The 52,822-nt window shown below is 43.6% G+C and overlaps 1 protein-coding gene and 1 long non-coding RNA gene across 2 annotated transcripts; both read right to left on the minus strand.

The window, feature by feature from the left end:
* Window positions 1-8,403: 8,403 nt before the first annotated feature.
* Window positions 8,404-34,940, minus strand: LOC310707303 (cytochrome P450 2J2-like). Its single transcript, XM_083504321.1, has 9 exons — window positions 34,689-34,940; window positions 28,302-28,458; window positions 26,212-26,361; window positions 25,711-25,871; window positions 19,551-19,727; window positions 17,828-17,969; window positions 16,433-16,620; window positions 15,243-15,384; window positions 8,404-9,018 (listed from the first exon to the last, which is right to left on the minus strand). The coding sequence occupies exons 1-9, from the start codon at window positions 34,854-34,856 to the stop codon at window positions 8,831-8,833; spliced, it is 1,473 nt and encodes a 490-aa protein (XP_083360447.1). The 5' UTR covers window positions 34,857-34,940; the 3' UTR covers window positions 8,404-8,830.
* On the minus strand, window positions 29,495-32,729 carry LOC310707505. The gene is made up of 2 exons (XR_014526521.1): window positions 31,988-32,729; window positions 29,495-31,596 (listed from the first exon to the last, which is right to left on the minus strand). It is a non-coding gene; the product is annotated as an uncharacterized lncRNA (long non-coding RNA).
* Window positions 34,941-52,822: the final 17,882 nt, after the last annotated feature.

Genomic DNA, 52,822 nt, shown 5'->3' on the forward strand with positions numbered 1-52,822 from the left:
TTTACTGCGTTTACTCCTGAGTAAGCAACCTTTAGCTACAACCCAGTAAGTTTTGCTAATAGGAGAGGAAAATACATATTCCACCACAATGCAGTTTTAGCAGTTTCTGTTGTGTCTCTAAGCTCATCCTCGCTAGTTGTCTTCGTCTGCTTATTTTTTTAAGCACCAGCCACTTGTCTTCTGGAACACGCTGCACTCCCTTCATCACTGAGTTGCCCTTTTGAGTTAATTCTCTAGTTCTGTGAGGGCATGTGTGCATGTGACAAGAAGAGCATTGTACATGTACATTGTACATTCACACATTATGCTTTCTGCTGTTTAATTCATGCATGACTTTCAAACTAAGATTGAATGGCACTTTTTTCCATTGCCAGATGAGAAGGACACTTTTCAGAAAGCTTTTCACTGTGACTCCAGAAACCCTTTATGGGCAGTGGATTTGGCCCCTATTTGATCTGATGTGATACTATAGTTTGCTGAGAGAGAGAGAGAGAGAGAGAGAGAGAGAGAGAGAGAGAGAGAGAAGACGGTGGTCCAGGGCTCCTGTCCATACCCCCCTAGATACACACAAAAAATTGTAAAGCCAGTAGCACATGTGAAAGGGATCTAGGCCACAAGTTCAACATGAGTCAACAGTACGATGCAGCAGCAAAAAAGACCAATGGTATTCTAGGCTGCATCAGCAGAAGTATTGTTGTTCTTGTTGTTGTTAATTGAATTTATATACCACCCTATAACTAGGTGTCTCAGGGTAGTTCATGGAATAAGAAGTATAGGGAAGTCATAGTCCTAGATCAGACCACACTTGGAGTTCTGTGTGCAGTTCTGGGTACCCCAGTTTAAAAAGGAAATTGACAAATTGGAACGTGTGCAGAGGAAGGAAACCAAGTTGATCAAGGGTCTAGAAACCAAGCCTTATAAGGAACAGTTGAGGGAGCTAGGGATGTTTAGCCTAGAAAAGAGAAGAGGAGAGATGGTAGCCATCTTCAAGTACTTTAAGGGCCATCACATGGGAGACAGAGCAAGCTTGTTTTCTCCTGCTTCAGAGGGTAGGACTCGAACCCATGGTTTCACGTTACAAGAAAAGAGATTCCACTAAACATCAGGAAGGACTTTCTGACAGCAAGCGCTGTTAGACAGTGGAACAGTCTTCCTCAGGAGTTGATGGGCTCTTCTTCCTTGGAGGTTTTTGAGCAGAGGCTGGATGTCCATCTGTCATGGATGCTTTAGTTGAGATTCTTGCATTGCAGGGGTTGGACTAGATGACCCCACGGTCTAGTCTGTGACTGAGGCATTGCTTTTGGTAATATAGGGAGCTGCCTTGTGCCTAGGGGTATCCGGCTTTCTTGGGGGGCGGGCGGCTCTCATTGACAGATTTCAATTTCAATGGGGGGGGGGCTGACATAAAAAGCTTCGCACCAGGTACCTCCTGACCTTGCTATGCTTCTGGTTCTTGGTATGGCATGAGAATGTTCTCTCAACGTCCAAAGCATTCAGAGAGAAAGGAAGAAATAACCCTGAATTTCATGTTGTTGATACATTATAAAAACTGAATGTGCTTCGTAAAGAAGAATGAATCTGGTCCTGGCTGAATCTTGGGAGGGGGTATATTAAGGATAACATTTTAAAGTTTCACAGATATAAGGTTCGCTATTTCTCCAGTACTTAGTAGGGATAGTGTTAAGGGGGCAGGAAGCAGGAAGTAGCAGGAATATTCTGTCTGGGAAAATGGATATTGTCAAGCTTTGTCAAGACAAATTCAGTGGTACCTCGGGTTAAGTACTTAATTTGTTCAGGAGGTCCATTCTTAACCTGAAACTGTTCTTAACCTGAAGCACCACTTTAGCTAATGGGGCCTCCTGCTGCTGTGCCACGGGAGCATGATTTCTGTTCTTATCCTGAAGCAAAGTTCTATTTCTGGGTTAGTGGAGTCTGTAACCTGAAGCGTATGTAACCTGAAGCATATGTAACCCAAGGTACCACTGTAAGTTGTATTGGAGGCAATATGATTTGAAACTATGATTGATGATTATATGGGTAGATAAAGGAAGAATAGTTCCTAGGTCGGTATAGTTAAAGCCATGATTTTCCCAGTAGTGATGTATGGAAGTGAGAGCTGGACCATAAAGAAGGCTGATCACCGAAGAATTGATGCTTTTGAATTATGGTGCTGGAGAAGAATCTTGAGAGTCCCATGGACTGCATGAAGATCAAACGTATCCATTCTTAAGGAAATCAGCCCTGAGTGCTCACTGGAAGGACAGATCCTGAAGATGAGGCTCCAATACTTTGGCCACCTCATGAGAAGAGAAGACTCCCTGGAAAAGACCCTGATGTTGGGAAAGATGGAGGGCGCAAGGAGAAGGGGACGACAGAGGACGAGATGGTTGCACAGTGTTCTCGAAGCTACAAACCTGAGTCTGACCAAACTGCGGGAGGCAGTGGAAGACAGGAGTGCCTGGTGTGCTCTGGTCCATGGGGTCACGAAGAGTCGGACATGACTAAACGACTAAACAACAACAAAGGAAGAATAACTCTACTTAAATAACTGGGAAAATGTTATAGTTAAATGAAAATCTAAGCAGGAATTTAAATATGCACAGCCAGTGGAAATTGAGGAAAGGATGGAAAAGTAACAGAAATGAGGAAAAAGTATATTATAGTTTCTTTTCTCTCGTTCCTTTGCTGCTAACATCTTGAACGGGGAGTGGGAGATAATCAACTTTTACATTTGTTGTAAATTTGAATTAATTTGCTGTCAATTTCTTAAAATTTCTGGAAAATCAATAACAATTAATTGACACAAGAATTACAGTCCACTCTAGAGATCAAAGGAAGCCGTGCACAGGTCTCCCTCTCTCACCTTGGATATCTGGATGACTTGCCAGGAGGAGAAGCGCCCATTTCAGTGAACTGGTGGTTGTGTCTGTCCCTGCTACAAAGAGCCCAGAAATACTAAAAGCCATGTTTTCTTCATCATAGGTGGACTCTGGGTTGTTTTTGCTCTGATTTTGAAAATGGGGAAAGTGTCATGTCATTTACATGTATTACAATCTGTCCTTCAGCACTTATTTTATCTTACTCCCCCTGCTCCTATTAGCATACCACCAACACATGCTTCATGAGGGGTGAGGTGTCCTCTTACACTGCCTGAGGTGACATAGGAAGGTGCCTCCTCCACTGCCCTGCTGTCACTGCCACCTCCCTTACCTTGGTCACACAGCAGTGCCCACAGCAGTGGGATCTTGCAAGCTTTTGGTGAAATCTTGCAGGAAGCTGCCACCGCTCCACTTCTCCACTAGTGGCTGGCTAGGATGCCTCCTGTTGGCATTCCACTGCCCAAGGCAGCTGCCTCATCCTGCCTCATGGGTGGGCCGGCCCTCTGCTTCATAGCTGGTTGTGACAAGAGATCCATGTACACATTCCTGTGTACACAGCGGTAGCTGCTGGTGCTGCATTTGAGAATCTGTGGGTTGGGGTAATAATCTAACACTGGCAGGTGATGAGGGATCCAAAAGAATCTCTCTGGTAGCAGGTATTCAAAATGTGCATTACTTACCACTAAACATATTTACCGTTCTTTAGTCACCATGGAGTGTTCAAAGATTGTTCCAAGAAGGCAAGATGAAAAAATATTTTGACCTTTCTAGTGTAGGAATAAATGAGGCAGGAGTTTGAAGTCACATTTAGTTTAGAAACATTTTCTTTAGGATTTCTTTCGCCCCCTGCTGATGAAAGTGAGGAGTGATTTTTCCTCTTGCTATGCATTGTAATGTGTAATGAAACATCTGCCACAAGACACTTGGTGAGTTGGCCATTCATACTATTTGGGCATTCTTACTGTTTGGGCACCACAGGCAAAATTTCAGTGGTGAGTATGCTCCCATGAGGTATAACAGGGGTTTTCAAACGTTTTTGCCCACTGCCCTGTTGGATCGATCAACTGATCTCCAGTGCCCACTACTCTAATAAAAAACATAATTCAGAATAGTGGTTTGCACAATTCACTAAGAAAAATAATAATCCAATAAATGTGGGGAAAACTCCTCAATGTCCCCCTTCATTGCCATGGCGAAGGGGCTTGAATAACCGTCACAAGCTGATGGGCCTCCTCTGCTATTTGGTGCTCCATGCCTTTCTTCCCCAGTCCCAGCTTCCGCATAGTAACTACACCAAAGCGTCTCAGTTGCCTCCAGGTGTGACCATTTGAAAATATATTACCTATGGAAAATCAGTGAGAAATTCTTCCTTACAGAAATTAATGTTACAGTTAAGTTACCAGCCAAGAAGAAACTTTGTTTACTGAAGTTCATGCCCTTGAATGTGCAAGCTATTCAGTATCTCAAGATTACATTTACAAGACGATGTGGAGTCTGTCTCTGTGTATTTTGCGGGTATCTCTGCAATATAGGCCAGCACTATTTGCTTGACACAATGCCTAACAGAATCTCACTTTCTATTTCTTCTACTTATACTAACAAGGTCCCTAGACCATTGTGTAACAGACAGTGGGCATTTAACTTTCCAGACTCAAAGTATGTCTTCTGGCAGCCATGAGGGAGCATACCATCCATTTGTACTGTCCTGCTATTAATCCCCATACTATGGGAATATAGTTTAAAAGTACCAGAACATCTGAAAATATCAAAAATATTAATTTGGACAACTTCAGACCAAAAGCAATACATCACTGGACATACATGTACCATTTGCTTCAATGAGGCCCTTGCAGCATCACAACCCCAGCATCTACCTGCCTGAGATGATGGCTTCCTGTACACCCATTTCGGTGGACCAATCTGCATTTCAAATCCGTTCTGTATAGATCCTCGAGCGATTTCCCATTGTTAAGGTTGTATAGAACATTTTAATTTCCTATTCCACAACTCTCTACATTTTTAAACATCTGCTTTACAGAAATCCAAAGAGCATTTATAAACAGCAGTTATAGATTTAGCTTTCTGAGAAGTTCTGGAAAGTCCCTCCAACAATTTAGGAGATGCCAAAGTGCTCAAAGCAGACACCAGCAGATGTTGCCTTTCTAGATATTGCCATTGAGCATTCGCCGGTAAATGATATTTAAACCTCAATGTAGGAAATGACCAAAATTCTCCACTTGAACCTATCTGCTGATCTAATATATAAATCCCACATATCAACCCACTTTTTTCCAGAACAGAGACTGACTTTCCATCTTCAAATCTGTATTGCCCCATCAAATTAATCTGCCATGAGGATATGGGCCAAATTATAACTGATGAGACAATACATGCCATGTCTTTGCAGTTGCTAAAATTGTAGGTGGGATAAGGTGGTATTTCTCTTTTCTCCAAAACTGCCCATCCTAAGAGAAATGCTAAGAAGTCTTCTCTAAAAATACCCATGCTGGCGTAGTCATAGACTAGTAAGGATTCAAAGGATGGCTGTCTCTCTGTTCCTGTACTTTTTCGGGAAGGATGGATGTGATATGTTTCTCATTCATTGTGAGCTGAAGGCGATGTTCCCCTCAGGGAGACCTCAGTTCTGAAACCCTGGTAGGTGCTGATCCTGTTATGGACACCACACGCCCAGCAACCCTGGGACTTTCATTCACCCAAATGCACAGAGACTGATCTCTCACCCCCTGTCTCCTAGCCCCTTCCTCACTTTCCTGCCTTGCAGATCCTCCTATGCACCCTCCACTGAAGCTCTGAGACCCCCCCCCTCGCACAAATACACAAAGACTGGGCTAGGTGCTCAGCAGATTCGAGAAGGTGTTAGTGTGCAGTGCTCAGGAGGGAAAGAAGCCAGCCAGGAGCCTGGCTGGATAAGACTTGTGAATTTATTTGTGATGCAAAGCCATGGAAAGGACTTTGGGGGTGGAGTGGGGGAGAAAATAATAATTCCTCTACAGCATGATTCCTCCTTCCCACATTCCTCTCCTCTCCTCTTCTCTCTGGGATGGAGCTGTGCACTTGGGAGATGCTCCCCACAACAGGGAGTGGAGGAAAGAGTTGCTGCTGTCACCACCACCGTTCAGCTGGTGCCTTTGGAGAGGCAGCCAGACCACTTCGCTTGGTGGGCTGCATTCACAGCTGCCTCTTTTGTGGGGCTGAAAGGAAGATTCTGGCTTCTCCTTCCTCAGCAGTCTGGGCTGGAGGGTGGGTCACTCCAGCTGTAGCCAAGGCTCAGAAGTGGGGAAGCATCCCTCACCTAACTTGCACCCTTAATTTTTTTGCACCCAGGGCAACTGCCCCGATGGCCCCTACCATGTCCCTGCCTCCTATAGCCTACAGTGGACTGACACCAGCCTTCCATGTTATTCTCTTTCTTTCAATTATTACAGTTCCACATACTACAATTAACTATACTGGTGGTGCAGTAAAATTGAATGGTTAGCATTAGCATTAGAAGGTTTCGTTCCAAAACTGTTATTATATGGTCTCAGACCATTAGCCTAATTGCCCTGTATAAAAGGGTGTTGTAAGTATGTGGACAGAGAAGGAGCATCCTACACAGCCAGAAGTGCTAGACGGAGACAAGTGACAGAGTGAGAGTGTAGCACCCTGCTTGTGGTTAACGCTTAGCTGGAATGAAATATTCAACGCAGCAATAGAGAAATTTAAATAATAATTTATTTGTCAGACAAATAAATGATAGGCACAGTGGTATATGGTTACCAAAGCTCTGCCCACTCCAGCCCTGATGGCCAGCACTTATATTTCCTCAGCCCAGCCCCCTTGCTCCTCCTTTGGCTGCCTCTGTCCCATCAGCCGGGTTGAAATTCCTATTGGCTGTTTGCTAGAACCAATCATAAAAGATACACCCATTTCCTATTACCTTTTATGGGAGACAAAGAGTTATATTTCCTTCTATCCATAAATGGCAGACAAGTAGCCATATATCTTACATTTGCCTCAACCAGGCACCTTAATTACCAGATAACCTTCTTGTCCTATTGTCCTATTACCCTATTGCCCCTTCACTCCAAAACAGATGGCTAAAACAGATGGCTCATTAAATTTTATCTTAAACAGAGATCTTGGGTTCACCTTCTCACACACCATCAGTGAAATAAGAATCTAACATAAGAATCTAACATTTCTTACTTTCTAAATCCTTTGCATAATTACATTTAAGCCAATATATTTCATATATTAACATATATAGCTTTTTAGAAGGAAAGGAACTTAGTAAAAACAGTTTCCAAAAGCAACCCCTTAAATTTACACCCCCCTTTCAAGCCAGCTGCTGTTTCTATTAGCTCTTGCCCTTTAACCTTATGAAAATATGGCTCAAGTCTAATGGGAGGCACCTAGTATTATTTTCTGTTAAACAATAAATCTCACTATTTACCAACTCTTAATTGTGTTTTTGCAGCTTGATTGTATTCTGTAATATGTAGGGTCACTGTAACCTTTGCTCCTCATATCCAACGAATTAAACATGACTAGTACATCTCCTGGCAATTCCCCCCCCCCCTGGCTTTAGCAAATTTTGTTTTTATCTGAAAAATATTTGCTAGTGAGTAACTTATCTCTTCTTCCTTCCTATCTAACCAAATTGCCAGCTCTTTAACCATTTTAGATCTTATATTCTCATTTGGGTCCTCTGGAATCCCTCTGAATTTCAGGTTTGATTGGCTCTGTCTCATCTGAGCCATTGCCATGCTGTCCAACAATTCTTCCTGTACCTTACCTATCTCCTTAACTTCTATTTTAATCCTGTCCAAATCCTTCTTACTGTCTTTCGAATCCTTTTGCACCCTTTTCATTGAATCCTCAAGTACTTTGGCTCTTACCGATAAATCTTTAACTTTTCCTGTCAGTTCTCCCACCACCCCCTCCAATCTCTTATCCAATGTATCCTGTACTTCCAATAGCTTTTTCTCAATATATTGTTCATTATGTTTAAATTCTTTCCTTATTTCAGCCATCAAACTATCATAGTCCTTAATTTCCTTCCCCTCCTTCCCATCTTCTTGTCTAGATGGCCTCCTTTCTGCTGGCGTTCCCACCCCCTTTTCCATTTTATATATCAGCTTATATTAGCTAATTATTGGAGGGGGGAAAAAACTCTTCTCCCCTGGTGGTCACTAAAATGAACTGCTAGATTCCTCTGTTCCTCCCGTTGATTTCTTCCAATATAGTTTCCTTTGTTCCCACACGGTAACGCCTTGTTAGCCTTCCAAGTCTTAGTTCTTTTCTCTTCCGTAAGACTCCTCAAAAGGATGTCTCCCTCCACACACAGCCAAGCAGCTGATCTCGCGTGGTATTAATAATCACATAGGTATTTGGAGAAACCAAATACATATAAAGGCAACCAAAAAGAGACAAGAAAAATAGAGGAAAAATAAGTAGAAAAGCAAAAAGAAAAAACCAATAAGGGAAAAAGAGAGGGGGGGAATGGGAGGGAAAGTCAGCACTACAGTTCTTTCGTTCTATGATCAGTATGGAGGGGGTTGAAAGGGGGTGGCCAAATCAGGAGAGAAAAGGAAGTGCAGAAAGAGGAGTGATCTGTGTGTAGGAGAGAGTTGAGGAAAGTGACGAGGAGGGTGGAGGAAAAAAGGGAGTAAGAGTAATAATGGGGATGCAAAGTAAGTTGCAAAAAGGAGGGAGTAGGAGGCTTGGGGATAGGGTTGAAGATGAAAGCAGGGGCATGAAAGGGCCTGAAAAACAGGAGATGGGATGAAGGTGATAATGGGTGCAAAGCAGAGCTGCAAAAAGAAGAGACCTCAGCAGTTGCATGAGATGGGAAGGGGAAGCTCTAGGGGGTTAATATGTCAGGAATGGCAAAGAGTTTGGCAAGTGGAGGAAGCATGAGTGCAGCCTCCTGTAACTTTCCTATTGTATTACGCCTTGCAGCGGGGAACAGCACAGAGTTTATAAGGATGGGGATGTGTTGTACCCCCTGGTATGGACTCCATATTGACTTCTTTAACTCCTTCTGGCAGCTGGAAGCGGAACATTCTCAGCAGGCTGGTCAGTAGGATGAAAATTTCGATCTTTGCCAGCTGCATTCCCAAACACATGCGAGACCCTGCGGAGGAGACAAGGGGAAAGCAGCAAGTGAGCAATAATTTACTTTCCAGTGTCCATTTCTTTGTACTCTACACAATACTATGGTGAACTAGACATAGTTAGGACAGGGAAATAATCAAGGCTGTTGTCAATTCCCTAGCCTGCTGAGTGCCAACATTTCATAGTTGATTATGAGAGGCAAACTTTGGTCAACTGCCCTGAGCAATAGCAGGATAAGTCACAAACCCAGATTGAAAGAAACTGAAAGAGATAGGAGAAGAGGGGGGGGGTTGTAGAGGTTGTAGAAGCTGATTTCCTTGTGCTTGCACCCCTGGTTTCGGTGTCAAGGTTTCTGGGTTTCTTTGTTTATTTGGTGCTGACACAAAGAGAGCTGCAAGGCTTTTTAAAAAAATACTCAACTGCCTCTGCACAATCCCCAAGGGTGATGTTCTATGAGCTTAAAAATCTTCTTCTTAATAATCTTCTTCTTAATAATCTTCTTCTTAACCTTGCATTGTGCAAGAAGGTCCAGCACAGGGCTAATCATTTATTTTTTTATTTAAAAAAAGAAATCATAGTACTCTGAATTCGCTCTTCCCTCCCTCCCACCCAACAACATAAAATGTTTGGAAGGGTATATTGCTGGTGGGCAGGGACAATAAGGAAAGCGCCATATAATATCTGCAAGTTTAATATTCAAAGGGCAGCTCATAGAATGTCTAGTTGTAGGGTCACAGCTAACTGGGCTGAGACAAAGTCTCTGCCTGAGAGCTACTGTCACCCAGAGGTGACATTATAAGATTCAATAAAAGAACTCTTTGATGTCTTATGGGAAAAGTAGAAAATCATTATCTCTAAGATGAATTAGGCACTTTAATTTAACTGGGCTGAGACAAAGTCTCTGCCTGAGAGCTACTGTCACCCAGAGGTGACACTATAAGATTCAATAAAAGAACTCTTTGATGTCTTATGGGGAAAGTAGAAAATCATTATCTCTAAGATGAATTAGGCACTTTAATTTAACTGGGCTGAGACAAAGTCTCTGCCTGAGAGCTACTGTCATCCAGAGGTGACACTATAAGATTCAATAAAAGAACTCTTTGATGTCTTATGGGAAAAGTAGAAAATCATTATCTCTAAGATGAATTAGGCACTTTAATTTGCCTTTCAACTGTTTCATCATCATAGTCTTAGAATACGATGGGATTCTAAGTGTAATATGAGAATTATGGCTCAACAAATCCCAGCATTAACAATGCAGTTGAGTGTACATTATGCATCGACCCAGGTAATCAGGCCTATTGTTCTCCGCCAGGCCACCTGAGAAGTTCATTGCAAAAGAGATCTGAGCTGGTGCTCCAAGCTCAAACTGCATGGCTCTTACAAGCCATTTTTAAGTCTTTACACCCAGTGCTATTTTTCTAGAAAAAGAGGTGCTAAAACTTACCACATATACCTTTTATAATGGCAATGATGCCCACCTGACAGGTGCCAGAACTGAGTTCCTGTGAGTTCCAGCTGGGAAAAAGCCCTGATCATACCGATATTTTAGGAACTTTCAGCACTGTAACTAAGTCAAGTTTTACTGCCTGTGCAATGTTTTCTGAATGCTGTGTGGAAAAGCAAAGGAATCTGACCTTTGGAGAGTTTGTATGTGAACCATTATAAACTTACCAAATGTGTGGTCTTTTCCCTCTTCTTTGGAAGAGGGAACTTTTGAAAAGAACTCACAAGGGCATATATTAAAGGTCTAGCAGCCTATATTTCCACACTTTACTTTGCTGCATATTTTTTGATTTAAAATCTTTGCTGGGGTGTTCTCACCAAATGAGTACTTGCCCCAAACCTGGATCTTGGAATTCTCCTTTCTATATACTTATTTTTTCCCCTGACAACCAACCAGAAGAACCTGTAAAACCATGCTGTATTATCATACAAAAATGGCTGGCTCATCTTTACTTTGAAACATCATCTACAACAATTGAATAGGCATACAGTGGTACCTCGGGTTAAGTACCGTATTTTTTTTGCTCTATAACACGCACCCGACAATAACACGCACTTAGTTTTTAGAGGAGGAAAATCCGTAGGCATGCCACCCGTAGGCATTCCCTCCATAACACGCACAGACATTTCCCCTTACTTTCTAGGAGGAAAAAAGTGAGTGTTATGGTGCAAAAAATACGGTACTTAATTCGTTCTGGAGGTCAGTTCTTAACCTGAAACTGTTCTTAACCTGAAGCACCACTTTAGCTAATGGGGCCTCCTGCTGCCGCCGCGCTGTCGGAGCCCGATTTCTGTTCTTATCCTGAAGCAAAGTTCTTAACCTGAAGCACTATTTCTGGGTTAGCGGAGTGTGTAACCTGAAGCGTATATAACCCAATGTACCACTGTAATTATTTGTATAAAAAGGTTAAGAGATATTTGGAAGTTAGCAATGAGGATGTCTGCTGAATTTCTGCAGGAACAATACTTTACAGCACGTGGCAGATGACATTAAACACCCAGCTCCTGACAGATACGGGACAAAAATACTCCTTTGTTCTTTGAAAATGGAAAACTGACATACCCCAATCTCCTATAGAGGTCAGGATGAAAGAAGTAGAAAGCAGGGTAATTTCATTGCAGACTCAGTTCTGAGTGTGGTTTCAGATGAGGCTAAATTACATCCCAGGAAAAGATGTAGGGTAGCTTTAGCCTAATCATGCCCAGCAGTGCTACTCCTCCCAGAAGGAAGTTATTTCTGCTCTGCCTCCCTTGCTGCTGCTGTTGTCATTTCCTGGAATCTCCCCAATAAGCATGCCTACAAATCACTGGAGGGGCACAGAGTGTTTTTTAAATGTTTTTTAAAAAATTCTTTTGGATTTTTTGTATATGGGGGGGTGAGGGTGCGATGGATGTTTGGTTGGGCTTGGGGAATTTTTTTGATTTTGATGTTTTTGTAATTTTTACAGTTTTTTGCTTGTATTGTTTTATTGGTTTTGTTTGTCTGTTTGTTTGTTTGTTTGTTTAAGGTGTTATTTTGTTCTTAGGGGGAGGGGTCAGGGCTGCCGGGGAGTCGGCCCCAGCCCACAAAATGGCTGGGGCATGTTCCACAGGGGGGGGGGGATGCACTGGGACAACCGATCTCAGTGATCACGGGTAGGAGGAGGAGTTATGCTAAGACCAGACCATGTCATTACCGAGGAGGCAGGTTTAGTCGTTGTCTGAGGACTATTCCTGCCTCCGGGTCTGGTCCTGACCGGATGGATACTAGAATCAGCAAGGGATACCCACATGACCTGAGGGTGCTGCTGTGCAATGCCAGGTCAATGATTCATAAGACCACTGCCATCCATGACTTGATCATGGATGGAGGACTTGACCTAGCATGTGTAACAGAGACTTGGTTGGATGAAGCAGATGGGCCTGTGCTTGCCGCTGCTTGTCCACCAGGTTTCTCTTATGCACAGCAACCCAGGTCATGTGGGTGGGGAGGGGGGGGTTGCAGTGATTTTTAGGAAGTCATTAGTTTGCACCAGGCGTCCTATTGGGAAGACCCAGTTTTCTGAGTGCATGTTCTGGAAGTTGGCCAATAGGGGCAGTGCAGGATTCCTATTGGTGTACTGACCTCCCCGCTGCACCAAGGATTCCCTGCCCGAGCTGCTTCAGGTCGTGGCGGATGTTCTCCTCGAGACACCTAGTTTGGTCGTCCTAGGGGATTTTAACATCCATGCCGACACAACCTTACAAGGGGCCGCTCGGGACTTCGTGGAAAGCATGGCCTCCATGGGGGTGTCCCTGAATAAGTCTGGCCCAACCCATAGCCACGGACATGCCTTGGACCTGGTGTTTACCTCTATGGATGTTGGTGATCTGACACTAAGTAAAAGCAAAACAAAAGAAGTGCCATGGTCAGATCGCTTCCTGGTGCAACTGGACTTCTCTGCGACCCATCCCCTCTGCAGGGAGGTGGGACCAATTCGGATGGTCCGCCCCTGCCACTTAATGGATCCAAATGGTTTCCAGAGAGTGGTAGGGGATGCTTTATCCCATGTTGATGGCCTTTCAGCCGATTCCCTGGTGGCCCGCTGGAATGTGGAGTTAACCAGGGCTATTGACTGTTTGGCTCCGAAGCGCCCTCTCCGATTGCATGGAGCCCGGACACCCCCGTGGTTTTCCACAGATCTGAGGGCAATGAAACAATCGTTGAGACGGCTAGAGCGCCGGTGGCGGATAACTCATTCCGAATCTGACCGGACACAGGTTAGAGCTCAACGTTGAGCCTACCAAGTGGTGATAGCGACGGCGAAGAAGAATTTCTTCACCGCCTCTATTGCATCTGCAGAAAACAGCAGCAGGAGACTTTTTCAGGTGGTTCACAATTTAGTGGAACCACCTGCAACATCGGGGCCCAGTACGGGCCACATGTTCTCCTGCAATGATTTTGCAAAGTTTTTTGCAGATAAAATCGCTCAGATTCGGGAAGAAGTAGACTCCACCGTGGGAACAGGGCCGGGGCGGGAGAGTGCTAGAGTTTTGTCTAGTCAAGTTGAGTGGGATCAATTCCAATCTGTTACCTCCGAGGATGTGGACAGGCTGCTTGGACGAGTGAAACCAACCACCTGTCTCCTGGATTCTTGCCCACCCTGGCTTATAAAAGCTAGCCGGGAAGGACTGGGCGATGGGCTTCGTGGGGTGGTGAATGCTTCCCTCCGTGAGGGAGCCTTCCCAGACCCACTGAAAGAGACGGTTATTAAACCGCTTCTTAAAAAAACCATCTTTAGATGCGGCCACGATGGCCAACTATCGCCCAGTCTCAAATCTTCCATTCTTGGGCAAGGTGATTGAGCGAGCGGTTGCTGAACAACTCCAGGCACGCCTGGAAGAAGCGGACCATTTGGATCCCTTCCAGTCGGGATTCAGGCCTCATCATGGGACTGAAACTGCCTTGGTCGCATTGGTTGATGATCTCCGGCGGGCTAGGGACAAAGGTGAGAGCTGTTTCCTAGTTCTGCTGGATCTCTCAGCGGCGCTTGATACCATCGACCATAACATCCTTCTGGACCGTCTTGAGGGGCTGGGAGCTGGGGGCACTGTCATACAGTGGTTCCGCTCCTTCCTCCTGGGACGTGTTCAGAAAGTGGTGTGGAGGATGAGTGTTCAGACCCCTGGGCTCTCACTTGTGGGGTTCCTCAGGGTTCTGTCCTCTCCTCCATGCTTTTCAACTTTTACATGCAGCTGCTGGGAGAGATCATCAGGAGGTTTCGGCTGGGTGTTCATCAATATGTGGATGATACCCAGCTCTACCTCTCTTTTAAATCAGAACCAGTGAAGGCGGTGAAGGTCCTCTGTGTCTGGAGGTGGTTGGAGGATGGATGGCGGCTAACAAATTGAGGTTGAAACCTGACAAGACAGAAGTACTGTTTTGGGGGGACAGGAGGCGGGCAGGTGTGGAGGATTCCCTGGTCCTAAATGGGGTAACTGTGCCCCTGAAGGACCAGGTGCGCATCCTGGGAGTCATTTTGGACTCACAGCTGTCCATGGAGGCACAGGTCAAATCTGTGTCCAGGGCAGCTGTTTACCAGCTCCATCTGGTACGTAGGCTGAGACCCTATCTGCCTGCGGACTGTCTCGCCAGAGTGGTGCATGCTCTGGTTATCTCCCGCTTGGACTACTGCAATGCACTCTACGTGGGGCTACCTTTGAAGGTGACTCAGAAACTACAACTAATCCAGAATGCGGCAGCTAGGCTGGTGACTGGGGGCGGCCGCCGACACCATATAACACCAGTCTTGAAAGACTCCCAGTACGTTTCCGAGCACAATTCAAAGTGTTGGTGCTGACCTTTAAAGCCCTAAACGGCCTCGGTCCAGTATACCTGAAGGAGCGTCTCCACCCCCATCGTTCTGCCCGGATGCTGAGGTCCAGCGCCGAGGGCCTTCTGGCGGTTCCCTCATTGCGAGAAGCAAAGCTACAGGGAACCAGGCAGTGGGCCTTCTCAGTAGTGGCACCCACCCTGTGGAACACCCTTGCAGCAGATGTCAAAGCGATAAACAACTACCCGACATTCAGAAGACATCTTAAGGGAGCCCTGTTCAGGGAAGTTTTTAACGTGTGATATTTTACTGTATTTTTTGTTTCTATGGAAGCCGCCCAGAGTGGCTGGGGAGGCCCAGCCAGATGGGCGGGGTATAAATAATAAATTATTATTATTATTATTATTATTATTATTATTATTATTATTATTATTTTGGCATTTACCTGCACCAAATGGCAGGTATTCTTCTCTAGCCACATATTGTCCGTTCTTGTCCAAAAAATGATTTGGGTTGAACTCTGTTGGCTTCTCCCATCGTGTTGGATCAAGAAGAACAGAACGCAGATCGGGAATAATAATAGTCCCCTGTAAAGAAGAAACAATTGAAAGGGAATGCACTCAGAACACTGGATCGTCCTTCACTACCCTAGGGCTAATATTTGTGAAATTCAAACTGAATTTAAACTGGGTGGGGTTTTTGTGGGGAGAGTGGCATTTACCAGTGGCCAGATTCATCTCCAACTTTTTTCCATTTAAAAGCTGCCTGTATGGGCAGGGGAAAGGACGGTCTCGTTCTCTCCATCCGTCTTTTAAAAGGGAAGACCCAAAACCAGAGGAAGACTGCTGGTCACCATATTTTTCTCCTCCTTGATACATGAATAATAGAATTCTAGAGCTGGAAGGACTCCAAAGGACATCAAGTCCAATCACCTGCGATACAGGAATCTCAATTAAAGCTTAAATTACAGAAGACCATCCAACCTCTGCTTTGAAATCTCCAATGAAGGAAAGTCCACAAGAGCTCTGTCAGAACTTGAAGCCATTGGTTTAGGTCCTGCCCTCTAGAGCAAGAGAAAACATGCTTTTTCTATTTTCCATGTGATAGTCCTTCAGATAGTTGAAGATGACTATCATATCTCCTCTCAGTCTCCCTTTCCCCCAGGCTTTAGCATAACTAGCTTCCTCAGTCATTCATCATAAAGCTTAATTTCCATACCCTTTATACTCTTGCTCACCCTGCTCTGCACATGTTCCAGCTTGTCAATATCCTTCTTAAACTGTGGTACCCAGAACTGGACACAGGACTCCACGTGTGGTCTGACCAAAGTAGAATAGAGCAGTACTATTGTTTCTGGACACTATACTTCTGTTGATGCAGCATTGTATAGCATTAGCTTTTTTTTTAGTGCTGCATCACACTGTTGACACTATACTCCTGACCAAAAAAAATTAGCACTAGCCAATGGTGAAACAAGTCTGCAGATGGAACTCCTGCTCTTGCGTGGTTTTCTTGCTCTTCAGGTTTTAGACAACACAAGCTCCTGAATGGCTGCCTGCAACACTCAGTACACTGCAGCCCAGTGATGCTGTTGTTCTTGGGACACAGGAGTGCAGTTGTATCATGCTTCTATACCTTGGGAATGAGGAAACCACAAATCTTCACATCCTCTGTACATAGCCTGGGAACCCCAAAAAGTAAGGTATATTTAAAGCGCTGTGTTTCATGAATCACAGCATTGATGTAGGGCAATTTCTTCTTATCTTGATAGCTGATTGAGTGAGCAGAACCTATGACATCTTCTATCTCCTTGTAGACTTTATCTGAAGATAACGATAGAAACATATGGTTTATTTTGAATATTGCATTCCCCCCCCATGGACATTTATTTCAGGGAAAGGGCTCAGGCACTTATTTCACAGCAGAGGCAATGATGGCATCTGCTGGGGACCTCTTGGCCAGTCCTCTGCATGGGATCCAACTGTTAGAGGTTGAGGTCCCTTTGCTCCCCCCCCTAAAATATTTGAGGGGCCCGGACCTCCCAAAGTTGATGGATGTTACCATCCAAATGTGGACTGGGGCTTACCTGCCCCCCCAATAATTTATTTGATTTGGCACCCCTGCCTCTTTATATCAAATAAATGAGCTTCTCTCAAAGAGAAAATCATCCGCTAAGCTGTGCAGAGGAAAAGGTGGCTTCATTGGCTATGTGTTAAATTGCCATTTATATTTCAAAAGATTCCAAAGTCCTTTTATCATGACCAAAGAAAATGCAAAGAGGGAGTGAGTGAGCCCAGCAGAACAATGACCTCTTTATGCATCTTTCTCTCCCTTCCTTTGGCCATGCCGTTTCCCAATCTTCAAATTGACAGTAAGAGCTGTTCGACAGTGGAATTTGCTGCCAAGGAGTGTGGTGGAGTCTCCTTCTTTGGAGGTCTTTAAGCAGATGCTTGACAACCATATGTCAGGAGTGCTCTGATGGTGGTTCCTGCTTGGCAGGGGGTTGGACTCGATGGCCCTTGTGGTCTATTCCAACTCTAGGATTCTATGAATTGTCTTCCCTCTATTTGCACAGCCATTCCTCTCCTTCAGAAAAACTTTAATTGACTCACTTAGCTTCATCCACTACGCACAACTACCTCCTGTTCCAACTTTCTTACACATTCAGACCCTCCATCTCTTCCTGTCCCAGTAATAATAGATTGGAAGCTTCCTATGGGGACAGGGCATTCAGGGCATTTTACATTTCTGCTTCTGTTGACCTTGATTTTAGGTTCCAGAAACTATGTAGGAAAATGTTGGTGGGAAAAAGGGTTCTTTCTAGATGAGTAAGTCAAAAGCATTTAACTTATTTTGATAACCCTTTGTCTTCCAAAAGTTATATCATAAACTCACTTACTTCTAACTATTTCCATTCCTTTAAGTTCCTTATTTTAGCACCTCATTAGATATGAATGAAACCTTTAAAGAATTACAGTCCACTGTCAAGAGGTCAAGAGAAGCCCAGGCTCCCATAGCTCCCTCTCTCACCTTGGATATCTGGATGACTTGCCAGGAGGAGAAGCGCCCATTTCAGAGAAACGGTGGTTGTGTCTGATCCTGCTACAAAGAGGTCAAAGATACACTCAGCCATGTTTTCTTCATTATAGTTAGACTCTGGGTCATTCCTGTTCTGATGTTGAAAATAGGGAAGGTGACATGTCATTTACATGCATTACAACCTGTCCTTCAGCACTTACTTTATCTACTTTCACCCACTTATTACCATACCACCTTGTTGTTCTTTAGTCATTTAGTCATGTCCGACTCTTCGTGACCCCATGGACCAGAGCACGCCAGGCACTCCTGTCTTCCACTGCCTCCCACAGTTTGGTCAGACTCATGTTTGTAGCTTCAAGAACACTGTCCCACCATCTCATCCTCTGTCGTCCCCTTCTCCTTGTGCCCTCAATATTTCCCAACATCAGGGTCTTTTCCAGGGAGTCTTCTCTTCTCATGAGGTGGCCAAAGTATTGGAGCCTGAGCTTCAGCTTCACGATCTGTCCTTCCAGTGAGCACCATACCACCAGGAAAAGCTTAATAAGGGGTCAAGGGTCCCATCACACCACCTGAAGTGACATGGGAAGGTGCCACCACCACTGCCCTGATGATGCTGCTTCCTCCCTTACCTGCATTGCACAGCAGTGCCTGCAAAGTGACAGCAGCAACAGTGGAATCCAGTAAGATCCTGTGAGTTTTTGATGAAACCTCACCGAAGCTGCCACCACTGCCAGCACTGCTTCTTCACCAGTGGTGGACTCCGGCAATTTGGCTCCAGGGACCACACATTTCCTCCATAAGACACACTTTTTTCCTCTTAAAAAGTAAGGGGAAATGTCTGTGCGTCTTATGGAGCGAATGTGTGGTCCCTGGAGCCAAATTGCCAGAGTGTGTCACGCTCCTGGCTGCTCTTTGGGGGTGGGTGGGGAGCCGCGCTGCTCTGCTGGCAGCCTCCACTTCCCCCTGCAGCCCCGGGAAGCTTTGGGAAGAGCGGGCAGGCTGCGCGCAGATGCCCCGTGCTCCTGAGCTGCTCTTTGGGGGTGGGAGTCGCACTGCTCTGCCAGCAGCCGGGGCTTCCTCCTGCAGCCCTGGGAAGCTTTGAGAGGCTTTGCATTGCTTTTGCCGAAGCTAGAACAGCAAGAGGGATAGCCGCGCAAACGCTCTTCAACAACATTTGATTCGGAATATATATTTTTTCTTGTTTTCCTCCTCTAAAAACTAGGTGCATCTTATGGTCGGGTGCGTCTTATAGAGCGAAAAATACAGTAGGTGGTGCATCAACAGGGATGTTTCCCGTTGGCACTCCACTGCCCAAGGCTGTTAGCAATTTCACCCCTCCCAACCTTCTTTTTAAACCTCATTTGAACAGTTTGTTATAATACTGTTGTTGTTGTTGTTTTAAAATAAACATTTTAAAAGCCTTAGCCCCACCTACTAATTGACACACATAAATTTCCACTCATTCACACTTACATGTGGGGTTATGGAAATATCTGGCATTCCTACCCGTTTCAATAGATGTTTATGGATGGAAGTCAACCTACTTTAGCAACTAAAATGACTATGAGGGAAATTTGGCGAAACTCGATGTGCTTTTCAGCTGAGATTCAGAATAAAAATACTGGTGTCTTGGCAAGACATTAGTATTCACATGTAGGACGGAATATAATGATTCTTTGGATGAGCAGGATTCCGTTTCAAAGCAGGTACTTACTTTCTCCATCTCAAGCAGATAGAAATCAATGAAATCCTGTGGTTCATGCAGAGCCAGATTCTCCTTATGCTTCTCTATCTCCTCCTTTGCAAATGACACTACCATCTCCATGCAGGACAAGACCTTCTTGTGGGGCCCTGGGAGATGTTTCATGAACCATGGGAATATTTCATACAACTAAAGGAAAGATAGCAAAAATGCTGTCATTACCATGAGGAAGCTTGGTCACATGTTTCATGTTTTGGATTAGCACTTTAATAATCTGCATAATCCTTCAGGGCTAGCATATTACTTTGAGTCTAACTGAGAAGAAGGAAGGTGTTTGCAGCTTCTCCTGAATCTCACAACAACTGGTTCTGGGAATTATCCCTAGCTGAAAATGTGAAAGAAAAACATTGCTCAATATATTTTCCAGCTCCCAGACTTCATTCCAAAACTGGGAATAATCCCAGGACTCCTCCTGGAACAAGTGAGTGGTCTTTTTGCAGGAGGTGGGGATGGGTAGAGAATATGGCGGGGGGGACGGACATTCAAGTAAGTTGACATTTAAACATGAAATTGTCTAATATGCAAGTTCAAACACAGCCATCCTTTGAAATGTGCACTTCTGCAATTTTTATTATTACTTATTTTATTTATTAAATTCCCCAGTTACCCTGTCAAATAATGCCCACCTTGCTCTACAAAAAATCTTTTAAAAAGAAAACTTTTCATTTTTTCTATTTTCTGCATTAAAGATCAATTGTATACCTTTTCTGAATACCATATATATATATAAACAACAACAAAAAAGTTGTACATTTATGTGACAAGGGAAACAAAGTTCACAACAACAACAAAAAACCCCAAAACTCATATATTCTGACAATAAATCTTAGTGTACAGCTAACTTCCTGTCATCTCCATACTTCACTTAGTATTTACTAACTTATTGCATAAACATATCCATTCCTTTTAAAATAAAGTATTATTTCTCCTATATCCTTATTTCTTGCTTAATATAGCTACAGAGGATATTCAAAGGCTATGACCGAGTTCAAATTGCAACAACTGTTCTTAAGATATGTTTTAAAAACTTCCCATTTTGCAATACAATGGTACCTCTGGTTACGAACGTAATTCGTTCCAGAGGTCCGTTCTTAAGCTGAAACTGTTCTTATCCTGAGGTGCACTTTTGCTAATGGCACCTCCCACTGTGCGCACGCCTCTGACGCACGACTTCCACTTGCATCCTGGGGCAAAGTTCACAACCAGGAGCAACTACTTCCGGGTTAGAGGAGTTCGTAACCCGAAGCGTGCGTAACCAGGAGCATTCATAACCAGAGTTACCACTGTAAATACTTGTTTTGAATTATCTTTCATTTTTTGGTTAATTTGGCTAGCATATTCAACTAATTTTTGTAACCATTCTGACCTGAAAGGGATTTTATCACTCTTCCAGTTAGTCGCCATTAGGATTCTCGTGGCGACAGTGGCATATAAAAAAACTTCTCTTACATTCCTATGAATGTCTGGTCCTTTTTTATGAATGAGACTTTAAACATTTTTTTTTAGTTCTATATAGATGTCCACCCAGAAGAGCTTCTAGTATAAATCTTTCGCCTTTTTACCTTTTCTGAATACATGGAGGAACTAGAAATTGAAAGTTGGACTAATATAGGGTTGTCTGCCGTTTCCCAGGTAATTAGAAATGGAAATACTATGGGCAGGTGTGCCTAAGAATGCATATATTGTTGAAAACAATATACAAACGTGCAATTTACTGCTTTGCAAAAATGCGACTGTTAGGCAAATGTGTGCATTAAGAGAAATTAGCACTAAAATGCTGGTGAAATTTCATGAGACCTTTTCTTAAGATCAGAAATTGATGTAGAAATGTGGAGAAGTGTATTTAACACAAGCGAATAAGGAAAGGAGTGGTTTAATGGGAATCTAATAGCCAGTAACCAGATACAAGATATACAAGATGGCAGCGCGCATAGACGCTGTGGCTTAGTGCTCTCCCTCAGCGTTTTGTTTTGTTTTTATTATTTTTACTTGGTCTGAGTATGTCTGGCCGGGCAAGAAAGATTTACAGCAGGCAGGAACTTCTGAAGGTCGGGTTACAGTGTGAACAAGCTGTAAGAGCTGATTATTTTCGCCCAGATAACGTTCCTGTGGGAGTAGCCAGGCCACCGGGCTCTCCATGGATTACTATGCCTCCAGGGAGGAGGCGAAGGCGGCGTAGAGACAGGAGGCAAAAGCGGGGTTGTCGGGCTGGCGTCCTGGTAAGATTGCAGAGGAGTCCATCTAAACCACTGCTCCCTAGCATATTTCTTGCTAATGTGAGATCTCTTACCAACAAGATGGACGAATTGAGGCTGCAGGCAGCAAAGAACAGCCTTGTAAAAGATTGCTGCGTTTTATTTGTCATTGAGACATGGCTTCAACCGTCCATACCAGACACAGCTATTCAGTTGGAAGGCTGTGCGGTACATCGTCATGACCGAGGCATGGACTTCGGAAAAACCAAAGGAGGGGGGCTGTGTGTATATGTGAACAAATGCTGGTCCAATAATTCGAAGACTGTGGGCAGTCACTGTTCACCGGATTTGGAATATGTGGCTGTTAAATGTAGACCAGCCTATCTCCCTAGGGAGTTCACAGCTGTTATGTTAACTGGTGTGTACGTGCCGCCAGATGCCAATGCCAACTTGGCTTTGGGATGCCTGCAGGACCTTATCAGCAGCCAGCAAGACAAGTATCCTGAAGCTGTGCACATCATTGCGGGAGACTTCAACCATGTTGAACTTAAAACAGTGCTCCCAACGCTCTATCAGCATGTGAAATGTCCCACAAGAGGGGACAAGACACTGGATAAAGTTTATTCGAATGTAAATCACGGCTATAGGGCTTTACAGCTGCCACACTTGGGCCAGTCCGACCATATGTCTCTGTTCCTGATACCAGCATATATCCCACTCAGGAAACGGGCTCCCACAATATTAAAATCTGTTAAAATCTGGCCTGAAGGTGCTATTCACCAGCTGCAGGACTGTTTTGAGAGAACCAATTGGGATATTTTCGATAGTTCAGACCTGGAGGAGCACACGGCGGCAGTTCTGTGCTATATCAATCACTGCACAGACACTGTCACAGTAAATAAATCCATCCGGTTTTACCCCAATCAGAAACCCTGGATGAATAGAGAGGTCCAGTGCCTGTTGCGGGAAAGGAACAGGGCTTTCAGGTCAGGCGAGGTGCAGCTTTACAGTGTAGCAAGAGCAAACTTGAGGAGGGGTATTCGACGGGCAAAATTGGATTATAGGCTGAGGATTGAGGATAATTTAAGGAGCAACAACACAAGACAGATGTGGCAGGGGATTCAGCATATTACCAACTACAAACCTAACCTTGGTGCTGTCGACGGTGACCCCTTGCTGGCAGAGGAGCTTAACCTCTTCTTTGCTCGCTTCGAGAAGGAGCCACCTGAGACGCCGGTATTACAGCCACCAGCCCATAGGGGCCCCTCATTCACGGTAGAGGAACATGAGGTGAGACAGGTTTTGAGGATGGCGAATCCGAGGAAGGCGGCTGGACCTGATGGCATCACTGGAAAGGTGTTGAAGGGCTGTGCGGATCAGCTGGCGAGGGTCTTTACTAAGATCTTCAATAAGTCCTTACACCAGTCTATTGTCCCACCCTGCCTGAAGTCGTCAACTATTGTCCCTCTGCCTAAAAAATCCACAATCAGTAGTTTGAATGACTATAGACCAGTTGCACTGACTCCAATCATCATGAAGTGTTTTGAGAAACTGGTGCGCCGTCACATTATTTCCTGTCTTCCATCAACTTTTGACAACTACCAGTTTGCATACAGAGCAAATAGATCCACGGAAGACGCCATCAATACCACTCTCCATGCTGCTCTGTCCCATCTGGAGCAGCCGGGGAGTTATGTGAGGCTGCTGTTTGTGGATTTTAGCTCTGCTTTTAACACTATCCTCCCCCATAGACTGGTGTCCAAGCTAGAGGCGATTGGACTCTCCAACTCCACCTGTCTCTGGGTTTTGGATTTTTTGTCAGAACGTTCCCAGAGGGTTAGAGTAGGGTCACACATGTCCACAGCCCTTAGCCTTAACACCGGCTCACCACAGGGTTGTGTGTTGAGTCCCCTGCTCTACACTCTCTATACGTATGACTGTACAGCCATCTATTCCAGCAACAAAATCATCAAGTTTGCTGACGACACTACGGTGGTAGGGCTCATTTCAGGAGGGGATGAGTCCGCCTATCGGGACGAGGTGGAGCGGCTCTGTGTTTGGTGTGGAGAGAACAATCTGGCTCTTAATACGGCTAAGACCAAGGAACTGGTGGTGGATTACAGGGAAAAAAAGGCGGACATTCAGCCCTTGTATATCAACGGGGAACGGGTGGAGAGGGTGGCGGAATTCAGGTTTTTGGGAGTAGCTATCGATCAGGGCATGACTTGGAGCGCACATACCACTGCTCTGGTGAAGAAGGCCCAGCAGAGAATTTATTTCCTCAGACTTTTAAAGAAGAACAATCTGAGTGAGAGACTGCTGGTGTCCTTCTACCGAGCCTCCATAGAGAGCATTCTTACATACTGTATTTGTGCTTGGTTCTCCAGTTGTACAGCTAGGGAGAGGAAGGTGCTCCAGAAGGTCATAACCACAGCCCAAAGGATTATTGGTCATCCTCTCCCATCTTTGGAAGAACTGTACGGTTCCCGTTGTCTTAGGAAAGCAAATAACATCCTGCAGGATTCATCTCACCCGGGACACGGTCTGTTTGCACTACTGCCTTCTGGCAGGAGATATAGAAGCATCAAGTCAAAGACAAATAGACTGAAAAACAGTTTCTATCCAAGAGCTGTGGCCTTTTTGAATGCTGTAACTCGATAGTGTGACCTGGGAGTTTGATGGGTGTGGTGTGGGTGTGGCTGGAATGTGGTTTGTTTGGTTGTTGTTGTTGTTTTGCTTTTGTTGTTTTAAGGGATGGCATCCAATTTCGTTGCACTTTGTGCAATGTTGCACTTGTGTAATGACAATAAAGAATCTATTCTATTCTATTCTAGAAATGTGGAGAAGTGTATTTAACACAGGAAAAATGAAAAACAGGAAAAATGAGAAACTGAAATTGACAGGTCTGCCCATCCCCCAGATCAAAAGGGTTTAGTTGGGTCATTTAGAAGGGAGCTGCTTTTTAGCAGTGAGAGCAACCATTAAAAAAATTCTAGGAAAGGTAGCGTCTGCAGGGCGGGGGGGGGGGTCACAGTAGGCACCACCATGGCTGCCACTGCTAAATTCAATCTCACCCCCCCACCAATTCAAATCAGCAAATTGATTTGCTCCCCCCCCCCGGGAAAATCAGTGCACCTCTGTTGAATTTAGGGTTGGACTCTTCAACAGTTATTGTAGCACTCTTGAAACATGGGCATTTATGGCTCTCTTGAAATGTTTCCAAAATTTAGAGATGCTCACATCCTCCAGTTGTAGTCTTTGCAGTGTAGAGCTTACAGATCCAGCCAGCCAGCCAGGCTTGCTGTCTTTCAGGATAATCCATTCTGTACCTCATTAGTCCCTGCTTTTCCAAATTATTTCACCCACAGTCTCTCAGGGTTCTGTGGTCATTGAATTTTGGGAGACAATATACCATATTAGGTCCCAGTGCCTCAGGAATATTTTGTCTTTCTTAAAACCTGAAGATCTTAAACTGGTCCATAATAGGGCTGACAATATATTACCTCAGGTTCAGCAAACAAGTCCCATGAGTCTTGATATTCAGTGGGCAGAAAGAAAACAAATGTAATTTACTATGATGGCAACAAAACTACGTAATTCCCTTCTTGAGAAGATTATTATGCTAACCCTGTGGGCTCTAGACAGCCTGTTTTGAAGGTCATTGTTCCATTTTTATCCCATCTTTCCTCCAAAGAGTCCCCTGTGGTTGGACATAGTCTCCTTATCTTTAGAATAATCTTGAGAAATGATTTATGCTATGAGATCGTAAATGGCCCTTATCTTAGATTAGATTTAAACCTAATCTATCTTCTCCAACACTCTATCCTCTATCATAATGGATTCCAGAAGGCTGAATGGGGGCCCTAAGATCCTTGGGAGACCTCTCTGGCTCAGTAGGAATGAAAATGTCTACTCACAGAATGCTGGATGCTGCCTTGAAATTTTAGGACAAGATCCATGGCTTCTATCAGCTTCCGGAACTTTTCATCTTCAAGAGCAAACCGGTACCCAAAAACTACAGCACATATCACGTTGGAGACTGAATTAGTGATGGGCATGGAGGGGTCCAATGGTTGACCTGCAAAATAAAGTTATACTAATGTGAGTTCAGCTGCTCCTGCTCATACTGAGAGTGGGATTTTATGATGGTCAAGAGAAACCCGCTGTGATCTCCAGCACAATAGCGCAGTGTCTCTCACAGAAGGGTGGTGGTTCAAGTCCACCCAGGGACAGCTGTGGTCAGAATTCCTGTATTGCAGGGGATTTGACTAGATGACTCTCTGGGTCCCTTCCAAGTCTACCATTTTGTGATTCTAAAGCATATTACATTCCTTTCCAAAATGGACAGAGGCAGTACACATAGATTTCTGCAGACTGGAAAATAAGGAAACCCATCACCATCACCTAGGATCATGTACCCTTTGAACTTGCAATGACCTCCACAAGCTGACGGGCCTCCTCTGCTATTTGGTGCTCCATGCCTTTCTTCCCCAGCCCCAGCTTCCGCATAGTAACCACTCCAAGCCGTCTCTGTTGCTTCCAGACGTGACCATTTGATAATATAATACCTATGGGAAATCATTGAGAAATTATTATTTACAGAAATTAATGTAAATAATTAAGTTGTCAGCCTGGAAGAAACTATGTTCACTGAAGTTAATGTCCTTGAAGAATTAGCAAAGAATTAGAAGATGATGCAGAATCCGTCTCATAGTATTATATGGGTATCTCTACGATATTGGAGTAACAGAACCTCACTTTCTATTGCCTTTTGTCATTCAGAAATTCATTATTCATTATTGTGTGATAACAGAACAGAAGTCAGGTGGTCCCAGAAGTCCCTGCACTTTACAGTATCAGAAAAACGTGAGATCTCCAGATATGTGATATCTACGATGGGGGATTTTGTCTAGCATTTAAAATCATGGAAAACTCAGGTGATACCTGCAAGTTCAGTCTTTGTTGCACAAAGAACCAGTGTTGATAAAGATAAACCCAACTCCTTCTGTGGCATTAGCTATCCCTCCCAGTTTGGTGTCATCTGCAAATTTGATGAGCATCCTCTCAATTCCTCCATCCAAGTCATTTATAAAGACATTGAACAACAACATGCCCAGGTAAGAACCTTGCAGCACCCCCTTGTACTCCTTTCCAAAGTGATGAGGAACTATTAATGAATTTGGGTTCTGTCAGTCATCCAGCTAAAAATCCACCTAACAAGTACCTCATTCATGCCACATTTTAGCAACTTCCTTGCAAGAATATAATGGGGGGTTTTGTCTTTGACTTCTGGGAAATGAAATTGCCAGCAAGGCAATGGAGGAATTTGCCGGACCTTACATTCTTGGCAGAGTTTGAGTTCCAACAGATATCAGGGAAATTGAAGTCTCCCATGACTCTCATTTTTTGAATGTTTGGTATTCTGTTCTAGGGAGGCAGCATCTAAGTCTTCAGTCTGGTTTGGCAGTCTATAGCAGAGTCCCACAGTAAGGTCACTGATGTTTCCCTCTTATACAGTTTTTACCCATATAGTCTTAATCTACTTTCCTTGCTCAGGGTCCCTTCAACAGGTATATACTTTGTATTGTTTTTCACTCATATTTAGTTGTTGTTTCTGCACTGTTTTAAAACCATTTTAGCTGTTTTTATATGTCTATATGTTGCTGTGAGACATTCAAGCAGAAGGCAATTGATAAATTAATAAGTGACGATGATGGTGACTGCCCACTGGGTCTACCCTAAGTACCACCAAATTTGCCAACAAAGGTCCGTATAGTAAAAGCTATGGTTTTCCCAGTAGTAATGTATGGAAGTGAGAGCTGGACCATAAAGAAGGCTGATCGACAAAGAATTGATGCTTTTGATGGTATCTGCAGGAGGCCCTCACCCACAGAGTCTGGTTATTGACTAGGTATATAAGGAATGAGATGATCTTTTGAGTATCTTGATCCCAAGTTGTATATGCCTTTATACACCAAAACCAAGATCATTAAATTATTCTGTGAGCCACCCCAATATTTTTTGACGAGGGGCGGTATATAAATTTAATAAATAAAATAGAATAAACCCAGTAGCTAATTGGCAGCCAGTGGAATTCTTTCAACAGTGGCGTAACATGTTGGCTGTTCCTGCCCCCATGAGCAGTTGACCCATTGCATTATTCATCAGCTGCAGCTTCTGGACTAATCGCAAGGGCAGCCCCTAATAACAAACATTGCAGTAATCCAACCTGGAGGTTACTAGTGCATGAATGGCAGTAGTTAGGCTATCCATAAAACACTTGCTAGAGGATTGGGTTGCATCTAGGTAAGTTTTAGAGAAGACTCATGGAAATTAATAGACCTTCATTAGCCATGCACATTAATTACAATGGGTCTACTGTAGGACTAGCATTGGCTCCAACAACCCATTTCCTGCAGTTAATAGAGAAGCTTTGTTTATCCAGACAGTCATTTAAATTTTTCTCTGGGGGAAATGCCAGTAGATTATCTGATTCTTCACTACTCACCTTCTCCTTTTGTGCTAAAGAAAGCCGATACTGGTCGCTCTTCAAATTGTTCAGAGTGGTCAATGAGAGCTTCTTTCACTGCTTGGAATCCAGACAGGACTACAAGGGGTATATGTCCCATCCACATGGTGTAAACGTTTCCATATTGCTTTGCCATCTACCATTTGGGTCAAAAGAGAGGAGAGGAACGTTATGTTCAAAGTAAACAGGTGGCTATTTCAACTTAACACATGAGCTCCAGCCTTCCTTACCTCTACAGCTTCTCACAGCTTCTTTTGCCAGCATCTCCCTCCCTCCCTCCCTCCCTCCCTTCCCAACCCATTTGTTTTACTCTCTCTTGCACATTTTGTGCAGGGATGTGGAAACTGGAGCCCACCAGTGACTGTAGAACTGCAACTCCCTGCCCATTGGCCATGATGGTTGGAGCAGATGGGCATTGTAGTCTGGAGGGCACCAGGTTGGCATAAACTAGGCTAGAGCACTGGGTCAGGTTTCTGACCCACGGTGGGTCACAGCAGGAGCATCGCCACCAGACAAATATATGGTAAGGAATTAAAAAGAGGTCTCCCAAATATATCTCTGGGCTAGAAATTATTACCAATTTCAGATGTTTTAAAAGTTATGTTCTTATCTGATGGCTGAGTAGTCTTGTATTCTTTGAATTGTTTTCTCTGGGGAAAAAATGGCTTATAAATGGCTTAAATAAACAAATAAATAAAAGAAAATATGGACTGACAAGGAGTGAATTCTTGCGGAGAAGGCAATGGAAAACTACCTGTTTTGATTTTCTATCTAGCTTAGATTGCTGCAATGTGTTATACATAGGGCTGCATCTAAAAATGGTTCAGAAATTTCAGATAGTGCAGAATTCAGTGGCCAGGTTGCTCATCAGGAGAAGACTGAGCATATTACACTGATTCTGCTCTGACTGCGTTGGCTGCCAATTAGTTTCTGGGCCCAATTAAAAGTATTGGTTTTGATCTACAAAGCCTTAGGATCTCAGTACCTCAAGGACTGCCTCTCCCCATATGATCTGATCAGGACCCTGCAATCATCATCTGGGGCTCATCTTTGTGTGCTTCCTCTACAAGAGGTCCAGGGGATGGCAACACAAAAACTGGCATTTTCTGTAGTCTCTCCTTTTTGTGGAATGTTCTCCCAAGGGAGGTTTAGCTGATGCCTTCATTATACACTTTTAGGTGTTTAAGACGAAACTGTTGCTCTTCAACCAGACCTCTTGCTGATTAACATCTTATACCTTTTCAAAATTTGTTTGTGGGAAGGGTTACTGGTTTGTTAGTTTTTTGTTCTTGTTTTTATCGTGTGTTTCATGTATGTTGTATTCTGTTGTTGTTGTTTAGTCGTTTAGTCGTGTCCGACTCTTCATGACCCCATGGACCAGAGCACGCCAGGCACTCCTGTCTTCCACTGCCTCCTGCAGTTTGGTCAAACTCATGCTGGTAGCTTCAAGAACACTGTCCAACCATCTCGTCCTCTGCCATCCCCTTCTCCTTGTGCCCTCAATATGGAGCAGGAACCGGCAAGCCACTCCAGTATCCCTGCCAAGAAAACTCCATGGACAAAGACAACAGGCATGTTGTATTCTAACTTATAGAAAACACCTGAAGACAGCCTTGTATTGGGAAGTTTTTAACATTTGACGTTGTATTATGTTTTTATATTCTGCTGGAAGCCACCCAGAGTGGCTGGAGATACCTAGCCAGATGGGTGGGGTATAAATAATAAAATTATTATTAATTATTATTATTATTATTAGGTTGTGAACTGCTCTGAGCTGTGGATTAAGGGTGATATTTATAAATTAAATGACTAATAATAGCTACATGTGAGCGACAAGCTCCTTCATTTTCTTGGAAAGAGATGATGAGCTCCTACTTCATTGCCAAGAGAACTTTTGTAGGGGTCAGATGGGATTACCATGAGGAATTATAAAATATACATCAAGCCATCGTGTCCACGATGAAAGCATTGTGTTGACTGGGTTTGATATATTGACGATAATTTCTTATTAAATCCCATAAGATTCTACATTCATGCCCTTTTCATGCCCTTTTGCCTCTAATGCCCATTCCTCTCTTCTTCACGAGTCACGTACACAGCAGCTCAGCAGTTGCTTCACCAGGCAGGCATCCTGGGCCATAAAGATTGTGGGCAAGCTTATTTGAAGCAGCTCTCTAATGTATATTAATCTTAGGATGTTAATCTTAGGGCCAGGAAACAGATCTCACATGAAGGTGATACTGATTGCTATCCTCCTGGCCATCCGCCTTATCATGTGTACTGATTGTTTATTACCTCCGGGGTTGCCAGATTCTCTTCTTTGTACTTCTGTTCTTTGTTTACCCCAGAAATATTTGTGCTTAATTAGTTTTAGTAGTTTAACTTTCTCCCCATGTGGGTTTGTGGAAATACTCAGAAGAAATCTGATTGGTTATTACAAACACTCTGTAAAAAGTTCTTTTGTGAATAAAACGGCTTGGGCCAGGGGCGGCTGCAGAATCGGACAAGCACAGAGAGACACGATTATATGCACCCTTCCCAGAGTCTTGCTGGTTCAAGCCTCTGTGTGTATTCTTATTAATCAGAGTTCAATCCTTCCTTTACTTTGCGAACACAACAACTTTGTGCCCAGTAATCTGTTGGAAGGGGGGAGGTTCCCAGCATTCTAGGTCATAGGCAGAATACAATGGAAGAGAAGGAAGACAAGTTCCAGAGCTTATTCTAATAAACTGTTTGATTAGCTCAGCTTTTGTTTTGCAAGATGTGTTTCAGAGATAAGCCTCCTTAATCCAGCAGCTACAAGCAAGGTACACAGTAATAATATTAAAACTAATGTAAAAGGACAAGGTTCTTATTAATATTGAAAGGCACAAAACCATGTAAACAAGGTCAGTTATATTAGAATAATTAGGGCATGGGTAGCTAAGTGAAATCAGCAACATGCCAAAAAGTTGCTGCATTTTCTATATGGCAAGTGTTGAATTGTAAATAGTAGCATGATCAGCCTGTGAGCTTCCTGTCCCAGTGCCATTTCTTTCACAGTGGCAGTCAAGGGCAAAGTTTGTAATACAATGCTCTGGGCGAGAACCAAATTTGTCACCCCCAAATAGACCTTCGCAGTTAAGGATCTTCTCAGTTTTGCACACACAACCTCGGTGCCCTCAGTGCTGGACCTCAGTGGAGGCTGAATGATGGGGGCGGAGGCGCTCCTTCAGGTATACTGGGCCGAGGCCATTTAGGGCTTTAAAGGTCAGCACCAACACTTTGAATTGTGCTCAGAAATGTACTGGGAACCAACCAAGGGAGAGAGACGGTGGAAGAAGATTGGAAGAAATTCAAAATTTATCTTAAGAAATATTCCAAAGTTAATGAGTGCTAAAATGTTGAGGGTATAGAAAAAAGGGGATTACAGCTGTAAAAGGTTAAGTAAAAGAAAAGAGCAAGGGAAAATTAGATAAACTTAAGGGGGAGGATTTGCTGAAACTAATTTGGAAATTGGGATGCAGAAAGGGGAGGTATGGGGAAGTCGGTGAAGTAAGGTTTAAGAAAAAAGGATTTGAAATTATACATGTTTGTTTATGTGTTTGTATGTTTGTATTGTGTATTGTGTATTGTTTGTGTTTACATAAATTGTGAAAAACCAATAAAAAAATTATTAAAAAAACCCCAGAAATGTACTGGGAACCAATGTAGGTCTTTAAGGTCTGGTGCAATATGGTCTCAGCTGCCACTCCCAGTCACCAGTCTGGCTGCCGCATTCTGGATTGGTTATAGTTTCTGGGTCACCTTCAAAGGTAGTCCTACATAGAGTGCATTGCAGTAATCCAAGCAGGAGATAACTAGAGCACGCACCACTCTGGTGAGACAGTCTGCAGGCAGGTAGGGCCTCAGCCTGCGTACCAGATGGAGATAGGAGACAGCTGCCCTGGACACAGAATTGACCTGCGCCTCCATGGAAAATTGTCAGTCCAAAATGACTCCCAGGCTGCACACCTGGTCTTTCAGGGGCACAGTTACCCCATTCAGGATACCTGCTCGCCCCCTGCCCTCCAAAAACAGTACTTCTGTCTTGTCAGGATTTAGCCTCAATCTGTTAGCTGCCATCCAACCTCCAACCAATCTGAGAATGCTGAAAGCATAGAGTTAGGTTACCGTAACTTCTGTCATAGAGCTTCAGTATGCTGACGACAACGTAGTGTGCACACACACAGAGGATGACCTCCAAACCATCTTAAATATCTTCACAGAAGCTTACGAAAATCTTGCCCTATCGCTCAACATCCAAAAACCAAAAAAACCAAAGTGCTGCACCAACAAGTACAAAACAACCCCTCTGCAGCACCACAAGTCCAACTCAATGGTGCAATGTTGGAAAATGTTGATCATTTCTCCTACCTGGGCAATTATCTTTCCCAGCATTCTCCCAGCTGAAGTGTAGAGTGTTTAAGGACCAGGACATTCGCAGGGATATCAAAATGCTTGTTTACAAAGCTATTGTACTACCAACTTTACTGCATGCTTGTGAAATATGGACCACTTATAAATGCCATCTCCAATTCCTCGAAAGATTCCATCAATGGTGTCTCAAAATGTTTTTACACTTCACTTGTGAAAACAGGCAAACTAATGCCAGTGTACCGGAAGAAGCAAAGATCACCATTGTCGAAGCAATGATTCTTCAACATCAACTTCATTGGACTGGTATCTTCCAAAGCGACTACTCTATTCTGAACTAAAAAATGGAAAGTGTAATGCCAGTGGTCAACAGAAGAGCCTTAAAGACTCTCTCAAGGCAAATCTTAAAAACGTAGTATAAACACTGACAACTGGGAAACAGTGGCCTGCGAGCTCTCCAGTTGGAGAACAGCCTTTACCAAAGGTGTCATGGGCTTTGAAGACACTCAAACTCAAGACAAAAGGGAGAAACTTGCTAAGAGGAAGGCATGCTTGGCAATCCTCGTCATGATCAACTCCCACCCAGAAACCTATGTCTCCATTGTGGAAGGTTGTATGGATCCAGAATAGGCCTCCACAGTCACTTACAGACTCACTGGAAGACAAACTTACTTGGCTACAGGTGATGGAAGAAGAAGGAGGAGGAGTTGCTCTTGGTGAGATTATTACCTGGAGATTAGTGTTTACTGCCGAGATCCATTAAGAATGATTTGCTATTTTATTAAAAGTGTTTCTAGTTTGAGTGACCAATATGAAGATTTTCCAAGGCTTAAGAAATTGAGTAGCATATGCAGGTTAGTATCTGTTGAAAGGTTGCCATGAATGAATGCTGCGGACCTACGTTCCCTGTCATTTTTTAATGCCTTTTCTTAAATGTATCTGTTTGGTGCTGTGGGGTTTAGATATGATGTGCATATGCACCAGAAGTGATAGCTCCAAAAGACTTGAAAAATGCGGGCAAAGATTTTCATGTTAAATCTCTGGTTGGTCATAATCATAAGTGTTATGCGCTTCCTCAGTGTAACAGTATACAACTTACATTTCTGATTTGTGATTTTTGAATGGACATTTTCATCTTTTATACGGTTTTGTGGTTTTCAGTATTATTAATAATGACCTTTTATATTATTACTATTATTTGTATTACGGATAGCTTCTGACAAAGGAATGATTTGCTCTAGGAAATTGCTCTAGGAAACAAAAGAAGTTTATCTCTAAAATGCATCCAACTAAACATACAGTTGGGCTAAATAAACAGTTCATTACAAGAAATTCAAGAGCCCCAAATCCTCCTCTTCTTCCATCATCATTCTATCAAACCTGAGGTACCACTGTATAATGGAGAGCAAGTGGTGAGTGGGCAGCGCCAAATTTTAGCGCTGCACAGGGAGCCACTGAAATTCGAGAGCCCCAAATCCTCCTCTTCTTCCATCATTGTTCTATCAAACTTTTATCTGCATGGCAGCTTCTAGGTCTGCCTGTGTATGGCCTATATAACACAGCGGCAGTGGCAGGAATGAACTAATTCAGATTCACAGATTCACAGAATTAATTCCAAAATCTCTGAATTGCTTTTGTTTTCTTTTGTTTGTTTGTTTATTAAATTTGTTAGTTACTTTTACTTGCCCTTATTACACCTGAAAGTAGTTTGTAAAAATTCTGGGTGACTTGAAAAGGAATTAAGTTATTTTTGCAATGGAACCTTGGATGATTTTTAATTAAATTCAGTTTTAATTTTAATTCAATGATTTTTAAGTGTAGGAGTTTCATCGCATTTAATTGTGTATTAAATTGTGGCCCTTGCAGTTAGCATTTAAACCCATGGTACTGTTTAATCTTAAATACCAGAATGGTTGGGGAAAATTGATAAAACAATTATTGACATTAGACTGAGTTATTACTAAGAAGTACCTTAATGAAAGTATCTTCACGAAGCTTCGCCCCGGATTTCCACAAAGTTCCAATGAGAGGAAGCGGAAAAGGTCCTGGAGGATATTGCCTGTGTGACCAGAGTTGTTTCAGGAAGTGCAGAATCAGAAGAACCACCAGGACAGCAATCAAAAATGCCCGTATCTCCATCCTTCTCTTTCACCTTGTTTCTTTAGGGACGCCTGGTTAGGTTCAACTCTCCTTCTTCAAGAGCTTTTTGATCCCTCAGAGACCTTGGCATTTCTCTCTCTCTTTATATACTCCATTACTAAAAGCAATAAAGCAACAAAGGTTCTGACATCCCATCAAATAGCCCTGTAATGAGATCTCGAGGCACGCACCACAGCCAGACTCTATAATCATTCTTATGTGTGTCACTCAAATGTCAGGGGGTGGTGTTTAATATGAATTGCAATTAGAATTCTAGGTAGTGTAAGACTGATTTGTGCCACAAACATTCGGGGAAATGTTACAGATAGGTAGCCGTGTTGGTCTGCCATAGTCAAAATTAAAAAAATCCTTCCAGTAGCACCTTAAAGACCAACTAAGTTAGTTCTTGGTATGAGCTTTCGTGTGCATGCACACTTCTTCAGTGTATCTGAAGAAGTGTGCATGCACACGAAAGCTCATACCAAGAACTAACTTAGTTGGTCTTTAAGGTGCTACTGGAAGGATTTTTTTAATTCGGGGAAATGCATACCATACATTCATGAAATTAAAAAAGTATGTGAGAAAAGGCCTGCTGGATCAGACCAATCAGTCCTATTGAGTGCAAGTGCCCAAGGGAAGCCCTCAGGCACGACATGAAGGCAATATCCCTCACCCACTATTGTTCTCCAGTATTTGCAGCATCTGATCCTGGAAATCTGGCATTGTCCAAGGGTGCAATGGGAAGCCTGAGCCCCCCACCCACCCACTTGCTGCCTCCTTGTTCACGAGGTGGTTCCCTATTTTTCTCCCTTGAAAAGTACATAGAGCTAAAGGAGGAAGCTGGGACATGGGCCTGCTTTCCCGCATCTTCTTTCTGCTCCATGTGTACTGGATCCAACTTTGGAAAAGCAAAGTGTGTATGGGCACATTCTCCTTCTCTCCTTCTCCTTTGGTGGTGGTGGTGGGGGGCTCATCTGGGAGCCAAGTGCATGGTGCTCATAGGCAGGGATAGACAACCTAAGGCCCAGGGGCTGGATGCATCCCAATTGCCTTCTCAATCCGGCCCGCAGACGGTCCGGGAATCAGCATGTTTTTACATAAGTAGAATATGTCCTTTTATTTAAAATGCATCTCTGGGTTATTTGTGGGGCCCGCCTGGTGTTTTTACATGAGTAGAATGTGTGCTTTTATTTAAAATTCATCTCTGTGGTTATTTGTGGGGCATAGGAATTCGTTCATCCCCCCCAAAAAATATATAGTCTAGCCCACCACATGGTCTGAGGGACGGTGGACTGGCCCACGGCTGGAAAAGGTTACTGACCCCCGCGACTAATTCCAAATTCCCAAGATGTCCATGGGCCTAAAAAGGTTTGTGATCCCTCCTGGAAATGGAAGAGGATCATCATGAACGATGTCCATTAGTAGTGTATCCTTCACAAACTTGTCTAATATCCCTTTAAAGTCATTTAAATTGGTAGCATCATGGTTGTGTGAATATTTTCTTTCTTTCTTTTTTATTTCCATGGATTTCTCTGCTTCATCTCTCAAATGCTCAGGGAAGTCTGAGGTATCTGTCATATAGCCTTGCTTTTCCAAACCATGCATACAGGCAGGTCTGGCACAGCCTTTAAGTGGGGTGAAGCCATTTCCTCAGATGGTGGAAGCCCCTGTGTTGGCATCCCCATGCCAGTGGCAGAGAAGTAATGCTGGCATAGACAATGATTTTGGATAAGATCTTCATTGAGGTCTAGGTGATTTTTGACTGAGAACTCAGCATAAATCGCTGAGATCTTTCCTGTCATGGACTGGCTGGAAGCAGAGGAGTGGTGGGAGGCACCAGCTGGGGAACCCCTGAGGGAACCCCCAAGGAAAGAAGGCTGAGAGTCAGGGGATTGGTGGTAGGGTGACAATGAGTGGGCAGAGGAAGAAAAGGGAGCAGACGGGGAGGAGGAGGTATCAGCAGCTGAAGAGACAACAGAAGGGGTCTGTGGCAGGGAGCAGTCCAGAATCAGAGGCTGGAAAGGAGGAGGGTCAAGAGGCAGAGATGAAGGAGGCTGCTGAAGAAGCCAGGGGGTCTCTCCTTTTGCTGCAACATTTACCACACCCTCGTCTCCTGCAAGAAGAGGAGAGACGGACTCTCCCACATGGGTAATGTGGGCAACCAAATGGGGTGATTTGTCCTATAGGGGAGAAATGGAGATCAGACTATTTGAGCCCACTTCGTACCATACTGCACACTCACCTCTTCTCGTTTTCTAGTGTGGGCTCTGCTGTTGACTTCTTTGAGGGAACTGAGTATATATAGAGAGAATTTAGCTCCAGGTGGGTGAGTGGATTTTGGATAATATCTGACTAATATTGGAGCCAGCGTGGTGTTCAGGCCTCTCAGGCGCATCTGGGTCAATGCTCTCCAATGGGGCCACATTGTGCAAGACAGGTTCAGATGCCAAATAAACAGAGAGCATGCAATAAACAGAGAGGAGTTTCCAAGGGCTTTGAGCAGCTGGCAGCTAGCTCGGAAAGATGGGAGAGATTAAATCCTTCCTTCAGTCCATTCACCTCCTGGATCTCATTGGTTTTGGTTAATTTGGCTGAATTATTCCGATTGCAAATTCTATAGTTGTTACATTTTAATAAATATAACCAGTTAGCCACCTTTCTGGTCTTGAGTCTTCTTGGGTGTGTTGGCAATTAACCATTAGTACAGTGGTACCTTGGTTCTCAAACTTAATCCATTCCGGGAGTCCATTCGACTCCTGAAACCATTCAAAAACCAAGAAACAGCTTCCAGGTGGCCTGCAGTCAAGCGGAAGCTGGGTTGGACGATCGGCTTCCAAAAAACATTCGCAAACCAGAACACTTACTCCCGGGTTTGTGGCATTCGGGAGCCAAAACGTATGAGTACCAAGGCATTCAAGAACTAAGGTACGACTGTTCTTCAAAAGAACTGGGTATTAGTTATTTAGGAACAGCAGAATGAGGAGAGATGGCTTCAGGAAGCGGAGAAGGAATCTTGATTTCATGTGCCCTGGAGACCAAGATAGGCAACAGAGCAAAAAGAAGGCACGTTCTGGGCTGCTGCTGCTGTGTGCCCCTCCACTGAATACTAAAGGTTGTATATATGTGTAAAATAAGCCATAATCTTAAAACACTATAGCCTCTGCCATGTCTCAACTCCCAGCAGAAACATGACCCTTCTACGTTTTTCCAACAATCTGGATTTGACTGTATTAAATGGTCGTGTCGACAGAGAACCCAGTGGGGAATTTACATTTATATCCAACATGGGAGCCTCCACTATCGATTACGTCCTGGTGTCATCTAACCTTTTGAGCAGAGCACGGGAATGTAAAGTGGTGGAGAGGGTTGACAGTGACCATCTACCGCTCTGTTTAATACTGGATGTAAGAAAAGATTTATTTTGCTCTGATAAACTTGTAGCCCCATGCTTCGAAAACATGGAGCTAAGATACTCATGTATTAAATGGTCCAGCAAATTGAGTGATGAAATATCGGAAAGACTTCACTCAGATATTTTTCTTGCTAGAAAGGAGAACCTCGTTAATTGCCCAACTCCTGAGGCTAGATTAGACATGTTCCGGGAACTGATTTCGTCCCTACAACCTTATCTGACCAACAAAAGAACGCCACGGCAATCTCTACACTTCAATAAATCCAAACCTTGGTTTGACCAAGAATGCATGGCTTTGAAACGCCTCCTGATGGATAAGTACAGGAACTATAGAACAGCGAACTTACCTTCGCTTCCATCAGACTGGTTTGAGTCAAAACGCAGTTATAAAGCTTTGATTAGCAAGAAAAAGCTCCAGGCACAAAGGGAGGAATGGCAGTGCCTAGTGGAGGCCTCCCAAAGGAAAGATTCTGCCACGTTTTGGAAAATAATTGCAAAAAGCTGGAGAGACTCCCCGATTGAAATCGAATACTCTATACCCGCTGGAGCATGGGAGGCCTATTTCCTCTCACTATATTCATCAAATCAACTGGCCCCAGTTCTGCTTCCTGCTTCAAGTGAATTTGGTAAGGAATGGCCCCCTGTAACCACAGAAGAAATTACTGGCCTTATTCAAGCTCTTAAATCAGGGAAAGCCCCGGGTGCTGACAATATCCCACCAGAAATTCTTAAGGCAAATGTTGAATGGTGGGCCCCTGTGCTAGCCGCCTTGTTCACTAGTATAAATCAAGCGGCTATTATCCCTGAGGACTGGGGTTTAGCCATCATCATTCCAATATTTAAGAAAGGAAACAGAACTGAGCCAGCTAACTATAGACCAATCAGTCTATTAAGTATTATTAGCAAACTGTCTGCTGCTCATTTATGTGATAAATTAGTGGAGTGGATGGAAAGAGAGCATATTCTATCAGAAGCTCAAGCTGGTTTTAGAGCAAAGTGTTCAACCATAGACCAGGCCCTTACCCTTCAACACCTGGCAGACAAATACTCTAGAAAAGGGGGGGGGGGTCTTTATATGCAGCATTTGTGGAATTTAAATCGGCTTTTGATCTAATACCAAGGGATAGACTCTGGGAAAAGCTTGGCGCTACAAACATAGATAAACCCTTATTACGCCTTATCCATGGTCTATACGAAAACACCAGGGTGAGGGTAAGATGCGATCGGTCAGGCCATCTAACTAAAGAAATTCAAACGCACTATGGGGTTAAACAAGGATGTGTCCTCGCGCCAATGCTATTTAATTTCTATATCAACTCTCTAGCAGTAAATATGGCGAAAGAAAATGCCCACCCTCCCAAACTGGCAGGTATTCCCATCCCGGTGCTTCTGTATGCGGACGACGCAGTCCTACTCTCCTTTTCCTGCGTTGGCCTGAGGAAGCTTTTGAGATCACTTGCTGACTATTGTCAAGCGGAACAACTATCAATAAATTACAGCAAATCTAAAATTATGGTGTTTTCAAAAAAAAGAAGGAAACACAAATGGAGAATTAATGGTCAACCTATTGACCAGGTAGCAACTTTCAAATACCTGGGAATAACTTTTCAGGAAAGGGTCTCGTGGCACCAACAGATGAAAAACGCCATTGCCAATGCAGGAAGGGCCAATAAAGCCCTTACAAGATTTTTTCACGGGAAAGGGGGTAAATACGTTCCGGCGGCCTCCCAGGTTTTTGCTGCAAAAATACTCCCACAACTCACTTATGGATCCCAGGTTTGCAGTTTTAAAAATTTTGCGCCTATGGAGGCATTTCAAACAAAATTCTATCGGTGTTTATTGGGGATCCCCCCCCCCCCGGTGTATCTAATATAGCTGTCCGCTTAGAAGTTGGACAACCACCCGTTAATGCGCGGCTGTGGATTCTAAAGATACACTACTGGTTAAAACTTATTTTTTCCCCGGCCGGTTTGGCTCCTTTAACACTCTTAGACACCTTTCATTCCACCTGGAAAGCTTCCCGGTTTGAAAAGATAAGAAGCTTGGGATTCTCCCTGCAGATCTTGATAGCGGCAGGATATGAGAGAGCCAGAAGTCAAGTGCTCCAATGCATTAGGGACATAGAGCTGCAATGTCATATGGGCAAAATGGATAAACATGCCATAATTAGAGACTTTGGGAGAGGGTTCTCACCCGCAAATTATTTGGCTGATTTACAAATACCTAAGTACAGACACTCCTTTACCCTGGCCAGATTTAAAGTTCTGCCCTCTGCCCTGCTGCTAGGCAGATATGAGGGCAAACCATATGAGTCACATGTTTGCCCATGTGGCTCATCGGAAGTGGAAACAAGTCTGCATGTATTGCTGCACTGTAGTTACTACGAGGATCTACGTTTGACCTTTATTGCCCCAGTTATACAAAAGCTTAAAAATGAACCAGAACTCCAACGTATGAGAGCCTTGGTAGAAGATAAGGTTCCTGAAATTACGATCAATGTGGCCAAATTTTGTGTAGCCGCTATTAGGCGCAGGAAACAAGAGCTTTCCAATGTCAATATGCAGGTGAAGGCAAATACTTAATTTTATTTATGCTGTCTAATTTTAAATTGCAGTTATGTATCGAAATTGTCCTTTGTTTTTTCTGGTGTTATGCTTCGCTGACTAGCTGTACGAGTTAATCTGGTCTGTGACCGTTTAATAAAATTTGATTTGATTTGATTTGACCCTGGGTGGGTGTCTGGAACCCTTGTGGCTGGATGATGAGGAGTGGTGGGAGGATCTAGCTGGAGAACCCCCCCAAGAAAGCCTCAGAAGAGGCAGGCTTAGAGTCAAGGGAGTGGTGGTGGGACAGGTCAGAGGATGAAAGGGCAGCAGAATAGTTGGGTGCTGAACAAGCAACAGGCTTGAGTGAGAGAGAGGAAGAAGAGGCAGAAAGCACTGCAGACATAGGTCAGGAAGCTGAGGAGGACGATGAGGGGACAAAGGCTGTGACAGCTCCACAGGAGCCAGCCAATCCTACTGTATTCCATTCCCTTCCTCCGTTTTCTCCAGTGACATGGAGGGCCTTGCATGTAGCAGGGCCAATAGCACAGAGAGCACAGCCCCCCCCCTCCCTGACAGAGTTTAAGACTGCTGGGGAAACATCCAGCCAAAGGGGAGATTTAGGGGAAAATAGGAGGCACAGATTGTCAACTGGTTTACTGGGGCTAGTCTTGCCTGTAGGTTTTCTGTTTGTATTCTGTTTCCTTGAATAAAGAATCAACTTCACTGCTCATCCCTGAGTCTCTGTGCTGACCTGCAACAGAACCAGCTCTGACATGCTGGAATCTTGCCTTTGCTCAGCAGAGATTGGGGGACTTGGCACCCAACCTTTGTAGCAACATATATACCACATCTTTGTGAAGGAGGAGTGAATAAATAAGTGCATCTTTTCTGCTTTTAAACAGAACTTTTAATTTAATTGTAAACATAACTTTTAATTTCTAGAGTTCTCTGGGGAAAATTGATAGATTGTTAAAACTCTCTGGGAATTTTAACTCTGTGAGGGGAATAGGGAACCTCTAACAACTCAAAGGCCCGCGGTTGGCGCTGTGGTCTAAACCACTGAGCCTAGGGCTTGCCGATCAGAAGGTCGCAGTTCAAAGCCCCGTGACGGAGTGAGCTCCTGTTGCTCAGTCCCAGCTCCTGCCAACCTAGCAATTCGAAAACACATCAAAGTGCAAGTAGATAAATAAGTACAGCTCTGGCGGGAAGGTAAATGGCGTTTCCGTGCGCTGCATGGTTTCGCCAGAAGTGGCTTAGTCTTGCTGGTCACATGAGCCAGAAAAACTGTCTGCGGACAAACGTTGGCTCCCTCGGCCAGTAAAGCGAGATGAGCGCTGCAACCCCAGAGTTGTTCGCGACTGGACTTAACTGTCAGGGGTCCATTACCCTTACCTTTTAAACATCTCAACACCCTGAAGAAACTACACTTCCTATTATTCTCTGGGGGAATCCATTACTGTTGGTGCAGGTGGTGCCTGGTACTGAACTTGCACTTTATGCCGCTCATGAACCAACATCCTTCACATGGATAAATAAGGAAGCATTTCCTTCTATGCAGCGGAAACCAAACAGTGTGCACTTGAAGAATAATAAGTTGGTAGCATCAGATAGATAAGAAACCTGGGAATATAATAATTATACTATGATATCTGATGTGAATTAGCCTATAAATATGGCACACAGGAAAAGCTTGTTGATTAATGCAATATGGATGACTCAAGACCTAGCAAACCTCTCCAAACACAATGCCAGGGCAGGGTCATTGGCAGGTGCATAATGGCAGTGGCAGGTGACAGGTATTGGGTTGTATGAGGCCACAACATGATTGACTGCAGGAAAGAGTAGGTTTGGCTAAGGCATTGGGCACATGTCCTGCATCAGGCAGCCCGCCTGCTATCTGATAGTAACTTGTGTTGAGGAGTCACCCCCAACGTGAATTGAATGGCACAATCCCACACAGGCTGCCATTGGGAGAGGTGTTTTGGTCCATTGATCTCCCAGAGTCACCCCTCCTGGACCCCCCTACCTAGGTACCCCTCTGACTAAGGGTGCAACCCAATGCCTTTTTTTGCCAGAGTTGTGAAAACCTACAAGCTGGTCAGTTTGCTTGCAGGATTAAATTCCTCCCTGGCCCCAAATATGCTGACCAAATAAACCACAGCAAGGTCCATAGGTAATGTGCCCGCTTCCCCTCAGGCAGGCCCCTAAGGACTGGGTGGGTGGGGAAATCCCAGAATGATTGGCTAACAGGGGGTCAACACCTGCCCACCCCCTTAAATGCTTGCAGCCCCCAAGCCCCTGGATAGAACGAAGACTTGGAGACTCATAAGTCAGTTTTTTATTCAAGAAAATAGTATACAAGCAGAATGCCCACAGGCATGGCTGCCCTCAGTGGCGATGTTGCCAAGACTTGGCCCCTCCTGCTTCCTCCTAAAGCCCCTCCTCTGGATGTTTCCCAAGCAGGCATAAACTCTGGTGGGAAGGGTCCCCCTTGGGCTTTCTGAGCCTTCTGTTCAGCTACATGCAAAGACCTGCATGGCATTGGAGTCAAGGGAGGAGGTGGGACCAGGTAGCTGCTGAGAAGCTGTTTCAGCTTTTCGGTTGCAGCTTCTTCCTCTTCTCTTTGAGGTCCCAGACCTGAGGTGCCTTCCTCTGATCCCTACCCTGCCTTTGAAGGGTTTTCTTCCTCTGGCTCTTCTTTTTCCCTTGAGCCTGTTGCTTCTTCTGCCTCCCAGACTCCCTCCTCCTCTGACATGTCTTCAGAGTCCCACCACCACAATCCTGGCTGTGAGTCTTCCTCCTCTGCTGCTTCCCTAAGGTGTTCCCCAGCTGGAGCCTCCAACCACTCCTCTTCATCCAGAAAGTCCTTGGCACACAACCATGAGAAATTATTATTGGCTGTTAAAAATGAATTACATCAGTAGTCACGGGTAAACAATTGCGGCACAGAAAAATATCTGTTTCAAAAACAATTGTGTTCTCAAATGAATTCTTTGCTGGGGGTTCACTATAAAACCCCTGATGATTGTGAAAATATTTTTGTAGACTTTACTTGACAATAGAAAAGACTTGAAACAGAATCCAAGACTCTGTGTAATAAAACAAAAGGGTGGACTATTTTTTCCTTCAGTTACTAGATATTACAAGACTCACTTCAAAAAATGGTTTCACTTGGGTACACCTTTAATTCTTGAGCAGATTAAGGCCTTGTTTTTTAAAAAAAACCACAACAAAAAAACCACAACCCTTTCTGGTACTGTATGATATCTGAGAAGGAAATACTTAAGTCATGAGTTAAAAATAAATAAATTGAGATATATACATACACCTGTGCGACTGAGATTTGAGCTACCATAAAAAATTGACCTTGAGGCACCCCAAAGGGCTACTTCAGCATTTCCCTAGTAAACTATTTTATTTTAGAGGATGATCTGTGCCTATAAATCTGGGCGCAGAATCTGGCTACCAACCTGGACGTCTTGTGATCTTTGCCTAAGAGGAGAGAATTAAGTTGTCTGAAAGATTGGTGAACCTCTTCAGCAAAGGATCAATGGTGTCTCTACGGATCTCAACATAAAGTCAAACTCTGTACATCTGGGTATGGCTGAATGCATCACAAGACACCATAAGCCTTAAGGAATGTTTCTAGAAATTTATCTTTAGAAGGCATTTAATACCAAAGTGTATTAATTGCATATACTCAACAGTTGATAGCTTTCGTTAGAGGTGTAAAATGCCTCTGTCAATACACTACATATCTTTCAGAAATGTCCCCAAATAACAACATTCTGACCTGATGTTATCAAGGAAATATACTACTAAGTGGGCCTTCTTTTCAGCTAAATTAAGATAGTAGTATTGACAAATGATGGAGAGATGACCCTTATTTATTAAGTGCAGCCATAATAACCATTGCCTACAACTGGGGCAAAAAATATAGAGGACTTTATTGAATAGAGTTAGGGAATATAGCATAAATGTTAAATGACAAATCTGATTTGGGGTAGTGGGGCTATGTAAGAATATGATTGCTTTTTTTAAAAAAAAGTAACCTTTTTAATTACCGTATTTTTCACTCTGTAAGACGCACCAGACCATAAGATGCACCTAGTTTTGAGAGGAAAACAAGGAAAAAAATATTCTGAATCCCAGATGCCAGAACAGCAAGAGGGATCTGGCTTCTGGGATAGCCTCTTGCTGTCTTGGCTTATGGGATAGAATCATAGAATCATAGAGTTGGAAGAGACCACAAGGGCCATCGAGTCCAACCCCCTGCCAAGCAGGAAACACCATCAGAGCACTCCTGACATATGGTTGTCAAGCCTCTGCTTAAAGACCTCCAAAGAAGGAGACTCCACCACACCACACTCCTTGGCAGCAAATTCCACTGTCAAACAGCTCTTACTGTCAGGAAGTTCTGTGCGCAGCTTCTCCTGGGCAGGGGGATGAAGGCTGTACAGTATTGCTATAATGAAGTACAAGAAAATCTGAATCTATGTTTTGCTGGGAATGCTGTGATAGTTTTATTTACTCTGTTAAATGCATTGCTCTTCTTTTGCTTTATTTCTTTTTTCCCTTCACCCTCATCTCTCTTTTTTTTTCATTTTCTCTTCTTCTCATTACATCCACATGCAGCAGGGTTTCTGCGAACCTCACATCATCAGGAGGAGGGAGATCAAAGAGGAAATTAAGGGTTCCACAAAGACCGAATTACTGATTTGAGCCCCAAAGTAGCTGTTGATCTTCTTGAGCTAAAGCTTAGTGGAACCACAAGACAAAGCTATGTGGACAACTGCATGGTGCGGTGGTGGAGCTTTGGGGGACTGTGTACCATACCCTCCAACATTCCTCAGATAAAAATAGGGACATTCTATTCTACGTCTGTATCACTGCTGGGGAGGGGGCTTTTTAAAATTGATCTCCAATGTTACATTTTTACATAGTTCTTACTGTATATGTGGATGTTTGCTGTAAACTCACTTTTATGAATACCGTTGTACAAATATTTTTCTTAAATATTTTTCTCAAATAAAACATAATAATGAGGAGAGTTTTCACATATTAAGTAGCCACCCCTAGGCTTGTGGATGGCAGGATCTAGAATCAGCCTACTTTGAAAGCAGTGTGTTGAGGACAAGCATGAAGAATTCTGGTTTGAGGGGGGAAATATTAAATAAATAAAGTTTAAATAAAACATTGTTGGACTTCTGGGTCTTCTCTTGACCTTGGGTCCCCGGCAAATGTCCCCAACTTGCCACCCTATGGAGTTGGCCCTGGATATTCAATTAAGTTTTACTCAGAGTAGAACCATTGAAATTTTACAGGTATGAAGGTATGAAGTTTACAGCATGTAATGCCTTAAGAGAGAATATTATGAAAATGATATACAGGTGGTACGTGACACCAGTCAAACTTGCAAAAATCTATCATTTGCCCGATAATAAATGTTGGAAATGTAAAGAAACTGAAGGCACATTCTTTCACCTTTGGTGGACGTGCCCAAGGATTAAGGCTTTCTGGGAGATGATCTATAATGAAATGAAAAAGATATTTAAATATACCTTTCTGAAGAAACCAGAGGCCTTTCTCCTGGGCATGGTCGGCCAATTAGTGCCAAAGAAGGATAGAACTTTCTTTATGTATGCCACAACAGCAGCAAGAATACTCATCGCGAAGTATTGGAAGACACAAGATCTACCCACCCAGGAAGAATGGCAGATGAAGGTGATGGACTACATGGAACTGGCGGAAATGACTGGCAGAATCCGAAACCAGGGAGAAGAGTTGGTGGAAGAAGATTGGAAGAAATTTAAAGACTATTTACAGAAATACAGCAAAATTAATGAATGTTAGAATGATGTCAGAATGAAGTCAAGTGGTTTTAGCAGCACTGTTACAAAGGAGTATGTAAAAATGGTTTGTTAACAGGTGTGAATCCAAAGTTATAATATATTAAATTAAAGGATTAGGATAAAAACAAAGAGGGAAAGGATTTGCTGAATTAACTAACAGAACTGGAATACAAAAAAGGGAGGTGTGAGGAGGTCAGGGAAACAAGTAAATGAAAGACAAGATATGGAAAGATTGATTTGTTTTTAAATGTTTTTATTTTTCTGTATTTTGTATTTTTTCTTTTTCTTTTTTTCCTGTTTCTTAATTTTGTAACCTTTTTTGAAACTTTAATAAATATCATTAAAAAAAAAAGAAATTAATAGGCATGACTGACTTGGGGCCCTTAACTTGAATGGGTCATTTCTGAGTAAAATTTGCTTGTATACCACCCCATAAAACCATTTCTAAAATCATACAGTTGTTACTGAGTAAAATGATAGGGTTACATGCATTAGCCTTTTTAAATAAGGTGCCTAAATATCAAAATACTAGGTGCTTTTCTGATTTCGGATGGCAACTTATTCCAGACGGCTGGAGCTGCGGTACTAAAAGCTCAATTTCTATGCATACTAAGTATAGAAAATGCACTGGTCAGGCAGGGAGATGGGGAAACTTGTAGGTTAAAGCAGAAGTAAAGCTGTTGCTGGGGACTGGGGAGAAGCATCTAGGAAGCTCTTTTCCAGGTGACAGGTCGCCCCAATATTTCCTTTTCCTCTTCACTGCTTTACAGTGGCATTTCCCCCACCTACACAGGTAAAGCGGCTCAGGAGGAAGAGAAGCCTGGCTGACTGCCCTTACATCCTGGAAGGAGATAACCATTCTCATCCACATGATACACAGGTCACGTGGAATCCACTGAGAAGTGGCACCAGAACTGGCCTTGCCACCAAGAGCCAATGCCATGACCAAACTAGACATGGCAGCAGGCAGCGCCATCTCATGTTTTCCCTAACTATTCACAGGGATGGGAGGGCCTAACTCTCACGGAAAAGGCATCCCAGGGGAAAGGTGACACTTACGGCAGTTTGTATTCTTTCTCTCTCTGCTTCTGCTTCGTTTTGGCAGGCAATGGCGTGCGTGAAAAGTCAGCAATGGCCTTATTCTGGAGGCATGTTAAAAGTCCTCCAAGCCCTTTGCAAAGAGGAAAGCAAAGAGGAGGTTAATAAAAATCAAGGAAAATCATCTTCCATTGTGTTTTCTAGTGGAACCTCGGTTTTCTAACATAATCTGTTCCAGAAGACTGTTCAACTTCCAAAACATTTGAAAACCAAAAACTCAATACAGAAGCCTCAAAAAGAAAAATTAATACAGAAAACTCAATACAGAAGCCTCCTTGGAAGTTCGACTCCTGAGGCACGGGAAGCATTTATTTCCGGGTTTACGCCATTTGCAAAGAGCAAAGCAAAGAGGAGGTTAATAAAAATCAAGGAAAATCGTCTTCCTTTTGGTATTGTAGCATCTTAAATCCATGCTTCAGTGAGCAATAAGGTACAGTGGTGCCTCGCAAGACGAAATTAATTCGTTCCGCAAGTTTTTTCTTCTTGCGAGTTTTTCGTCTTGCGAAGCACGGTTTCCCATAGGAATGCATTGAAAATCAATCAATGCGTTCCTATGGAGACCGTCCGGGGACAGAGGGGAAGCGCCGCGCGCCTTCCCCTCTGTCCCCGGACCTGTTTAAAGCAAGGGGCGGCGGGGAGAAGATTACTTCTCCCCGTTGCCTGCACCGCAATCTCCGGGGACAGAGGGGAAGGTGCGCGCCTTCCCCTCTGTCACCGGACTTGTTTTAAAGCAAGGGAAGGGGCAACGGGGAGAATCGCTTCTCCCCGTTGCCGCCCCTTGGGGATCCATTCATGTCCCTCACTCTGTTTAATCAACATTGACCATCAGTTTGTTTGAAACAAGCTGCTAAACTTGACCATAAATTATTTCTACGTTTACCTGCTCCAAATGGCAAAAATTCTTCTCTAGACCTAAAATTTCCATCCTTGTCCAAAAAGTGGCTTGGGTTGAACTCTTCAGGTTTTTCCCATCGCGTGGGATCGACAAGAACAGAGTTCAGATCTGGAACAACAAATGCCCCCTGAAAAGAAGAAACAGCTGTCTCAGAATGCATCTGGAACAGCAGAAAACAGTTTTGCCATTCACTGGCCCAAATCTTAACACATTTCTCACATACAGTGGTACCTTGGGTTACAGATGCTTCAGGTTATGTGTTTTCGGGTTGCGCACCGCGGCGAACCCGGAAATACTGGAACGGGTTACCTCTGGGTTTCGGCACTCGTGCATGCACAGAAATACTAAATCGTGCTTTGTGCATGCGCAGAAGTGCCAAATCGCAACCCGCATGTGCGCAGGCACAGCACTGCGGGTTGCGAATGTGCCTCCCGCACGGATCATGTTAGCAACCCAAGATTCCAGTGTATAGAGATAAAGTCAATAAGCACAATATTTCATTCAAATCCTGATTTGGTGCATCAGAAGATAACATGTATTTCTCATAATAGAATTTATTAACTTTCAGATTATTAATCTTCAGATTTCTTTTCGAGAGAGGGGAGATCCTTCTCCCTCAGATTTTGTGCTGCATATGTGCATTTAAAGTGCCACTCTCAAGTGCTCTTTGCTCTCAAAATATACAACTGCTGCCTTATCTATATCCTGTACCTTTGGAACATGAAAACCATGCATTTCCAAGTCCTTTCCATTTAGTCTGGGAATCCCAACTAATAAGGGATATTTTGCACGCAAAATTTCATGCACCACCGCGTTGGTGTAAGGCAGTTTCTTTCGATCTTCATAGCAAATGGGAAGGGAGGAACCAAAAACATCTTCCATCTCCTTGTAGATTTTATCTGCAGTGAAAAGTGGGAAATGAAGCTTTATTTTAAAATACCCTGGTTTAAATCTGAGAAACTTCTGACAATCAAGCTGTATAGGGTGGGGTGAAAAGACCCTGGTATATTAAGTGAGGCTCATTGGTATATGCTGGCAGCACCCTGAAAATAAGAAGTTAACAATTAAATACCGTGAATGCAGCTGCATGTGGAAAAGGTCTATTGCTCTGGGATAGAACATCTGCTTTGTATGCAGAAGATCCGTGATTCAATTCCCAGAATCTCCAGGTAGGGCTGGGAATGTTCCTTCCCTGAAATCCTGATGGCAGCCAGTGTAGGCAATACTGAGCTGGATGGACCCTGGCCCTGACTCAGCAGCAGCCAGTTTCTTATGTTTCCACAAATTCAGAGGGGAGTTCCTTACTCTCTGGGAAGACTATTTCACCAGGAGCCAGATCAAATGTTTCTTTCACCCACTCAGTTCTGCCCTTGCTGAAACTCAGTGCCTGGCTTCTCTCACACACAAAACAGGGTTGCAGCCAGTGCATGGAGGCTAGTTAGCACAATTCTATGGCTGCCCATTTCCCCCTGTCTTCCTCCTGGCAAAGTGGTTGCTTGGCCACAATGGCAACCCACACTGTGCCCTGCTCAGCCATACCCCAAGGCAAACACCTCTGTGGTGAAATCTGCAAAGCAGGCACAAGATGTTGCAGAGGAGGAGAGCTGGCAATGACGCTCCTGAGTCGGATTGAGGGCCAACCACCCTCCTGCTGCTGCCATCTTTGGATGCAATGTAAAAAAAGCCACGGAGGTCGCAGGAGTAGCAGGGATTAAGCAGCTTGCCGCAGCAGCAAAATGGCATTTGGCCACAACTACAGCCCACAAATACTAAAAGAGGAGTGAAGGTGCCCCACAGAGTCCTCTGGGGCCTCTCCTCACTTTTTTTTACCTCAGGAATGTAACCAGCAGCAGCCTGGTCACTCTGGCCTGCCTTGACTGGTGTCATGTACCACCTTTAGATCATTTTCATTATATTCTCTCTTAGGGCATTACATGCCGTAAACTTCATACCTGTGGTCCATAACTGTTCCCAGTCAGCCATCATAATATTATGTCCTACATCTTGTGCCCATTTAATCATAGTTGATTTCATTGCTGATTTCACCGTTTTATCCTGAGTATTCCATTTCAACAGCAAGTTATACATTTTTGACAAATTCTTAATTTTGGAATCTAACAATTCTGTTTCCAATTTTGATTTTTCCACCTGGAAACCAACTTTTTTGTCCCTTCTTGCCCCCTTCCTCCACCACTGAGTAGTGTAAAATGTTTCAGTTTGGAACAGAGATTAAACCTTACACTAATAATTACACCAAGAATATCCTTTAACACACATTAGGCACCATTTTGAACCCTTGGCCATTCAATCATATTTGCCATCAAATTTATTAAAGCATTTGTTTTTTTCATTATTTTCAATGCAGGCACATGTGGGTTTTGTAATCTACTTTACTAGTTAACAATAATCTCTGGGAAGTGCCATTGAGGGGGCACTGAATGCAAATATTATCAGCAACCCACAAAATCCTGATGGTGGCCCTAAAATCCTTGCAGGGAATGTAATGACTCTTTGAATTAACCATGTTCACATACAAAACAGATACTTAGTTTCTCCATCTGAAGTAGATAGAAATCAGTGAAATTCTGTGGTTCACGTAGCAGATGAAGTTCTTTATGCTTCTTTATCTCCTCCTTTGCAAATAAAAGCACAAACTCCCTAGAGGACAGTGCCTTCTTGTGTGGCCCTGGAAGATGCTTCATGACTCAAGGGAACATTTCCTAGAGCTTCAAGGGAAGTAAAAACAAAAACCAGTAATTACCATGAAGAAGCCCAGTAACATGTTCCATGACCCAACTTCTTTTGGACGCCTGTTTGGTATCATGGTTGAGATCAGCCTTTCCTAACCTGCTGGCATCTTGGAGCTCAGTGAGTGAAACACCTTTTTCTGATTCCCATATCCACTAGTTTATTTTAGTAGAAGCTGTAAATGAAAATTTGACAGCTGAACAAATCACTCTCTCCCATATTACTGGTTCTATAGTATTTGTGGGAACATGGCTCTCCCCAAACATTCAAATTATATTTATTAATAACATATAAAAGCAATTATCTCTACAAGATTCCCATTGCCTTTGGGCAGTACCATCAGCAACCGAGCATATCTTCATGGATGTCTAGTGAACATACGGAGAACCTAATCCATTTACTCTGGATTAATTCGGGATTATGATAATATGGAAGATATCACAGCTTCTCTCCCCTCCAGCAATCTTCCACATCCAAGGGAAGAGAGTAAAGCTTGTAATTTTATGGGCTTGAAAGAGAACATCTTTGTTTGAGACTCTGTGCTGTCATACGATTCCCTAAATCTTCCTGACACAGTGTATGTGGAAGGTGTTGAGGTGCTGCTTCTGGTTAGTGTTCTGTTCTGTCGGTGCTCTGTTATATCCCTAAGAAGACTATCATCCTCCTCCATCTGATATAAACAGAAATTTTACCTGCTCCCATTGTATAGGATTGCAGCCTTTTTACTAAAGTCGTACATTTTTCATAGTATTACAAAACTGCCTGTGTATTTATAAACACACATCCCAATGAATCATGTAGTGTGCTGAAAAAAACTATGCTGAGTGGGAGGACTCTGAAATGGGATTATTTATTGATTACCTTCCTGGTTCATGTAGTAACAAACAAGGCTTATACAGTCATACCTTGTGTTGCGTCCGCTTCATGTTGCGTCTTTTTGCGTTACGTCCTGTGGCAACCAAGAAGTACCGGAACGGGTTACTTCCGGGTTCCGTCGCTCATGCATGCGCAGAAGCGCCAAATCACACTGCGCAGACACAGCACTTTGAGTTTTGGGCATTTCATGTTACGGACAGGCCTCCAGAACGGATCCTGTCTGTAACACGAGGCACCACTGTATTCTGCTTTTTACACACACACACATATGAGAAAATAACAGGGTTTGTGGTAAGACAGTACCCTGAATGAGTGAAAGTGCTAGACTTATATGCAGACCAATCACGCTACTTGAAATAGTGAAATATGCCTATTTTGCATAAGAAAACTCTGCAATGGGGTGTCACTACTAGTGGGCTGCGAAACTGGCTGGTTGTTCTTCCCTTCCTGGTATTGACTAATACCCACATATTTTCAAGCCATTTCTTCTTATTTAATGCATTTTTGTAGGTTATTTTCACAGATGAATGCACTTATTG

This window comes from Podarcis liolepis, assembly GCF_965112155.1.
Source record: "Podarcis liolepis genome assembly, chromosome: 5".
Lineage (NCBI taxonomy): Eukaryota > Metazoa > Chordata > Lepidosauria > Squamata > Lacertidae > Podarcis > Podarcis liolepis.

What these genes read in the sequence shown, in the direction of transcription:
- LOC310707303 (XM_083504321.1), bottom strand. Translation starts at nt 34,856, where the DNA reads ATGGAGATACGGGCATTTTTGATTGCTGTCCTGGTGGTTCTTCTGATT. An exon ending in CTTTAGCACAAAAGGAGAAG is followed by an intron (nt 26,362 to 28,301) that starts GTGAGTAGTGAA and finishes GATTTCCCATAG; the next exon opens with GTATTATATTATCAAATGGT. An exon ending in GGTCATTGCAAGTTCAAAGG is followed by an intron (nt 25,872 to 26,211) that starts GTACATGATCCT and finishes TTTATTTTGCAG; the next exon opens with GTCAACCATTGGACCCCTCC.